This window comes from Salvelinus alpinus, chromosome 3 (genome assembly GCF_045679555.1).
Source record: "Salvelinus alpinus chromosome 3, SLU_Salpinus.1, whole genome shotgun sequence".
Classification (NCBI taxonomy): domain Eukaryota; kingdom Metazoa; phylum Chordata; class Actinopteri; order Salmoniformes; family Salmonidae; genus Salvelinus; species Salvelinus alpinus.
The window spans coordinates 107,647,592-107,719,680 of NC_092088.1; the positions used below are offsets into that span (position 1 = coordinate 107,647,592).

The 72,089-nt window shown below is 49.2% G+C and overlaps 1 protein-coding gene across 1 annotated transcript; it reads right to left on the bottom strand.

The window, feature by feature from the left end:
• Window positions 1–6,938: 6,938 nt before the first annotated feature.
• On the bottom strand, window positions 6,939–58,404 carry reep3b (receptor accessory protein 3b). Its single transcript, XM_071394747.1, has 8 exons — window positions 58,045–58,404; window positions 45,698–45,770; window positions 36,981–37,057; window positions 33,829–33,949; window positions 33,451–33,564; window positions 15,980–16,139; window positions 13,099–13,235; window positions 6,939–9,180 (listed from the first exon to the last, which is right to left on the bottom strand). The coding sequence occupies exons 1-8, from the start codon at window positions 58,074–58,076 to the stop codon at window positions 9,106–9,108; spliced, it is 789 nt and encodes a 262-aa protein (XP_071250848.1). The 5' UTR covers window positions 58,077–58,404; the 3' UTR covers window positions 6,939–9,105.
• Window positions 58,405–72,089: the final 13,685 nt, after the last annotated feature.

The following is a 72,089-nucleotide window of genomic DNA, read 5'->3' on the forward strand; positions in this document are numbered from 1 at the left end:
ACACAGACCTGAAGCCTCTTCACACAGGAACCCTCCTAGAACCCAGACGTTGATCCTAGAAGGTAAAACCTGTTGTCACAGGGACATGGAGCAGGAGCAGACAGAACAGACAGAGGAACCAGGAAGTAAAGCGTCAGAACACACACCCCTGGTCATTGATCTGTGGAGGAGGTAGGGGGGTCGCAGGGAGGACAGAAGCACACAGGCAGCCTCTGCCCCTGCGTTAAACTCTCACCCCCCTCACCTCCACCTCCTCCTCGCCTCATCCCACCCCCCTTTCCGTTCCTCCCCCGACTCCCAGCCCCCAAAGACACGAGCTGATTCAATCAGATGTGTCTGTTTTTTAAGGTCCTGACCCCTGTGCCTTCGGGAATGTGAACTTTTCCTGTTTATTGGTGCTCGTCAGGCCAGCGCTTGTGGATAACAGCTGTGTGTGTGTTTGTGAGAGAGAAACGAACTCCATCTGTGGATAGCTCCTGTTCAGCCAATCACAAGCCCCGTCTCTGTATTTCCCACTCTGCCAGTCCAAGTTTCACACTTTATAAACACACAGGTGTTTACTACCACCTCAAACATCCAAAGGAAATACATAGAAACCTGTTGGAAAACTACGTCATTAGGAGAAAACTACGTCATTAGGAGAAAACTACGTCATTGGGAGAAAACTACGTCATTGGGAGAAAACTACGTCATTGGGAGAAAACTACATCATTGGGAGAAACACCAGCCCTGGGTGAATACCTGTGACACCGGCCCTTGGTGAATAACTGTGAAACCGGCCCTTGGTGAATAACTGTGAAACCGGCCCTGGGTGAATACCTGTGACACCGGCCCTGGGTGAATACCTGTGAAACCGGCCCTGGGTGAATACCTGTGACACCGGCCCTGGGTGAATACCTGTGACACCGGCCCTGGGTGAATACCTGTGAAACCGGCCCTGGGTGAATACCTGTGACACCGGCCCTGGGTGAATACCTGTGAAACCGGCCCTGGGTGAATACCTGTGACCCCGGCCCTGGGTGAATACCTGTGAAACCGGCCCTGGGTGAATACCTGTGAAACCGGCCCTGGGTGAATACCTGTGACACCGGCCCTGGGTGAATACCTGTGAAACCGGCCCTTGGTGAATACCTGTGACACCGGCCCTGGGTGAATACCTGTGAAACCGGCCCTTGGTGAATACCTGTGACCCCGGCCCTGGGTGAATACCTGTGAAACCGGCCCTGGGTGAATACCTGTGAAACCGGCCCTAGGTGAATACCTGTGACACCGGCCCTGGGTGAATACCTGTGACACCGGCCCTGGGTGAATACCTGTGAAACCGGCCCTGGGTGAATACCTGTGAAACCGGCCCTGGGTGAATACCTGTGACACCGGCCCTGGGTGAATACCTGTGACACCGGCCCTGGGTGAATACCTGTGACACCGGCCCTGGGTGAATACCTGTGACACCGGCCCTGGGTGAATACCTGTGTATCGTCCCACTGTCCTGCTGTCATGTGAGTGCTCCTGCTGCTGGCTGAAGGCCTAACATGTGACAGGCAGGGAGGAGCCCAGGCAGTCAGGGGGGGGGGGTAGTAGTAGAGTCAGTCTGCTGTCAGCAGAACAGATTTATGACGCCTCCTGTCACTTAGAACACTGCTCCTGTTTGCTGTCCCCTGTCTCCTGTATCCTGTCTCTGGCTCAGACCCTCAGCCCTCTGGTTCTCTATCCTGTCTCTCTGGCTCAGACCCTCAGCCCTCTGGTTCTCTATCCTGTCTCTCTGGCCCAGTCCCTCAGCCCTCTGGTTCTCTATCCTGTCTCTCTGGCTCAGACCCTCAGCCCTCTGGTTCTCTATCCTGTCTCTCTGGCTCAGACCCTCAGCCCTCTGGTTCTCTATCCTGTCTCTCTGGCCCAGTCCCTCAGCCCTCTGGTTCTCTATCCTGTCTCTCTGGCTCAGACCCTCAGCCCTCTGGTTCTCTATCCTGTCTCTCTGGCTCAGCCCCATCAGCCCTCTGGTTCTCTATCCTGTCTCTCTGGCTCAGCCCTCTGGTTCTCTATCCTGTCTCTCTGGCTCAGACCCTCAGCCCTCTGGTTCTCTATCCTGTCTCTCTGGCTCAGCCCCTCAGCCCTCTGGTTCTCTATCCTGTCTCTCTGGCTCAGACCCTCAGCCCTCTGGTTCTCTATCCTGTCTCTCTGGCTCAGCCCTCTGGTTCTCTATCCTGTCTCTCTGGCTCAGACCCTCAGCCCTCTGGTTCTATATCCTGTCTCTCTGGCTCAGCCCCATCAGCCCTCTGGTTCTCTATCCTGTCTCTCTGGCTCAGCCCTCTGGTTCTCTATCCTGTCTCTCTGGCTCAGCCCCTCAGCCCTCTGCTTCTCTATCCTGTCTCTCTGGCCCAGACCCTCAGCCCTCTGGTTCTCTATCCTGTCTCTCTGGCTCAGCCCTCTGGTTCTCTATCCTGTCTCTCTGGCCCAGACCCTCAGCCCTCTGGTTCTCTATCCTGTCTCTCTGGCTCAGCCCTCTGGTTCTCTATCCTGTCTCTCTGGCTCAGCCCCTCAGCCCTCTGGTTCTCTATTGTGTCTCTCTGGCTCAGCCCTCTGGTTCTCTATCCTGTCTCTCTGGCTCAGCCCCTCAGCCCTCTGGTTCTCTATCCTGTCTCTCTGGCTCAGCCCCTCAGCCCTCTGGTTCTCTATCCTGTCTCTCTGGCTCAGCCCTCTGGTTCTCTATCCTGTCTCTCTGGCTCAGCCCTCTGGTTCTCTATCCTGTCTCTCTGGCTCAGACCCTCAGCCCTCTGGTTCTCTATCCTGTCTCTCTGGCTCAGGTCCTCAGCCCTCTGGTTCTCTATCCTGTCTCTCTGGCTCAGACCCTCAGCCCTCTGGTTCTCTATCCTGTCTCTCTGGCTCAGCCCCTCAGCCCTCTGGTTCTCTATCCTGTCTCTCTGGCTCAGACCCTCAGCCCTCTGGTTCTCTATCCTGTCTCTCTGGCTCAGGTCCTCAGCCCTCTGGTTCTCTATCCTGTCTCTCTGGCTCAGCCCCTCAGCCCTCTGGTTCTCTATCCTGTCTCTCTGGCTCAGCCCTCTGGTTCTCTATCCTGTCTCTCTGGCTCAGACCCTCAGCCCTCTGGTTCTCTATCCTGTCTCTCTGGCTCAGCCCCATCAGCCCTCTGGTTCTCTATCCTGTCTCTCTGGCTCAGCCCTCTGGTTCTCTATCCTGTCTCTCTGGCTCAGCCCCTCAGCCCTCTGCTTCTCTATCCTGTCTCTCTGGCCCAGACCCTCAGCCCTCTGGTTCTCTATCCTGTCTCTCTGGCTCAGCCCTCTGGTTCTCTATCCTGTCTCTCTGGCCCAGACCCTCAGCCCTCTGGTTCTCTATCCTGTCTCTCTGGCTCAGCCCTCTGGTTCTCTATCCTGTCTCTCTGGCTCAGCCCCTCAGCCCTCTGGTTCTCTATCCTGTCTCTCTGGCTCAGCCCTCTGGTTCTCTATCCTGTCTCTCTGGCTCAGCCCCTCAGCCCTCTGGTTCTCTATCCTGTCTCTCTGGCTCAGCCCCTCAGCCCTCTGGTTCTCTATCCTGTCTCTCTGGCTCAGCCCTCTGGTTCTCTATCCTGTCTCTCTGGCTCAGCCCCTCAGCCCTCTGGTTCTCTATCCTGTCTCTCTGGCTCAGCCCTCTGGTTCTCTATCCTGTCTCTCTGGCTCAGCCCTCTGGTTCTCTATCCTGTCTCTCTGGCTCAGACCCTCAGCCCTCTGGTTCTCTATCCTGTCTCTCTGGCTCAGACCCTCAGCCCTCTGGTTCTCTATCCTGTCTCTCTGGCTCAGCCCCTCAGCCCTCTGGTTCTCTATCCTGTCTCTCTGGCTCAGGTCCTCAGCCCTCTGGTTCTCTATCCTGTCTCTCTGGCTCAGACCCTCAGCCCTCTGGTTCTCTATCCTGTCTCTCTGGCTCAGCCCTCTGGTTCTCTATCCTGTCTCTCTGGCCCAGACCCTCAGCCCTCTGGTTCTCTATCCTGTCTCTCTGGCTCAGCCCTCTGGTTCTCTATCCTGTCTCTCTGGCTCAGCCCTCTGGTTCTCTATCCTGTCTCTCTGGCTCAGACCCTCAGCCCTCTGGTTCTCTATCCTGTCTCTCTGGCTCAGCCCTCTGGTTCTCTATCCTGTCTCTCACTGGGACCGGCAGGAAGTCTCTGTAAAGTTCAGCCATGGGTCAGTATTGACTTAGCTCCTCCTTCCTCCCCACACCACACTGGAGCGGTCTGAGAGGTCAGGGAGACGACCAAAACGAGTTCAAAATAATAAGTACCATCTATTAAACAAACATTTCATGACCAGCAGGACTGGTGTGTGTGTGTGTGTGTGTGTGTGTGTGTGTGTGTGTGTGTGTGTGTGTGTGTGTGTGTGTGTGTGTGTGTGTGTGTGTGTGTGAGTGACCTCCTCCTGAACTCATTCATGAACTTCTGTTTTAGTGTCTCCTGGCCAGCCAGCCAACCAGTCAGCCAGTCAGCCAGCCAGTCAGTCAGTCAGTCAGTCAGTCAGCCAACCAGCCTGTGACTGTGTGTGACAGTGTGTGTGTGTGTGTGTGTGTGTGTGTGTGTGTGTGTGTGTGTGTGTGTGTGTGTGTGTGTGTGTGTGTGTGTGTGTGTGTGTGAGTGAACTCATTCGTGAACTTCTGTTTTAGTGTCTCCTGGCCAGCCAGTCAGCCAGCCACCCTCTCAGCCAGCCAGCCAGTCAGCCAGCCAGCCAGTCAGCCAGCCAGTCAGCCAGTCAGCCAGTCAGCCAGTCAGTCAGCCAGTCAGTCAGCCAGTCAGTCAGCCAGTTAGCCAACCAATCAGTCAGCCAGTCAGCAAACCAGGAAAACATCACTGTATGATTAAAGAATGGTTCCTCCTCTCTTCCTTCTCATCCCTCCATCCCCCATCCCTTCATCCCCCATCCCTCCATCCCCCATCCCTTCATCCCTCCATCCCTCATCCCTTCATCCCCCATCCCTCCATCCCTTCGCCCCCCCCATCCCTCCATCCCCCATCCCTTCATCCCCCATCCCTTCATCCCTTCATCCCCCATCCCTTCATCCCCCATCCCTCCATCCCCCATCCCTTCATCCCCCATCCCTCCATCCCACCCACCATCCCTTCATCCCCCATCCCTTCATCCCCCCATCCCTCCAGCCCCCATCCCTTCATCCCTTCATCCCTCCATCACTCAACCCTCCATCCCTTCAACCCCCATCCCTTCATCCCCCCCATCATCCCTCCATCCCCCATCCCTTCATCCCTCCATCCCTTCACCCCCCCATCCCCATCCCTTCATCCCTCCATCCCCCATCCCTTCATCCCTCCATCCCTTCATCCCTCCATCCCTTCACCCCCCATCCCTTCATCCCCCCCATCATCCCTCCATCCCTCCATCCCCCATCCTCCATCCACATCCCTTCATCCCTCCATCCCCCAAACCTCCAGCCCTTCACCCCCATCCCTTCATCCCCCATCCCTTCACCCCCAATCCCTCCATCCCCCACCCCTCCATCCCTTCATCCTCCATCCCTCCATCCCCATCCCTTCATCCCTCCATCCCTTCATCCCCATCCCTTCATCCCCCATCCCTCCATCCCTTCATCCCCCATCCCTTCATCCCTCCATCCACATCCCCCAACCCTTCACCCCACATCCCCCATCCCTTCATCCCTCCATCCCTTCATCCTCCATCCCTTCATCCTCCATCCCCCATCCCTTCATCCCTCCATCCCTTCATCCCCCATCCCTTCATCCCTCCATCCCTTCATCCCTTCATCCCTCCATCCCCATCCCTTCATCCCCCATCCCTCCATATCCCCCAATCCCTCCATCCCCCATCTCTTCATCCCTCCATCCCTTCAACCCTCCATCCCTTCAACCCTCCATCACTCATCACACTGCTCTTCATCATGTCATCACTCATCACACTGCTCTTCATCATGTCATCACACTGCTCTTCATCATGTCATCACTCATCACACTGCTCTTCATGTCATCACACTGCTATTCATCATGTCATCACACTGCTCTTCATCATGTCATCACACTGCTCTTCATCATGTCATCACTCATCACACTGCTCTTCATCATGTCATCACACTGCTCTTCATCATGTCATCACACTGCTCTTCATCATGTCATCACACTGCTCTTCATCATGTCATCACACTGCTCTTCATCAAGTCATCACACTGCTCTTCATCATGTCATCACTCTGCTGTGAATAACACTTTCAAATGAACCTCTTCTTTACTAATTGTATTCTGATGTTGATCGTACATCATCCTCTACCTCAAACTGCAGCGACAATCAAAACACTGCTTCTAAACAAGTGGTGGGTTTGTTTTAGTAATTAACAGTATTTAATAAATTGATTGTTTCTCTGAATGAACTGATTTAGTGAACGTTAACTCATGGCATGATATTGCTATAATCAATATAAATATAGTTAGCTGCAGCAATATGACTCTGTTCTATGAAATCCAGGGAATGTTATTCAAACCATGTTTTGAATGTTTTTCTGGTCTAGTGTGTGTACTATGGGAAATTTGGAATCCCAAAATTAGTTGCATTGAATACCAAAGTCCTCTCTTTTTCTGATTCTAATGTTCCACAGCGACCCCTGGTGGAAGGGATTAGAACTGGGGGAAATGAAATCCGTTGAGAGGGCCTTGAAGAGAACTGGCCAGAGAAGGGTACTTACTTCCCAGTAATAACAACAAAGGATGACAGGTAAACAAAGGAATATTCACGCACAATAAAAATATAAATAATAATATATAAATATTATATTTGGGGGGGGGTCCATTGAGGTGGGGAGGGGAAATGTCCTTGGTGGCAAAGGTTCGGATGGATATAGTCATTTATCGGCGTAGTAACGAACCCCCACCTCACACCCCCAAACGGTTGCCATTGTTTTATTGAAAACCACATGATCAAAGTTGAATTACTCTGCAAACAGACATTTTTGAATTTATAAATTTATTTACAACACCCCTATGATACATTCCCACAGGAATCAGCCCCAAGTCACTGGTTTAGTAGATAAAGCTTTGGTATTAAATAGGTTTCATCACGTGGTTAAAAGCATCCCAGGGTGCAGCGGGACACATTCTAAAACTGATGAGATCAAAGCATTTACAAAAGGACATCGTTTTGGAAGAGAGTGTGCAAAAACATTGGTTATGAAAAAAAAAGCTTTTGTTCCAAAAATCTAAACAGGAAATGCAGTCATTCAAACTGGACAGTTACGGTCAATACAAACATACTTCAACATTGTGTTTGCTTCCCAAATGGCACCCTATTCCCTACGTAGTGCACTACTTCAGACCAGGGCCCATAGTGCACTACTTTAGACCAGGGCCCATAGTGCACTACTTTAGACCAGGGCCCATAGTGTACTACTTTAGACCAGGGCCCATAGTGCACTACTTTAGACCAGGGCCCATAGTGCACTACTTTAGACCAGGGCCCATAGGGGTAGTGCACTACTTTAGACCAGGGCCCATAGGGTAGTGCACTACTTTAGACCAGGGCCCATAGGGTAGTGCACTACTTTAGACCAGGGCCCATAGGGTAGTGCACTACTTTAGACCAGGGCCCATAGGGTAGTACACTACTATAGACCAGGGCCCATATGGGTAGTGCACTACTTTAGACCAGGGCCCCATAGGGTAGTACACTACTATAGACCAGGGCCCATATGGGTAGTGCACTACTATAGACCAGGGCCCATATGGGTAGTGCACTACTTTAGACCAGGGCCCATAGGGTAGTGCACTACTATAGACCAGGGCCCATAGGGTAGTGCACTACTATAGACCAGGGCCCATAGGGTAGTGCACTACTTTAGACCAGGGCCCATAGGGTAGTGCACTACTTTAGACCAGGGCCCATAGTACACTACTTTAGACCAGAGCCCATAGGGTAGTGCACTACTATAGACCAGGGCCCATAGGGTAGTGCACTACTTTAGACCAGGGCCCATAGGGTAGTGCACTACTTTAGACCAGGGCCCATAGTGCACTACTTTAGACCAGGGCCCATAGGGGTAGTGCACTACTTTAGACCAGGGCCCATAGGGGTAGTGCACTACTTTAGACCAGGGCCCATAGGGTAGTGCACTACTTTAGACCAGGGCCCATAGGGTAGTGCACTACTTTAGACCAGGGCCCATAGGGGTAGTGCACTACTTTAGACCAGGGCCCATAGGGTAGTGCACTACTTTAGACCAGGGCCCATAGGGTAGTGCACTACTGTAGACCAGGGCCCATAGGGTAGTGCACTGTACAGGGAATGATGCCATTTGGGACACAAGCCAATAACAGGATTCTCTGTTCCCTCTCATCATTGGTCTGTTCCTCCTGAAGGAATAAGGGACACTTTGGTCAGCTGTTACTTTGTAACAATCTTTTCAAGTGTGCCAGATTGATCACTATTATAATTATAATGTATTCTACTATTTAATAGGCTAAACTCAAAATACAAGGCAGCATATAATGACAAAATGAAGCTAAATTAATTATATAAACCCCCTCAACAAAAAGCCAAGATACTAAAAAGTCCACATCCGCACCTAAAAACGACTATTCCAGAAAATAAGATGCAACAAAAACCCTTCTAACTAAAAGACAGGAAACCTTCAGATGTTTTCTATACAGCTGCCGCTGTGCGACGCGTTTAAACACACAGTCAGAATAAATGTAATAAATATAGTGAGTTGGTGGTTCATTAAAAAAAAGGCCGATGCGCCCAGCATGAATAGAACAGACCCCAGGACAGTTTAAAAACACACCTGGGAGAACCGTTCCTCAGCATCGTTCTCCATAGTATGGATGTCCTAGAACGTCAGGAGCTAGTCACTGATATGGATGTTGGAGACGTCAGTAGTCCTTCCTGAATTGTTGGCTGAGTTCCTGGTCCGTCCCAAAAAAGCCTATTCCCTTTCTAGTGCACTACTGTTGGCCAGGGCCCACAGTGCACTACTGTTGGCCAGGGCCCACAGTGCACTACTTTGGCCCCACGGTGCTCTGGTCAACAGTAGTGCATTGTGGGCCCTGGCCAACAGTAGTGCACTGCAGAAGGGAACACCCATCCACGGTAATCAGCAGTCTCTTCTCCTGGAGCGTTCATTACATTGCACTGTAGGTAGCAGCGGTCAGGACCGGCCTCCGCTTCCCTTTGATCTTCAGAGATCCATAACGGGCCTGTTGGACAGAATAGATTAGAACAACGATGTATTCATCATCATCATCATCATCAGACTGGTATAACTCTGACCCAGTTAATATACAATAAGCATTACAGCCTCCTGAAACAGAACAGACCCTTTAAAAGACTGTAGAGGTGGTCACCAGCCTTCCCCTCAGAACAGACCCATGTATAGACTGTAGAGGTGGTCACCAGCCTTCCCCTCAGAACAGACCCATGTATAGACTGTAGAGGTGGTCACCAGCCTTCCCCTCAGATCAGACCCATGTATAGACTGTAGAGGTGGTCACCAGCCTTCCCCTCAGATCAGACCCATGTATAGACTGTAGAGGTGGTCACCAGCCTTCCCCTCAGAACAGACCCATGTATAGACTGTAGAGGTGGTCACCAGCCTTCCCCTCAGAACAGACCCATGTATAGACTGTAGAGGTGGTCACCAGCCTTCCCCTCAGAACAGACCCATGTATAGACTGTAGAGGTGGTCACCAGCCTTCCCCTCAGAACAGACCCATGTATAGACTGTAGAGGTGGTCACCAGCCTTCCCCTCAGAACAGACCCATGTATAGACTGTAGAGGTGGTCACCAGCCTTCCCCTCAGAACAGACCCATGTATAGACTGTAGAGGTGGTCACCAGCCTTCCCCTCAGAACAGACCCATGTATAGACTGTAGAGGTGGTCACCAGCCTTCCCCTCAGAACAGACCCATGTATAGACTGTAGAGGTGGTCACCAGCCTTCCCCTCAGAACAGACCCATGTATAGACTGTAGAGGTGGTCACCAGCCTTCCCCTCAGAACAGACCCATGTATAGACTGTAGAGGTGGTCACCAGCCTTCCCCTCAGAACAGACCCATGTATAGACTGTAGAGGTGGTCACCAGCCTTCCCCTCAGAACAGACCCATGTATAGACTGTAGAGGTGGTCACCAGCCTTCCCCTCAGAACAGACCCATGTATAGACTGTAGAGGTGGTCACCAGCCTTCCCCTCAGAACAGACCCATGTATAGACTGTAGAGGTGGTCACCAGCCTTCCCCTCAGATCAGACCCATGTATAGACTGTAGAGGTGGTCACCAGCCTTCCCCTCAGATCAGACCCATGTATAGACTGTAGAGGTGGTCACCAGCCTTCCCCTCAGAACAGACCCATGTATAGACTGTAGAGGTGGTCACCAGCCTTCCCCTCAGATCAAGCAGAGATTTTAATTGTCACATTAAGCCCAAAAAACAGTTCTGTAGGAATGTGGTTTGAGCAGCAGGTCTAATACATTATCACAGCATAGTGGCTATATACCTGGTCTGATACATTATCACAGCATAGTGGATATATGCCTGGTCTTATACATTATCACAGCATAGTGGCTATATGCCTGGTCTGATACATTATCACAGCATAGTGGATATATGCCTGGTCTTATACATTATCACAGCATAGTGGCTATATACCCGGTCTAATACATTATCACAGCATAGTGGCTATATGCCTGGTCTAATACATTATCACAGCATAGTGGCTATATGCCTGGTCTAATACATTATCACAGCATAGTGGCTATATGCCTGGTCTAATACATTATCACAGCATAGTGGCTATATGCCTGGTCTGATACATTATCACAGCATAGTGGCTATATGCCTGGTCTAATACATTATCACAGCATAGTGGCTATATGCCTGGTCTGATACATTATCACAGCATAGTGGATATATGCCTGGTCTGATACATTATCACAGCATAGTGGATATATGCCTGGTCTTATACATTATCACAGCATAGTGGCTATATGCCTGGTCTTATACATTATCGCAGCATAGTGGCTATATGCCTGGTCTAATACATTATCGCAGCATAGTGGCTATATGCCTGGTCTAATACATTATCACAGCATAGTGGCTATATGCCTGGTCTAATACATTATCACAGCATAGTGGCTATATACCTGGTCTAATACATTATCACAGCTATATGCCTGGTCTAATACATTATCACAGCTATATGCCTGGTCTAATACATTATCACAGCTATATGCCTGGTCTGATACATTACCACAGCATAGTGGCTATATGCCTGGTCTAATACATTATCAGAGCATAGTGGCTAGATGCCTGGTCTGATACATTATCACAGCATAGTGGCTATATACCTGGTCTAATACATTATCACAGCATAGTGGCTATATACCTGGTCTAATACATTATCACAGCATACTGGCTATATGCCTGGTCTAATACATTATCACAGCATAGTGGCTATATGCCTGGTCTAATACATTATCACAGCATAGTGGCTATATGCCTGGTCTAATACATTACCACAGCATAGTGGCTATATGCCTGGTCTAATACATTATCACAGCATAGTGGCTATATGCCTGGTCTAATACATTATCACAGCATAGTGGCTATATGCCTGGTCTAATACATTATCACAGCATAGTGGCTATATGCCTGGTCTAATACATTACCACAGCATAGTGGCTATATGCCTGGTCTAATACATTATCACAGCATAGTGGCTATATGCCTGGCCTGTCAATATTGTTATTCTCGGACCATATTATATTTCAGAACTTGAGCTTTGATAACAACCAGTTGGTGTAGCACTTCTGAGGCACAGTTGAGAATAAATTGAAATATTTTTTCTTTCTCGATATACCTACTGTTGGCGTTTCTACACAAATGTTTGGTGATCAACCGGTTGGTGACCACTGCATTAGTGAGCTAGTATTTAACATATCCAAACCAGAGGAGAGCAGCCGCAGAGTGTGTTATATTCAGACGTACATCTTTACAGTGTGTTATATTCAGACCTACATCTTGACAGCGTGTTATATTCAGACCTACATCTTTACAGCGTGTTATATTCAGACCTACATCTTTACAGGCTTCAGAGTGTGTTATATTCAGACCTACACCTTTACAGTGTGTTATATTCAGACCTACACCTTTACAGTGTGTTATATTCAGACCTACATCTTTACAGCGTGTTATATTCAGACGTACACCTTTACAGCGTGTTATATTCAGACCTACACCTTTACAGTGTGTTATATTCAGACCTACATCTTTACAGCGTGTTATATTCAGACCTACATCTTTACAGCGTGTTATATTCAGACCTACATCTTTACAGCGTGTTATATTCAGACCTACACCTTTACAGTGTGTTATATTCAGACCTACATCTTTACAGTGTGTTATATTCAGACCTACATCTTTACAGCGTGTTATATTCAGACCTACATCTTTACAGCGTGTTATATTCAGACCTACATCTTTACAGCGTGTTATATTCAGACGTACATCTTTACAGCGTGTTATATTCAGACCTACATCTTTACAGCGTGTTATATTCAGACCTACATCTTTACAGGCTTCAGAGTGTGTTATATTCAGACCTACATCTTTACAGCGTGTTATATTCAGACCTACATCTTTACAGCGTGTTATATTCAGACCTACATCTTTACAGCGTGTTATATTCAGACGTACATCTTTACAGCGTGTTATATTATTCAGACCTACATCTTTACAGCGTGTTATATTCAGACCTACACCTTTACAGTGTGTTATATTCAGACCTACACCTTTACAGTGTGTTATATTCAGACCTACATCTTTACAGCGTGTTATATTCAGACCTACACCTTTACAGCGTGTTATATTCAGACGTACACCTTTACAGCGTGTTATATTCAGACCTACACCTTTACAGTGTGTTATATTCAGACCTACATCTTTACAGCGTGTTATATTCAGACCTACATCTTTACAGCGTGTTATATTCAGACGTACATCTTTACAGCGTGTTATATTCAGACCTACATCTTTACAGCGTGTTATATTCAGACCTACATCTTTACAGCGTGTTATATTCAGACCTACATCTTTACAGTGTGTTATATTCAGACTTACATCTTTGCGGGCTTTAGAGCGCACAATCTTGACACTCTGGGACCTCCTCAGACCTCTCTGGGTGACAGCCTCGTCCTCTGAGAAAAGTTGCTCCCCCTCCTCATCTGTCCTGTCCTCCTGCTCATAGGCATAGTACTCTGGGGAGACACGTCCATATCAGTTAGACATAGTACTCTGGGGAGACACGTCCATATCAGTTAGACATAGTACTCTGGGGAGACACGTCCATATCAGTTAGACATAGTACTCTGGGGAGACATGTCCATATCAGTTAGACATTGTACTCTGGGGAGACACGTCCATATCAGTTAGACATAGTACTCTGGGGAGACACGTCCATATCAGTTAGACATTGTACTCTGGGGAGACATGTCCATATCAGTTAGACATAGTACTCTGGGGAGACACGTCCATATCAGTTAGACATGTCTCCATATCAGTTAGACATAGTACTCTGGAGAGACATGTACTTTGTCTAACTGATATGTAGAACTAACCCAGAAGCAGGTTAACTTGGTGTTCTGACCCGACTCCTAGGTCCTCATGGTAGTGCTGAGTCCGAGGGGGACTGACATTCTGACTGGTGTGTTGGAGAGAGAGAGGCTGCCTGGGGACAACGACCAATCACTGGGGCTGAATTCCACAGCTGAGGCCACAACGACCAATCACTGGGGCTGAATTCCACAGCTGAGGCCACAACGACCAATCACTGGGGCTGAATTCCACAGCTGAGGCCACAACGACCAATCACTGGGGCTGAATTCCACAGCTGAGGCCACAACGGCCAATCACTGGGGCTGAATTCCACAGCTGAGGCCACAACGGCCAATCACTGGGGCTGAATTCCACAGCTGAGGCCACAACGGCCAATCACTGGGGCTGAATTCCACAGCTGAGGCCACAACGGCCAATCACTGGGGCTGAATTCCACAGCTGAGGCCACAACGGCCAATCACTGGGGCTGAATTCCACAGCTGAGGCCACAACGACCAATCACTGGGGCTGAATTCCACAGCTGAGGCCACAACAACCAATCACTGGGGCTGAATTCCACAACGACCAACGGTGTCATCCCCTGACAGATTGCTATAACATACACTACATGACCTCAAGTACGTGGACACTGTGCAGGACAGTCAAGTTCTTCCACACTGATCTCCACAAGCCATTTCTGATTGGACCTCACTTTGTGCACGGGGGCATTGTCATGCTGAAACAGGAAAGGGCCTTCCCCAAACTGTTGCCACAAAGTTGGAAGCACAGAATCATCTAGAATGTCATTTGTATGCTGTAGCGTTAAGATTTCCCTTCACTGGAACTAAGAGGCCTGAACCATGAAAAACAGCCCCAGACCATTATTCCTCCCCCACCAAACTTTACAGTTGGCACTATGCATTGGGGCAGGTAGCGTTGTAATGGCATCCACCAAACCCAGATTAGTTCATCGGACTGCCAGATGGTGAAAAATGATTAATCACTACAGAGAACACGTTTCCACTGATCCAGAGTCCAATCAATGGTGGTGAGATTTACACCACTACTAACTGACTGGGGCTGTTCTGTGTTGTGAGTCTTGACAGCTGCCATTCTACCAGGCTCCACCAGGGGGCAGCAGTAACATAGTAACAGCCTCTAGTCCTCCTCTCCTTTGTTCCTCTGGCTAGTCACATCTGCTCTGCATTCTAGAAAGATCCTTGGGATCTGGAGCCACTATTACATCTACAACGCTGTTCATACTTGTTTGAGGATTTAAACACGTTCTGCAACCTGAGAAGTGTGTTTTTTAACGCTAGCCTTCACACAGTCCAAGGCAAACTGATATGTATCAGATGAAGCTATTGAGCCCTATTGGTTGACAGCTGGTTGAGACAAACCATCTAATTCACCACATCAGAGATCATCAGTACGACAAAGGTGAGGAGCCCATTCCATTCATCCCACCAATGATCTATATCCATTAATACAATCTTTAATATCTGGGATTTATCTGTCTTCTAGCACACCTCTGACTGGTCACGGCTGAGCTAGTCCAGCCCAGAGCAGTCCAGCCCAGAGCTAGTCCAGCCCAGCCCAGAGCAGTCCAGCCCAGAGAAGCCCAGCCCAGAGCAGTCCAGCCCAGAACCTGAGAACAGAACCAACCCCTCCCTGTACTGCACTGCTTTAGACCAGGGCTCATAGACACCCTACATCCTATAGAGGACACTGCTTTAGACCAGGGCTCATAGACACCCTACATCCTACAGAGGACACTGCTTTAGACCAGGGCTCATAGACACCCTACATCCTATAGAGGACACTGCTTTAGACCAGGGCTCATAGACACCCTACATCCTATAGAGGACACTGCTTTAGACCAGGGCTCATAGGCACCCTACATCCTATAGAGGACACTGCTTTAGACCAGGGCTCATAGGCACCCTACATCCTATAGAGGACACTGCTTTAGACCAGGGCTCATAGGCACCCTACATCCTATAGAGGACACTGCTTTAGACCAGGGCTCATAGACACCCTACATCCTATAGAGGACACTGCTTTAGACCAGGGCTCATAGGCACCCTACATCCTATAGAGGACACTGCTTTAGACCAGGGCTCATAGGCACCCTACATCCTATAGAGGACACTGCTTTAGACCAGGACTCATAGTGAACAGGGAGGGTTAACCATGTTACTCAACACAGCTATAGAGGATGTTTGAGGAAGGTGGAGAACAGAGTCTTACTGTGGTATAAATGGCTCCCCCTTCAGATCAATGATTAACAGACCAGTGGAAGGTACTAGGTGACGGGTTCATTTAAGGACCTGTGTGTGTGTGTGTGTTGTGGTGTGGTGTGGTGTGTTGTGGTGTGGTGTGGTGTGGTGTGGGGAACATGTCCTACCTGTTCTGTCTGTCGAGTTTGCGGCGAGCGCCCTCCTGCTCACGGCAGGGTTGCCGGCATGGGCTGTATAGATCTGATTGGCTGCTGCGTCGTCGAGGGGAATCTGAGTCAGGTCGTGCATGCTGAAGCTCCTCAGCTTCTCTGTGATCGCCCCCTGGCCCTACACACACACACACACACACACACACACACACACACACACACACACACAGAGTTAGGTCACCACTGGGATAACACTGTCCTCTAAACCCCCCTCCTCATGACATCATGGCTCCAGTATCTTACTGTGCTCTGACAAAATACAGTAACATACTGAGGAAGTGTTTGTGTTATTGTGCTCTGACAAAATACAGTAACATACTGAGGGAGTGTTTGTTATTGTGCTCTGACAAAATACAGTAACATACTGAGGAAGGGTTTGTGTTATTGTGCTCTGACAAAATACAGTAACATACTGAGGGATTGTTTGTTATTGTGCTGCGACAAAATACAGTAACATACTGAGGGATTGTTTGTTATTGTGCTGCGACAAAATACAGTAACATACTGAGGGATTGTTTGTTATTGTGCTGCGACAAAATACAGTAACATACTGAGGGATTGTTTGTTATTGTGCTCCGACAAAATACAGTAACATACTGAGGAAGTGTTTGTTTGTGTAAAACAAATTTCCTAGAATCTATTGGCAGTGTTTATCATAGTGTTTTCAAACAGCTTCTAACAACGCAGAACCTTTTCCATAACAGAACTGAGGAACAGACAGGATGTGGACCATCATGAAGGGAACGTTAGTGGTTGTGTGTACAGCACAGCTTGACAACATCACACAAAACACCAAAAAGATAAAAGACTAGCAAACACCATTAAAAACCGATGAATAGGTGAATCTATGAATGATCTGAGTAGGGCTGGGCGGTATACTGTTATAGAGAAATACCGGTATTGATACACGGCCTGGTTTGGGTTTTTAACTTTACCTTCTATACCGGGTATTTGAATGTTTGGTTTGTTAAAATGTGATAGCAGTGTGTAACGTCCATGTTTATAGTTTACTCCGCTACTGGAGTCCTCTCTCTCTCGGTGACGCCTTCCGCTCAGACCTAGCCCCGCCCCCTGTCACTCAAGGAGCACATTGGACGTTCCTCAACCACGTGACCCTAACGTTCAGTCTGCCTGGTCAATGCAGCACATTAGACGTTCCTCAACCACGTGACCCTAACGTTCAGTCTGCCTGGTCAATGCAGCACATTAGACGTTCCTCAACCACGTGACCCTAACGTTCAGTCTGCCTGGTCAATGCAGCACATTAGACGTTCCTCAACCACGTGACCCTAACGTTCAGTCTGCCTGGTCAATGCAGCACATTAGACGTTCCTCAACCACGTGACTCTAACGTTCAGTCTGCCTGGTCAATGCAGCACATTGGACGTTCCTCAACCACGTGACCCTAACGTTCAGTCTGCCTGGTCAATGCAGCACATTAGACGTTCCTCAACCACGTGACCCTAACGTTCAGTCTGCCTGGTCAATGCAGCACATTAGACGTTCCTCAACCACGTGACCCTAACGTTCAGTCTGCCTGGTCAATGCAGCACATTAGACGTTCCTCAACCACGTGACCCTAACGTTCAGTCTGCCTGGTCAATGCAGCACATTGGACGTTCCTCAACCACGTGACCCTAACGTTCAGTCTGCCTGGTCAATGCAGCACATTAGACGTTCCTCAACCACGTGACCCTAACGTTCAGTCTGCCTGGTCAATGCAGCACATTGGACGTTCCTCAACCACGTGACCCTAACGTTCAGTCTGCCTGGTCAATGCAGCACATTGGACGTTCCTCAACCACGTGACCCTAACGTTCAGTCTGCCTGGTCAATGCAGCACATTGGACGTTCCTCAACCACGTGACCCTAACGTTCAGTCTGCCTGGTCAATGCAGCACATTAGACGTTCCTCAACCACGTGACCCTAACGTTCAGTCTGCCTGGTCAATGCAGCACATTAGACGTTCCTCAACCACGTGACCCTAACGTTCAGTCTGCCTGGTCAATGCAGCACATTAGACGTTCCTCAACCACGTGACCCTAACGTTCAGTCTGCCTGGTCAATGCAGCACATTGGACGTTCCTCAACCACGTGACCCTAACGTTCAGTCTGCCTGGTCAATGCAGCACATTAGACGTTCCTCAACCACGTGACCCTAACGTTCAGTCTGCCTGGTCAATGCAGCACATTAGACGTTCCTCAACCACGTGACCCTAACGTTCAGTCTGCCTGGTCAATGCAGCACATTAGACGTTCCTCAACCACGTGACCCTAACGTTCAGTCTGCCTGGTCAATGCAGCACATTGGACGTTCCTCAACCACGTGACCCTAACGTTCAGTCTGCCTGGTCAATGCAGCACATTAGACGTTCCTCAACCACGTGACCCTAACGTTCAGTCTGCCTGGTCAATGCAGCACATTGGACGTTCCTCAACCACGTGACCCTAACGTTCAGTCTGCCTGGTCAATGCAGCACATTGGACGTTCCTCAACCACGTGACCCTAACGTTCAGTCTGCCTGGTCAATGCAGCACATTGGACGTTCCTCAACCACGTGACCCTAACGTTCAGTCTGCCTGGTCAATGCAGCACATTGGACGTTCCTCAACCACGTGACCCTAACGTTCAGTCTGCCTGGTCAATGCAGCACATTGGACGTTCCTCAACCACGTGACCCTAACGTTCAGTCTGCCTGGTCAATGCAGCACATTGGACGTTCCTCAACCACGTGACCCTAACGTTCAGTCTGCCTGGTCAATGCAGCACATTGGACGTTCCTCAACCACGTGACCCTAACGTTCAGTCTGCCTGGTCAATGCAGCACATTGGACGTTCCTCCAGGTAACACTGTTGACGACAACAATGCTGTTTTCACTTTGCTTCTTAATATAATGATTCCAACAGTGCTCATGTTGTTTACCGGGCCTGGACCGAGGCTCTGTCCCAGCTAGCCTGCTCATGTTGTTTATCCAGGCCTGTACCGAGGCTCTGTCCCAGCTAGCCTGCTCATGTTGTTTATCCAGGTCTGGACCGAGGCTCTGTCCCAGCTAGCCTGCTCATGTTGTTTATCCAGGCCTGGACCGAGGCTCTGTCCCAGCTAGCCTGCTCATGTTGTTTATCCAGGCCTGGACCGAGGCTCTGTCCCAGCTAGCCTGCTCATGTTGTTTATCCAGGCCTGGACCGGGGCTCTGTCCCAGCTAGCCTGCTCATGTTGTTTATCCGGGCCTGGACCGAGGCTCTGTCCCAGCTAGCCTGCTCATGTTGTTTATCCGGGCCTGGACCGAGGCTCTGTCCCAGCTAGCCTGCTCATGTTGTTTATCCGGGCCTGGACCGAGGCTCTGTCCCAGCTAGCCTGCTCATGTTGTTTATCCGGGCCTGGACCGAGGCTCTGTCCCAGCTAGCCTGCTCATGTTGTTTATCCAGGCCTGGACCGAGGCTCTGTCCCAGCTAGCCTGCTCATGTTGTTTATCCAGGCCTGGACCGAGGCTCTGTCCCAGCTAGCCTGCTCATGTTGTTTATCCGGGCCTGGACCGAGGCTCTGTCCCAGCTAGCCTGCTCATGTTGTTTATCCGGTCCTGGACCGAGGCTCTGTCCCAGCTAGCCTGCTCATGTTGTTTATCCGGGCCTGGACCGAGGCTCTGTCCCAGCTAGCCTGCTCATGTTGTTTATCCAGGTCTGGACCGAGGCTCTGTCCCAGCTAGCCTGCTCATGTTGTTTATCCGGTCCTGGACCGAGGCTCTGTCCCAGCTAGCCTGCTCATGTTGTTTAACCAGGTCTGGACCGAGGCTCTGTCCCAGCTAGCCTGCTCATGTTGTTTATCCGGGCCTGGACCGAGGCTCTGTCCCAGCTAGCCTGCTCATGTTGTTTAACCAGGTCTGGACCGAGGCGCTGTCCCAGCTAGCCTGCTCATGTTGTTTATCCAGGCCTGGACCGAGGCTCTGTCCCAGCTAGCCTGCTCATGTTGTTTATCCGGGCCTGGACCGAGGCTCTGTCCCAGCTAGCCTGCTCATGTTGTTTATCCAGGCCTGGACCGAGGCTCTGTCCCAGCTAGCCTGCTCATGTTGTTTATCCGGGCCTGGACCGAGGCTCTGTCCCAGCTAGCCTGCTCATGTTGTTTATCCGGTCCTGGACCGAGGCTCTGTCCCAGCTAGCCTGCTGATGTTGTTTATCCGGGCCTGGACCGAGGCTCTGTCCCAGCTAGCCTGCTCATGTTGTTTATCCAGGTCTGGACCGAGGCTCTGTCCCAGCTAGCCTGCTCATGTTGTTTATCCGGTCCTGGACCGAGGCTCTGTCCCAGCTAGCCTGCTCATGTTGTTTAACCAGGTCTGGACCGAGGCTCTGTCCCAGCTAGCCTGCTCATGTTGTTTATCCGGGCCTGGACCGAGGCTCTGTCCCAGCTAGCCTGCTCATGTTGTTTATCCGGGCCTGGACCGAGGCTCTGTCCCAGCTAGCCTGCTCATGTTGTTTAACCAGGTCTGGACCGAGGCTCTGTCCCAGCTAGCCTGCTCATGTTGTTTATCCAGGCCTGGACCGAGGCTCTGTCCCAGCTAGCCTGCTCATGTTGTTTATCCAGGTCTGGACCGAGGCTCTGTCCCAGCTAGCCTGCTCATGTTGTTTAACCAGGTCTGGACCGAGGCTCTGTCCCAGCTAGCCTGCTCATGTTGTTTATCCAGGCCTGGACCGAGGCTCTGTCCCAGCTAGCCTGCTCATGTTGTTTATCCAGGCCTGGACCGAGGCTCTGTCCCAGCTAGCCTGCTCATGTTGTTTATCCAGGCCTGGACCGAGGCTCTGTCCCAGCTAGCCTGCTCATGTTGTTTATCCAGGCCTGGACCGAGGCTCTGTCCCAGCTAGCCTGCTCATGTTGTTTATCCAGGCCTGGACCGAGGCTCTGTCCCAGCTAGCCTGCTCATGTTGTTTATCCAGGCCTGGACCGAGGCTCTGTCCCAGCTAGCCTGCTCATGTTGTTTATCCGGGCCTGGACCGAGGCTCTGTCCCAGCTAGCCTGCTCATGTTGTTTATCCGGTCCTGGACCGAGGCTCTGTCCCAGCTAGCCTGCTCATGTTGTTTATCCGGGCCTGGACCGAGGCTCTGTCCCAGCTAGCCTGCTCATGTTGTTTATCCAGGTCTGGACCGAGGCTCTGTCCCAGCTAGCCTGCTCATGTTGTTTATCCGGTCCTGGACCGAGGCTCTGTCCCAGCTAGCCTGCTCATGTTGTTTAACCAGGTCTGGACCGAGGCTCTGTCCCAGCTAGCCTGCTCATGTTGTTTATCCGGGCCTGGACCGAGGCTCTGTCCCAGCTAGCCTGCTCATGTTGTTTAACCAGGTCTGGACCGAGGCTCTGTCCCAGCTAGCCTGCTCATGTTGTTTATCCAGGCCTGGACCGAGGCTCTGTCCCAGCTAGCCTGCTCATGTTGTTTATCCAGGTCTGGACCGAGGCTCTGTCCCAGCTAGCCTGCTCATGTTGTTTACCCAGGTCTGGACCGAGGCTCTGTCCCAGCTAGCCTGCTCATGTTGTTTATCCAGGCCTGGACCGAGGCTCTGTCCCAGCTAGCCTGCTCATGTTGTTTATCCAGGCCTGGACCGAGGCTCTGTCCCAGCTAGCCTGCTCATGTTGTTTATCCAGGTCTGGACCGAGGCTCTGTCCCAGCTAGCCTGCTCATGTTGTTTATCCGGTCCTGGACCGAGGCTCTGTCCCAGCTAGCCTGCTCATGTTGTTTATCCGGGTCTGGACCGAGGCTCTGTCCCAGCTAGCCTGCTCATGTTGTTTATCCGGGTCTGGACCGAGGCTCTGTCCCAGCTAGCCTGCTCATGTTGTTTATCCAGGCCTGGACCGAGGCTCTATCCCAGCTAGCCTGCTCATGTTGTTTATCCAGGTCTGGACCGAGGCTCTGTCCCAGCTAGCCTGCTCATGTTGTTTATCCGGGCCTGGACCGAGGCTCTGTCCCAGCTAGCCTGCTCATGTTGTTTATCCGGGCCTGGACCGAGGCTCTGTCCCAGCTAGCCTGCTCATGTTGTTTATCCAGGTCTGGACCGAGGCTCTGTCCCAGCTAGCCTGCTCATGTTGTTTATCCAGGTCTGGACCGAGGCTCTATCCCAGCTATCATGTTGTTTATCCAGGTCTGGACCGAGGCTCTGTCCCAGCTAGCCTGCTCATGTTGTTTAACCAGGTCTGGACCGAGGCTCTGTCCCAGCTAGCCTGCTCATGTTGTTTATCCAGGCCTGGACCGAGGCTCTGTCCCAGCTAGCCTGCTCATGTTGTTTATCCAGGCCTGGACCGAGGCTCTGTCCCAGCTAGCCTGCTCATGTTGTTTATCCAGGTCTGGACCGAGGCTCTGTCCCAGCTAGCCTGCTCATGTTGTTTATCCGGTCCTGGACCGAGGCTCTGTCCCAGCTAGCCTGCTCATGTTGTTTATCCGGGTCTGGACCGAGGCTCTGTCCAAGCTAGCCTGCTCATGTTGTTTATCCGGGTCTGGACCGAGGCTCTGTCCCAGCTAGCCTGCTCATGTTGTTTATCCAGGCCTGGACCGAGGCTCTATCCCAGCTAGCCTGCTCATGTTGTTTATCCAGGTCTGGACCGAGGCTCTGTCCCAGCTAGCCTGCTCATGTTGTTTATCCGGGCCTGGACCGAGGCTCTGTCCCAGCTAGCCTGCTCATGTTGTTTATCCGGGCCTGGACCGAGGCTCTGTCCCAGCTAGCCTGCTCATGTTGTTTATCCAGGTCTGGACCGAGGCTCTGTCCCAGCTAGCCTGCTCATGTTGTTTATCCAGGTCTGGACCGAGGCTCTATCCCAGCTATCATGTTGTTTATCCAGGCCTGGACCGAGGCTCTGTCCCAGCTAGCCTGCTCAGGTTGTTTATCCAGGCCTGGACCGAGGCTCTGTCCCAGCTAGCCTGCTCATGTTGTTTATCCGGGCCTGGACCGAGGCTCTGTCCCAGCTAGCCTGCTCATGTTGTTTATCCGGGTCTGGACCGAGGCTCTGTCCCAGCTAGCCTGCTCATGTTGTTTATCCAGGTCTGGACCGAGGCTCTGTCCCAGCTAGCCTGCTCATGTTGTTTATCCGGGTCTGGACCGAGGCTCTGTCCCAGCTAGCCTGCTCATGTTGTTTATCCAGGCCTGGACCGAGGCTCTGTCCCAGCTAGCCTGCTCATGTTGTTTATCCGGGTCTGGACCGAGGCTCTGTCCCAGCTAGCCTGCTCATGTTGTTTATCCAGGCCTGGACCGAGGCTCTATCCCAGCTAGCCTGCTCATGTTGTTTATCCGGGCCTGGACCGAGGCTCTGTCCCAGCTAGCCTGCTCATGTTGTTTATCCAGGCCTGGACCGAGGCTCTGTCCCAGCTAGCCTGCTCATGTTGTTTATCCGGGTCTGGACCGAGGCTCTGTCCCAGCTAGCCTGCTCATGTTGTTTATCCAGGCCTGGACCGAGGCTCTGTCCCAGCTAGCCTGCTCATGTTGTTTATCCAGGCTTGGACCGAGGCTCTGTCCCAGCTAGCCTGCTCATGTTGTTTATCCAGGCCTGGACCGAGGCTCTATCCCAGCTAGCCTGCTCATGTTGTTTATCCAGGTCTGGACCGAGGCTCTGTCCCAGCTAGCCTGCTCATGTTGTTTATCCAGGCCTGGACCGAGGCTCTGTCCCAGCTAGCCTGCTCATGTTGTTTATCCAGGTCTGGACCGAGGCTCTGTCCCAGCTAGCCTGCTCATGTTGTTTATCCGGGCCTGGACCGAGGCTCTGTCCCAGCTAGCCTGCTCATGTTGTTTATCCAGGCCTGGACCGAGGCTCTGTCCCAGCTAGCCTGCTCATGTTGTTTATCCAGGTCTGGACCGAGGCTCTGTCCCAGCTAGCCTGCTCATGTTGTTTATCCGGGTCTGGACCGAGGCTCTGTCCCAGCTAGCCTGCTCATGTTGTTTATCCAGGCCTGGACCGAGGCTCTGTCCCAGCTAGCCTGCTCATGTTGTTTATCCGGGTCTGGACCGAGGCTCTGTCCCAGCTAGCCTGCTCATGTTGTTTATCCGGTCCTGGACCGAGGCTCTGTCCCAGCTAGCCTGCTCATGTTGTTTATCCGGGCCTGGACCGAGGCTCTGTCCCAGCTAGCCTGCTCATGTTGTTTATCCAGGTCTGGACCGAGGCTCTGTCCCAGCTAGCCTGCTCATGTTGTTTATCCAGGCCTGGACCGAGGCTGTCCCAGCTAGCCTGCTCATGTTGTTTATCCAGGCCTGGACCGAGGCTCTGTCCCAGCTAGCCTGCTCATGTTGTTTATCCGGGCCTGGACCGAGGCTCTATCCCAGCTAGCGTGCTCATGTTTATCCAGGTCTGGACCGAGGCTCTGTCCCAGCTAGCCTGCTCATGTTGTTTATCCGGGCCTGGACCGAGGCTCTGTCCCAGCTAGCCTGCTCATGTTGTTTATCCAGGCCTGGACCGAGGCTCTATCCCAGCTAGCCTGCTCATGTTGTTTATCCGGGCCTGGACCGAGGCTCTGTCCCAGCTAGCCTGCTCATGTTGTTTATCCAGGCCTGGACCGAGGCTCTGTCCCAGCTAGCCTGCTCATGTTGTTTATCCGGGTCTGGACCGAGGCTCTGTCCCAGCTAGCCTGCTCATGTTGTTTATCCAGGCCTGGACCGAGGCTCTGTCCCAGCTAGCCTGCTCATGTTGTTTATCCAGGCTTGGACCGAGGCTCTGTCCCAGCTAGCCTGCTCATGTTGTTTAACCAGGTCTGGACCGAGGCTCTATCCCAGCTAGCCTGCTCATGTTGTTTATCCGGGCCTGGACCGAGGCTCTGTCCCAGCTAGCCTGCTCATGTTGTTTATCCAGGTCTGGACCGAGGCTCTGTCCCAGCTAGCCTGCTCATGTTGTTTATCCAGGTCTGGACCGAGGCTCTATCCCAGCTATCATGTTGTTTATCCAGGTCTGGACCGAGGCTCTGTCCCAGCTAGCCTGCTCATGTTGTTTAACCAGGTCTGGACCGAGGCTCTGTCCCAGCTAGCCTGCTCATGTTGTTTATCCAGGCCTGGACCGAGGCTCTGTCCCAGCTAGCCTGCTCATGTTGTTTATCCAGGCCTGGACCGAGGCTCTGTCCCAGCTAGCCTGCTCATGTTGTTTATCCAGGTCTGGACCGAGGCTCTGTCCCAGCTAGCCTGCTCATGTTGTTTATCCGGTCCTGGACCGAGGCTCTGTCCCAGCTAGCCTGCTCATGTTGTTTATCCGGGTCTGGACCGAGGCTCTGTCCAAGCTAGCCTGCTCATGTTGTTTATCCGGGTCTGGACCGAGGCTCTGTCCCAGCTAGCCTGCTCATGTTGTTTATCCAGGCCTGGACCGAGGCTCTATCCCAGCTAGCCTGCTCATGTTGTTTATCCAGGTCTGGACCGAGGCTCTGTCCCAGCTAGCCTGCTCATGTTGTTTATCCGGGCCTGGACCGAGGCTCTGTCCCAGCTAGCCTGCTCATGTTGTTTATCCGGGCCTGGACCGAGGCTCTGTCCCAGCTAGCCTGCTCATGTTGTTTATCCAGGTCTGGACCGAGGCTCTGTCCCAGCTAGCCTGCTCATGTTGTTTATCCAGGTCTGGACCGAGGCTCTATCCCAGCTATCATGTTGTTTATCCAGGCCTGGACCGAGGCTCTGTCCCAGCTAGCCTGCTCAGGTTGTTTATCCAGGCCTGGACCGAGGCTCTGTCCCAGCTAGCCTGCTCATGTTGTTTATCCGGGCCTGGACCGAGGCTCTGTCCCAGCTAGCCTGCTCATGTTGTTTATCCGGGTCTGGACCGAGGCTCTGTCCCAGCTAGCCTGCTCATGTTGTTTATCCAGGTCTGGACCGAGGCTCTGTCCCAGCTAGCCTGCTCATGTTGTTTATCCGGGTCTGGACCGAGGCTCTGTCCCAGCTAGCCTGCTCATGTTGTTTATCCAGGCCTGGACCGAGGCTCTGTCCCAGCTAGCCTGCTCATGTTGTTTATCCGGGTCTGGACCGAGGCTCTGTCCCAGCTAGCCTGCTCATGTTGTTTATCCAGGCCTGGACCGAGGCTCTATCCCAGCTAGCCTGCTCATGTTGTTTATCCGGGCCTGGACCGAGGCTCTGTCCCAGCTAGCCTGCTCATGTTGTTTATCCAGGCCTGGACCGAGGCTCTGTCCCAGCTAGCCTGCTCATGTTGTTTATCCGGGTCTGGACCGAGGCTCTGTCCCAGCTAGCCTGCTCATGTTGTTTATCCAGGCCTGGACCGAGGCTCTGTCCCAGCTAGCCTGCTCATGTTGTTTATCCAGGCTTGGACCGAGGCTCTGTCCCAGCTAGCCTGCTCATGTTGTTTATCCAGGCCTGGACCGAGGCTCTATCCCAGCTAGCCTGCTCATGTTGTTTATCCAGGTCTGGACCGAGGCTCTGTCCCAGCTAGCCTGCTCATGTTGTTTATCCAGGCCTGGACCGAGGCTCTGTCCCAGCTAGCCTGCTCATGTTGTTTATCCAGGTCTGGACCGAGGCTCTGTCCCAGCTAGCCTGCTCATGTTGTTTATCCGGGCCTGGACCGAGGCTCTGTCCCAGCTAGCCTGCTCATGTTGTTTATCCAGGCCTGGACCGAGGCTCTGTCCCAGCTAGCCTGCTCATGTTGTTTATCCAGGTCTGGACCGAGGCTCTGTCCCAGCTAGCCTGCTCATGTTGTTTATCCGGGTCTGGACCGAGGCTCTGTCCCAGCTAGCCTGCTCATGTTGTTTATCCAGGCCTGGACCGAGGCTCTGTCCCAGCTAGCCTGCTCATGTTGTTTATCCGGGTCTGGACCGAGGCTCTGTCCCAGCTAGCCTGCTCATGTTGTTTATCCGGTCCTGGACCGAGGCTCTGTCCCAGCTAGCCTGCTCATGTTGTTTATCCGGGCCTGGACCGAGGCTCTGTCCCAGCTAGCCTGCTCATGTTGTTTATCCAGGTCTGGACCGAGGCTCTGTCCCAGCTAGCCTGCTCATGTTGTTTATCCAGGCCTGGACCGAGGCTGTCCCAGCTAGCCTGCTCATGTTGTTTATCCAGGCCTGGACCGAGGCTCTGTCCCAGCTAGCCTGCTCATGTTGTTTATCCGGGCCTGGACCGAGGCTCTATCCCAGCTAGCGTGCTCATGTTTATCCAGGTCTGGACCGAGGCTCTGTCCCAGCTAGCCTGCTCATGTTGTTTATCCGGGCCTGGACCGAGGCTCTGTCCCAGCTAGCCTGCTCATGTTGTTTATCCAGGCCTGGACCGAGGCTCTATCCCAGCTAGCCTGCTCATGTTGTTTATCCGGGCCTGGACCGAGGCTCTGTCCCAGCTAGCCTGCTCATGTTGTTTATCCAGGCCTGGACCGAGGCTCTGTCCCAGCTAGCCTGCTCATGTTGTTTATCCGGGTCTGGACCGAGGCTCTGTCCCAGCTAGCCTGCTCATGTTGTTTATCCAGGCCTGGACCGAGGCTCTGTCCCAGCTAGCCTGCTCATGTTGTTTATCCAGGCTTGGACCGAGGCTCTGTCCCAGCTAGCCTGCTCATGTTGTTTATCCAGGCCTGGACCGAGGCTCTATCCCAGCTAGCCTGCTCATGTTGTTTATCCAGGTCTGGACCGAGGCTCTGTCCCAGCTAGCCTGCTCATGTTGTTTATCCAGGCCTGGACCGAGGCTCTGTCCCAGCTAGCCTGCTCATGTTGTTTATCCAGGTCTGGACCGAGGCTCTGTCCCAGCTAGCCTGCTCATGTTGTTTATCCGGGCCTGGACCGAGGCTCTGTCCCAGCTAGCCTGCTCATGTTGTTTATCCAGGCCTGGACCGAGGCTCTGTCCCAGCTAGCCTGCTCATGTTGTTTATCCAGGTCTGGACCGAGGCTCTGTCCCAGCTAGCCTGCTCATGTTGTTTATCCGGGTCTGGACCGAGGCTCTGTCCCAGCTAGCCTGCTCATGTTGTTTATCCAGGCCTGGACCGAGGCTCTGTCCCAGCTAGCCTGCTCATGTTGTTTATCCAGGTCTGGACCGAGGCTCTGTCCCAGCTTGCCTGCTCATGTTGTTTATCCAGGCCTGGACCGAGGCTCTATCCCAGCTAGCCTGCTCATGTTGTTTATCCGGGCCTGGACCGAGGCTCTGTCCCAGCTAGCCTGCTCATGTTGTTTATCCGGGCCTGGACCGAGGCTCTGTCCCAGCTAGCCTGCTCATGTTGTTTATCCGGGTCTGGACCGAGGCTCTGTCCCAGCTAGCCTGCTCATGTTGTTTATCCAGGCCTGGACCGAGGCTCTGTCCCAGCTAGCCTGCTCATGTTGTTTATCCAGGCTTGGACCGAGGCTCTGTCCCAGCTAGCCTGCTCATGTTGTTTATCCAGGTCTGGACCGAGGCTCTGTCCCAGCTAGCCTGCTCATGTTGTTTATCCGGGCCTGGACCGAGGCTCTGTCCCAGCTAGCCTGCTCATGTTGTTTATCCAGGCCTGGACCGAGGCTCTGTCCCAGCTAGCCTGCTCATGTTGTTTATCCAGGTCTGGACCGAGGCTCTGTCCCAGCTAGCCTGCTCATGTTGTTTATCCGGGTCTGGACCGAGGCTCTGTCCCAGCTAGCCTGCTCATGTTGTTTATCCAGGCCTGGACCGAGGCTCTGTCCCAGCTAGCCTGCTCATGTTGTTTATCCGGGTCTGGACCGAGGCTCTGTCCCAGCTAGCCTGCTCATGTTGTTTATCCGGTCCTGGACCGAGGCTCTGTCCCAGCTAGCCTGCTCATGTTGTTTATCCGGGCCTGGACCGAGGCTCTGTCCCAGCTAGCCTGCTCATGTTGTTTATCCAGGTCTGGACCGAGGCTCTGTCCCAGCTAGCCTGCTCATGTTGTTTATCCAGGCCTGGACCGAGGCTGTCCCAGCTAGCCTGCTCATGTTGTTTATCCGGGCCTGGACCGAGGCTCTGTCCCAGCTAGCCTGCTCATGTTGTTTATCCAGGCCTGGACCGAGGCTCTGTCCCAGCTAGCCTGCTCATGTTGTTTATCCAGGTCTGGACCGAGGCTCTGTCCCAGCTAGCCTGCTCATGTTGTTTATCCGGGTCTGGACCGAGGCTCTGTCCCAGCTAGCCTGCTCATGTTGTTTATCCAGGCCTGGACCGAGGCTCTGTCCCAGCTAGCCTGCTCATGTTGTTTATCCAGGTCTGGACCGAGGCTCTGTCCCAGCTAGCCTGCTCATGTTGTTTATCCAGGCCTGGACCGAGGCTCTATCCCAGCTAGCCTGCTCATGTTGTTTATCCGGGCCTGGACCGAGGCTCTGTCCCAGCTAGCCTGCTCATGTTGTTTATCCAGGCCTGGACCGAGGCTCTGTCCCAGCTAGCCTGCTCATGTTGTTTATCCGGGTCTGGACCGAGGCTCTGTCCCAGCTAGCCTGCTCATGTTGTTTATCCAGGCCTGGACCGAGGCTCTGTCCCAGCTAGCCTGCTCATGTTGTTTATCCAGGCTTGGACCGAGGCTCTGTCCCAGCTAGCCTGCTCATGTTGTTTATCCAGGCCTGGACCGAGGCTCTATCCCAGCTAGCCTGCTCATGTTGTTTATCCAGGTCTGGACCGAGGCTCTGTCCCAGCTAGCCTGCTCATGTTGTTTATCCAGGCCTGGACCGAGGCTCTGTCCCAGCTAGCCTGCTCATGTTGTTTATCCAGGTCTGGACCGAGGCTCTGTCCCAGCTAGCCTGCTCATGTTGTTTATCCAGGTCTGGACCGAGGCTCTGTCCCAGCTAGCCTGCTCATGTTGTTTATCCGGGCCTGGACCGAGGCTCTGTCCCAGCTAGCCTGCTCATGTTGTTTATCCAGGCCTGGACCGAGGCTCTGTCCCAGCTAGCCTGCTCATGTTGTTTATCCGGGCCTGGACCGAGGCTCTGTCCCAGCTAGCCTGCTCATGTTGTTTATCCAGGCCTGGACCGAGGCTCTGTCCCAGTTAGCCTGCTCATGTTGTTTATCCGGGCCTGGACCGAGGCTCTGTCCCAGCTAGCCTGCTCATGTTGTTTATCCAGGCCTGGACCGAGGCTCTGTCCCAGCTAGCCTGCTCATGTTGTTTATCCAGGTCTGGACCGAGGCTCTGTCCCAGCTAGCCTGCTCATGTTGTTTATCCAGGCCTGTACCGAGGCTCTGTCCCAGCTAGCCTGCTCATGTTGTTTATCCAGGCCTGTACCGAGGCTCTGTCCCAGCTAGCCTGCTCATGTTGTTTATCCAGGCCTGGACCGAGGCTCTATCCCAGCTAGCCTGCTCATGTTGTTTATCCAGGTCTGGACCGAGGCTCTGTCCCAGCTAGCCTGCTCAGGTTGTTTATCCAGGCCTGGACCGAGGCTCTGTCCCAGCTAGCCTGCTCATGTTGTTTATCCGGTCCTGGACCGAGGCTCTGTCCCAGCTAGCCTGCTCATGTTGTTTATTCAGGCCTGGACCGAGGCCCTGTCCCAGCTAGCCTGCTCATGTTGTTTATCCGGTCCTGGACCGAGGCTCTGTCCCAGCTAGCCTGCTCATGTTGTTTATCCGGGCCTGGACCGAGGCTCTGTCCCAGCTAGCCTGCTCATGTTGTTTATCCAGGTCTGGACCGAGGCTCTGTCCCAGCTAGCCTGCTCATGTTGTTTATCCAGGCCTGGACCGAGGCTGTCCCAGCTAGCCTGCTCATGTTGTTTATCCAGGCCTGGACCGAGGCTCTGTCCCAGCTAGCCTGCTCATGTTGTTTATCCGGGCCTGGACCGAGGCTCTGTCCCAGCTAGCCTGCTCATGTTGTTTATCCGGGCCTGGACCGAGGCTCTGTCCCAGCTAGCCTGCTCATGTTGTTTATCCAGGCCTGGACCGAGGCTCTGTCCCAGTTAGCCTGCTCATGTTGTTTATCCAGGCCTGGACCGAGGCTCTGTCCCAGCTAGCCTGCTCATGTTGTTTATCCGGGCCTGGACCGAGGCTCTGTCCCAGCTAGCCTGCTCATGTTGTTTATCCGGGCCTGGACCGAGGCTCTATCCCAGCTAGCCTGCTCATGTTGTTTATCCGGGCCTGGACCGAGGCTCTGTCCCAGCTAGCCTGCTCATGTTGTTTATCCGGGCCTGGACCGAGGCTCTGTCCCAGCTAGCCTGCTCATGTTGTTTATCCAGGCCTGGACCGAGGCTCTGTCCCAGCTAGCCTGCTCATGTTGTTTATCCAGGCCTGGACCGAGGCTGTCCCAGCTAGCCTGCTCATGTTGTTTATCCAGGCCTGGACCGAGGCTGTCCCCGCTAGCCTGCTCATGTTGTTTATCCGGGCCTGGACCGAGGCTCTGTCCCAGCTAGCCTGCTCATGTTGTTTAACTTTACCTTCTATCCCGGGTATTTGAATACCAGCACATCAATCAGATACAAACAGACAAGACTGACGCCTCCATGGAACTCTCTCTCTCTGAAGCTACAGGCCTGGACCGAGGCTCTCTCTCTCTCTGAAGCTACAGGCCTGGACCGAGGCTCTCTCTCTCTCTGAAGCTACAGGCCTGGACCGAGGCTCTCTCTCTCTCTCTGAAGCTACAGGCCTGGACCGAGGCTCTCTCTCTCTCTGAAGCTACAGGCCTGGACCGAGGCTCTCTCTCTCTCTGAAGCTACAGGCCTGGACCGAGGCTCTCTCTCTCTCTGAAGCTACAGGCCTGGACCGAGGCTCTCTCTCTCTCTCTCTGAAGCTACAGGCCTGGACCGAGGCTCTCTCTCTCTCTCTCTGAAGCTACAGGCCTGGACCGAGGCTCTCTCTCTCTCTCTCTCTGAAGCTACAGGCCTGGACCGAGGCTCTCTCTCTCTCTGAAGCTACAGGCCTGGACCGAGGCTCTCTCTCTCTCTGAAGCTACAGGCCTGGACCGAGGCTCTCTCTCTCTCTGAAGCTACAGGCCTGGACCGAGGCTCTCTCTCTCTCTCTGAAGCTACAGGCCTGGACCGAGGCTCTCTCTCTCTCTGAAGCTACAGGCCTGGACCGAGGCTCTCTCTCTCTCTGAAGCTACAGGCCTGGACCGAGGCTCTCTCTCTCTCTCTGAAGCTACAGGCCTGGACCGAGGCTCTCTCTCTCTCTCTGAAGCTACAGGCCTGGACCGAGGCTCTCTCTCTCTCTGAAGCTACAGGCCTGGACCGAGGCTCTCTCTCTCTCTCTCTCTCTGAAGCTACAGGCATGGACCGAGGCTCTCTCTCTCTCTCTGAAGCTACAGGCCTGGACCGAGGCTCTCTCTCTCTCTCTGAAGCTACAGGCCTGGACCGAGGCTCTCTCTCTCTCTCTGAAGCTACAGGCCTGGACCGAGGCTCTCTCTCTCTCTCTGAAGCTACAGGCCTGGACCGAGGCTCTCTCTCTCTCTGAAGCTACAGGCCTGGACCGAGGCTCTCTCTCTCTCTGAAGCTACAGGCCTGGACCGAGGCTCTCTCTCTCTCTGAAGCTACAGGCCTGGACCGAGGCTCTCTCTCTCTCTGAAGCTACAGGCCTGGACCGAGGCTCTCTCTCTCTCTCTGAAGCTACAGGCCTGGACCGAGGCTCTCTCTCTCTCTGAAGCTACAGGCCTGGACCGAGGCTCTCTCTCTCTCTCTGAAGCTACAGGCCTGGACCGAGGCTCTCTCTCTCTCTGAAGCTACAGGCCTGGACCGAGGCTCTCTCTCTCTCTCTGAAGCTACAGGCCTGGACCGAGGCTCTCTCTCTCTGAAGCTACAGGCCTGGACCGAGGCTCTCTCTCTCTCTCTGAAGCTACAGGCCTGGACCGAGGCTCTCTCTCTCTCTCTGAAGCTACAGGCCTGGACCGAGGCTCTCTCTCTCTCTCTGAAGCTACAGGCCTGGACCGAGGCTCTCTCTCTCTCTGAAGCTACAGGCCTGGACCGAGGCTCTCTCTCTCTCTGAAGCTACAGGCCTGGACCGAGGCTCTCTCTCTCTCTGAAGCTACAGGCCTGGACCGAGGCTCTCTCTCTCTCTCTGAAGCTACAGGCCTGGACCGAGGCTCTCTCTCTCTCTGAAGCTACAGGCCTGGACCGAGGCTCTCTCTCTCTCTGAAGCTACAGGCCTGGACCGAGGCTCTCTCTCTCTCTCTGAAGCTACAACAGTCCCATTAAGAGTAGAGAAGGAGAACAAACACTAGTCCCTCTGTGTCCTGATGACACAGCCCAGGGACTGGCACGTGCTGCTCTGTGCATTGCTGTTAGCCCAGTTACACCCAATAGAGAATCTCTCACACACACACACACACACACACACACACACACACACACACACACACACACACACACACACACACACACACACACACACACACACACACACACACACACACACACACACACACACACACACACACACACACACACACACACACACACACACACACACACACACGTCAGTCCTTTAACAGACACGTTATCCAGAGCGACTTAGTTAGGACATTAATCTTCAGATAGCTTGGTGGGACAACCACATATCACAGTAAGTATTAGCAAAGTCAGAGCCAGTAACAAGGGGCTGGGGGGGAAGGGGGGGGGGGACTCGTGCAGTACTTGCCTTGACAGCTGCGGAGACAGCTGCAGTAGCAGCGATACTGAGGCCCTGCTTGCCGAAGGTCACCATGGTCTCATAGCTGCGCTCCTTGGCCTGGACAATGTACTCATCTATCTCCTGGTGACAACAGCCGTCACAGAGAGACACAGAGTCACTTTACAGAACAACAACTATAGTATGCAACAACATGTCCACCCATGACGACGCAAAAGATAAACATCTCGTCATCACCAGACAGCAGATCATGTTACGTGTAAGTCGGCTTTTTTAGTAGAAGGATTAAAAACAAATGTATTCTTCTATTGCTTGCCGAGGCTTCATATTCAAACACATTCAATACACTGCTAACAACGTGCTCAGTATTCAGTCAGTCTGTCTTACCCTCTCTCTTGAGGACAGTAGAGGATGGAGACACTTCCTGTAGATGAGACTGGCTCCTCTGGTGTAGGGAGACAGCAACCAGATAACAAATGCTATCTTGATCTCATAGTACAGGGGGAACCTAGAGAGAGACAACACATTACATTATTAACACAGTGTTAACACAGACCCATAATAGACTAGCTCCTCTGGTGAAGGGAGACCAGCTATATCATAGTACAGGGGGAACCTAGAGAGAGACCAGATATCTCATAGTACAGGGGGAACCTAGAGGGAGACCAGCTATCTCATAGTACAGGGGGAACCTAGAGGGAGACCAGCTATCTCATAGTACAGGGGGAACCTAGAGGGAGACCAGATATCTCATAGTACAGGGGGAACCTAGAGAGACCAGATATCTCATAGTACAGGGGGAACCTAGAGAGAGACCAGCTATCTCATAGTACAGGGGGAACCTAGAGAGAGACCAGCTATCTCATAGTACAGGGGGAACCTAGAGAGACCAGCTATCTCATAGTACAGGGGGAACCTAGAGAGAGACCAGCTATCTCATAGTACAGGGGGAACCTAGAGAGACCAGATATCTCATAGTACAGGGGGAACCTAGAGAGAGACCAGATATCTCATAGTACAGGGGGAACCTAGAGAGAGACCAGATATCTCATAGTACAGGGGGAACCTAGAGAGACCAGCTATCTCATAGTACAGGGGGAACCTAGAGAGAGACCAGCTATCTCATAGTACAGGGGGAACCTAGAGAGAGACCAGCTATCTCATAGTACAGGGGGAACCTAGAGAGACCAGCTATCTCATAGTACAGGGGGAACCTAGAGAGAGACCAGATATCTCATAGTACAGGGGGAACCTAGAGAGAGACCAGATATCTCATAGTACAGGGGGAACCTAGAGAGACCAGATATCTCATAGTACAGGGGGAACCTAGAGACCAGATATCTCATAGTACAGGGGGAACCTAGAGACCAGATATCTCATAGTACAGGGGGAACCTAGAGAGAGACCAGCTATCTCATAGTGCAGGGGGAACCTAGAGACCAGCTATCTCATAGTACAGGGGGAACCTAGAGAGAGACCAGATATCTCATAGTACAGGGGGAACCTAGAGAGAGACCAGATATCTCATAGTACAGGGGGAACCTAGAGACCAGATATCTCATAGTACAGGGGGAACCTAGAGAGAGACCAGATATCTCATAGTACAGGGGGAACCTAGAGAGAGACCAGATATCTCATAGTACAGGGGGAACCTAGAGACCAGATATCTCATAGTACAGGGGGAACCTAGAGACCAGCTATCTCATAGTACAGGGGGAACCTAGAGAGAGACCAGATATCTCATAGTACAGGGGGAACCTAGAGAGAGACCAGATATCTCATAGTACAGGGGGAACCTAGAGAGAGACCAGCTATCTCATAGTACAGGGGGAACCTAGAGAGAGACCAGATATCTCATAGTACAGGGGGAACCTAGAGGGAGACCAGCTATCTCATAGTACAGGGGGAACCTAGAGACCAGATATCTCATAGTACAGGGGGAACCTAGAGACCAGCTATCTCATAGTACAGGGGGAACCTAGAGAGAGACCAGCTATCTCATAGTACAGGGGGAACCTAGAGAGACCAGCTATCTCATAGTACAGGGGGAACCTAGAGAGACCAGCTATCTCATAGTACAGGGGGAACCTAGAGAGAGACCAGCTATCTCATAGTACAGGGGGAACCTAGAGACCAGATATCTCATAGTACAGGGGGAACCTAGAGAGAGACCAGATATCTCATAGTACAGGGGGAACCTAGAGAGAGACCAGATATCTCATAGTACAGGGGGAACCTAGAGAGAGACCAGATATCTCATAGTACAGGGGGAACCTAGAGAGAGACCAGATATCTCATAGTACAGGGGGAACCTAGAGAGAGACCAGATATCTCATAGTACAGGGGGAACCTAGAGAGAGACCAGCTATCTCATAGTACAGGGGGAACCTAGAGAGACCAGCTATCTCATAGTACAGGGGGAACCTAGAGAGAGACCAGCTATCTCATAATACAGGGGGAACCTAGAGAGAGACCAGATATCTCATAGTACAGGGGGAACCTAGAGAGAGACCAGCTATCTCATAGTACAGGGGGAACCTAGAGAGACCAGATATCTCATAGTACACTGAGGTTCAGGTTAGCGTTAAGGTTAGGAACGAGGGTCAGATTAAGGTTAGGAACGAGGGTCAGATTAAGGTTAGGAACGAGGGTCAGATTAAGGTTAGGAACGAGGGTCAGATTAAGGTTAGGTATCGTTTCACTGAGGTTCAGGTAAGCGTTAGGAACGAGGGTCAGATTAAGGTTAGGAACGAGGGTCAGATTAAGGTTAGGAACGAGGGTCAGATTAAGGTTAGGTATCGTTTCACTGAGGTTCAGGTAAGCGTTAGGAACGAGGGTCAGATTAAGGTTAGGAACGAGGGTCAGATTAAGGTTAGGAACGAGGGTCAGATTAAGGTTAGGTATCGTTTCACTGAGGTTCAGGTAAGCGTTAGGAACGAGGGTCAGATTAAGGTTAGGAACGAGGGTCAGATTAAGGTTAGGAACGAGGGTCAGATTAAGGTTAGGTATCGTTTCACTGAGGTTCAGGTCAGCGTTAGGAACGAGGGTCAGATTAAGGTCAGGAACGAGGGTCAGATTAAGGTTAGGTATAGTTTCACTGAGGTTCAGGTAAGGGTTAGGGAAAGGCATTGGGTTAGCGTACCGCTGTCCAACGCTATTAATTTTCTGCCAGTCAAATATACACTGCCAAAATCCTATTAACCAGCCGACATGACGCTCCTCATTAAATCTGTACAACAAATGTATAAGACTGGATCTCAATTAGACTGGATCTCAATTAGACTGGATCCCAATTAAATCTCATTAAGCCTGGATTGTTTTCGGCATAGCGTGATGATCAAAGACAACACGGAAAACTAAATGGGATTGGCTTGTTTGATTGGCGTAACACATTCAAGGCCAATCAACCGAATTAAGAATTAGCATAAAGTCAATGCCTCTGTCCCCCCAGGCTACAGTGAGGTCCGTATCAAGTCTCCCCAGGCTACAGTGAGGTCTGTGATGGTCTCCACTACAGTGAGGTCTGTATTCACTCTTACCAGGCTACAGTGAGGTCTGTGATGGTCTCCACTACAGTGTAGAGAGCAAACACAATCCAGTACATCATCCAACGGACCTGTTGGAACAGAGAGAGAGATGGTCAACACTGCATACATGTTACAGTATGCTAGACATACACCTGTTGGATCAACAGAGATAGGATATATCTCTCTATTATGGATGGGAATACTTTGGAACAGATTTCCTAAATTAAAATCCCTTGGAGCTGATTGGCTGGTGTTTTACAGTCTTTTATGTCCATAAAGAAGCACCATTTGGGGAACCCTCCAATAAGGCGTGAGCAGCTCAGGCCTGCAGGCTACAGGCTCCCGTCCAAAGCAAGCATTCCTCCCTCTTAGACTCTGGCAGAGGAGATACCTAGCCAACAAGCCATGGGCTCTGACAAATGACACGTCAACTTGTTCTAGCTAGATTATTCCTCATTTGTAACTGAAGCCTTGTTCACACAGCAGGCCTTCAGGCTAAAAATCAGTTTGGTACGCAGTCTCTCTCTCAAAGTTGTTGAAAATATTATTTTTGTTATAACATACAAGGCTCTAGCAACAGAAAATAAGTATAAAATCACTTTACATGGGCTCGGCAGTCAACTATAGTCCCATCTGTATGTGTAGTCCTAACTATAGTCCCATCTGTATGTGTAGTCCTAACTATAGTCCCATCTGTATGTGTATAACTATAGTCCCATCTGTATGTGTAGTCCCATCTGTATGTGTAGTCCCTATAGTCCCATCTGTATGTGTAGTCCCATCTGTATGTGTAGTCCTAACTATAGTCCCATCTGTATGTGTAGTCCTAACTATAGTCCCATCTGTATGTGTAGTCCTAACTATAGTCCCATCTGTATGTGTAGTCCTAACTACAGTCCCATCTGTATGTGTAGTCCCATCTGTATGTGTAGTCCCATCTGTATGTGTAGTCCTAACTATAGTCCCATCTGTATGTGTAGTCCTAACTATAGTCCCATCTGTATATGTAGTCCCATCTGTATGTGTAGTCCTAACTATAGTCCCATCTGTATGTGTAGTCCTAACTATAGTCCAATCTGTATGTGTAGTCCTAACTATAGGCCCATCTGTATGTGTAGTCCTAACTATAGGCCCATCTGTATGTGTAGTCCTAACTATAGGCCCATCTGTATGTGTAGTCCTAACTATAGGCCCATCTGTATGTGTAGTCCTAACTGTAGTCCCATCTGTATGTGTAGTCCTAACTATAGTCCTATCTGTATAGTCCTATCTGTATGTGTAGTCCCATCTGTATGTATGTTGTCCAGGCTGTTTTCAGGGGAGGTTTCTCTATTACTAGTCTGCCGTTCCCTGTGCATTTAAAGACAAGCGTAACCACGTGACGTGTTCTGAAATGGCGTGGCGGTAGAATGCTCTGTACTCTGTGTTCTACGACCAACCCAGCCAGTCTGACTGGAGGATTTACTGAAAATAACTTTCCAAACTGAACACTCAACATTTCAGGAAAATGTTTTGGTGTAGTCCACATGTCCCAGTTACTACCGTGAACGACAGTCTTATGTAGGCCCTACACTCTTTACCTTGTAGAGGCCCTACACTCTTTACCTTGTAGAGGCCCTACACTCTTTACCTTGTAGAGGCCCTACACTCTTTACCTTGTAGAGGCCCTGCACTCTTTACCTTGTAGAGGCCCTGCACTCTTTACCTTGTCGAGGCCCTACACTCTTTACCTTGTAGAGGCCCTACACTCTTTACCTTGTAGAGGCCCTACACTCTTTACCTTGTAGAGGCCCTACACTCTTTACCTTGTAGAGGCCCTACACTCTTTACCTTGTCGAGGCCCTACACTCTTTACCTTGTCGAGGCCCTACACTCTTTACCTTGTCGAGGCCCTACACTCTTTACCTTGTCGAGGCCCTACACTCTTTACCTTGTCGAGGCCCTACACTCTTTACCTTGTCGAGGCCCTACACTCTTTACCTTGTCGAGGCCCTACACTCTTTACCTTGTCGAGGCCCTACACTCTTTACCTTGTCGAGGCCCTACACTCTTTACCTTGTCGAGGCCCTACACTCTTTACCTTGTCGAGGCCCTACACTCTTTACCTTGTAGAGGCCCTACACTCTTTACCTTGTAGAGGCCCTACACTCTTTACCTTGTAGAGGCCCTACACTCTTTAACGTGTACATTTAGAAAGGGTCAGACTTGGTAACAGAACGTCCTGACTCACTGAGAGAGTGACCCTCATTGGGAAGGTCAGGTCCAAGTGCCGGTCCGTTCCTCATTCTGAAAACGCCTTCTAAGATCAGGTCTGATGGCTCCACTAGTTCCCTGATCACTAGACCCAGTATAACACCTGCTAATGCTATCTAACAACTCACTAGTTCCCTGATCACTAGACCCAGTATAACACCTGCTAATGCTATCTAACAACAAATGATGGCTCCACTAGTTCCCTGATCACTAGACCCAGTATAACACCTGCTAATGTTTATCTAACAACAAATGATGGCTCCACTAGTTCCCTGATCACTAGACCCAGTATAACACATGCTAATGCTATCTAACAACTCACTAGTTCCCTGATCACTAGACCCAGTATAACACATGCTAATGCTATCTAACAACTCACTAGTTCCCTGATCACTAGACCCAGTATAACACCTGCTAATGCTATCTAACAACAAATGATAGTCCCACTAGTTCCCTGATCACTAGACCCAGTATAACACCTGCTAATGCTATCTAACAACTCACTAGTTCCCTGATCACTAGACCCAGTATAACACCTGCTAATGCTATCTAACAACAAATGATAGTCCCACTAGTTCCCTGATCACTAGACCCAGTATAACACCTGCTAATGCTATCTAACAACAAATGATGGCTCCACTAGTTCCCTGATCACTAGACCCAGTATAACAACACCTGCTAATGCTATCTAACAACAAATGATGGCTCCACTAGTTCCCTGATCACTAGACCCAGTATAACACCTGCTAATGCTATCTAACAACAAATGATGGCACCACTAGTTCCCTGATCACTAGACCCAGTATAACACCTGCTAATGCTATCTAACAACAAATGATGGCACCACTAGTTCCCTGATCACTAGACCCAGTATAACACCTGCTAATGCTATCTAACAACAAATGATGGCACCACTAGTTCCCTGATCACTAGACCCAGTATAACACCTGCTAATGCTATCTAACAACAAATGATGGCACCACTAGTTCCCTGATCACTAGACCCAGTATTACACCTGCTAATGCTATCTAACAACTCACTAGTTCCCTGATCACTAGACCCAGTATATCAACACCTGCTAATGCTTATCTAACAACAAATGATAGTCCCGCTAAGCGCAAACCAGATGGGATGGCATAACACTGCAGAATGCTGGTGTCGCCATGCTGGTTAAGTGTGCCTAAATTTGTGCTTAGTGGGACGATCATTTGTTTTTCAACAGGACAATGATCCAACACACCTCCAGGCTGTTTAAGGGCTATTTTACCAAGAAGGAGAGTGATGAAGTGCTGCATCAGATGACCTGCCCTCCACAATCCCCCGCCCTCAACCCAATTGAGATGGTTTGGGATGAGTCGGACCGCAGAGTGAAGGAAAAGCAGCCAACAAGTGCTCAGCATATGTGGGAACTCCTTCAAGACTGTTGGAAAAGCATTCCAGGTGAAACTGGTTGAGAGAATGCCAAGAGTGTGCAAAGCTGTCATCAAGGCAAAAGGTGGCTATTTGAAGAATCTGAAATATATTTTGATTTGTTTAACACTTTTTTGGTTACTACATGATTCCATATGTGTTATTTCATAGGTGATGTCTTCACTATTATTCTACAATGTAGAAAATAAATAAACACCCTTGAATGAGTAGGTGTCCTAAAACTTTTGACCGGTAGTGTAGACATGTGTGTGCCTTTCCAAATCATGTCCAATTAATTTAATTTACCACAGGTGGACTCCAATCAAGTTGTAGAAACATCTCCAGGCTGATCAATGGAAACAGGATGCACCTGAGCTCAATTTCAAGTCTCATAGCAAAGGGTCTGAACACTTAAGTAAATTTGCAAAAGATTATAATAACCTGTTTTCGCTTTGTCATTATAGGGTACTGTGTGTAGATGGATGGGGGAAATGTTTTATTTAAACACATTTAGAGCAAGGCTGTAACGTAACAAAGAAATGTGGGGAAAGGGGTCTGAGTACTTTTGCACTGTATGTGGTGCTATGAATATTATGTATTCCATTTATGGTGTTGTTTCCTGTTCGGACCCCAGGAAGAGCAGCCGCTGCCTTGGAAACAGATAGAGATCCTAATAAAATAATAATACCCAAACTCCACTTCTGCCTAGATAGATATGATGCTCTGTCTATGAAACGGAGACAGGCAACAATAACTACACAACACAATTCTTTGAAGAGAAGTTGTCTGGGTGTAGGCTGGGCGATATAACCCAAATACCCTAATGCTTTAGGAGTAGAGAGTGACAACACATACATTCTAAGTGATTTCAATGAGTCTTTTCTCCATTCTGATTGTTTTATACTGTTCAAATAAACTTCAAGCCAATTTCCATTTCTGAATTTCCTGCACTCATTTGAGATTATTTCCACACTGCCATGTAGGGCTGCACGATACGGGCAAATAATCTAGGCCTTATTTTTAACCAAACGTTGCAATTGAGATTTAGATCAGAACACTTGTGTGAACTGTCGGAATAATGGAACAATTATTATTCTAATTATGTAGTTAGAAGATAAGTAGGCACGTTGAATAAAGGGTTGTTTGACATGACAATGAATTAAAATGCCAGAGGCATTATTGTGACAAGTTAGGAACCAAAGTGTTGGTCAGGGTTTCCTAGGGGACCCTATAATCTTTGGTTACATTAAACGTTCTCTCTTAGCTACTTCATGTAGCTAACATATTCATGCTTCGCCTTTCCCTCTTTAAAGTAGAAGATACTGTTGCACAAACATGCTGCTTTAGGTACACACCATCAATGGTATTATCAGGCTATATAGCTAGCTATGTTTGCTCCGACTCAGTACATTTATTAGCTGAGGAGAGGAGGGAGGGAGAGACGGAGGACAAGAGGAGGGAGAGACGGAGGACAAGAGGAACGGCTGAGGAGAGGAGGGAGAGACGGAGGACAAGAGAAAGGGCTGAGGAGAGGAGAGAGAGACTGAGGACAAGAGAAAGGGCTGAGGAGAGGAGGGAGAGACGGAGGACAAGAGGGAGAGACGGAGGACAAGAGGGAGAGACGGAGGACAAGAGGGAGAGACGGAGGACAAGAGGGAGAGACGGAGGACAAGAGGAAGGGCTGAGGAGAGGAGAGAGAGACGGAGGACAAGAGGGAGAGACGGAGGACAAGAGGGAGAGACGGAGGACAAGAGGGAGGAGAGACGGAGGACAAGATAAAGGGCTGAGGAGAGGAGGGAGAGACGGAGGACAAGAGAAAGGGCTGAGGAGAGGAGGGAGAGACGGAGGACAAGAGAAAGGGCTGAGGAGAGGAGGGAGAGACGGAGGACAAGAGAAAGGGCTGAGGAGAGGAGGGAGAGACGGAGGACAAGAGAAAGGGCTGAGGAGAGGAGGGAGAGACGGAGGACAAGAGAAAGGGCTGAGGAGAGGAGGGAGAGACGGAGGACAAGAGAAAGGGCAGAGGAGAGGAGGGAGAGACGGAGGACAAGAGAAAGGGCTGAGGAGAGGAGGGAGAGACTGAGGACAAGAGAAAGGGCTGAGGAGAGGAGGGAGAGACTGAGGACAAGAGAAAGGGCTGAGGAGGAGGGAGAGACGGAGGACAAGAGGAGGGAGAGACGGAGGAGAGGGAGAGACGGAGGACAAGAGAAAGGGCTGAGGAGAGGAGGGAGAGACAGAGGACAAGAGAAAGGGCAGAGGAGAGGAGGGAGAGACTGAGGACAAGAGAAAGGGCAGAGGAGAGGAGGGAGAGACTGAGGACAAGAGAAAGGGCTGAGGAGAGGAGGGAGAGACGGAGGACAAGAGAAAGGGCTGAGGAGAGGAGGGAGAGACGGAGGACAAGAGGGAGAGACGGAGGACAAGAGAAAGGGCTGAGGAGAGGAGGGAGAGACGGAGGACAAGAGAAAGGGCTGAGGAGAGGAGGGAGAGACGGAGGACAAGAGAAAGGGCTGAGGAGAGGAGGGAGAGACGGAGGACAAGAGGAAGGGCTGAGGAGAGGAGGGAGAGACGGAGGACAAGAGAAAGGGCTGAGGAGAGGAGGGAGAGACGGAGGACAAGAGAAAGGGCTGAGGAGAGGAGGGAGAGACGGAGGACAAGAGAAAGGGCTGAGGAGAGGAGGGAGAGACGGAGGACAAGAGGGAGAGACGGAGGACAAGAGAAAGGGCTGAGGAGAGGAGGGAGAGACGGAGGACAAGAGGAGGGAGAGACGGAGGAGAGGAGGGAGAGACGGAGGACAAGAGAAAGGGCTGAGGAGAGGAGGGAGAGACGGAGGACAAGAGGAGGGAGAGACGGAGGAGAGGAGGGAGAGACGGAGGACAAGAGAAAGGGCTGAGGAGAGGAGGGAGAGACGGAGGACAAGAGGAAGGGCTGAGGAGAGGAGGGAGAGACGGAGGACAAGAGAAAGGGCTGAGGAGAGGAGGGAGAGACGGAGGACAAGAGAAAGGGCTGAGGAGAGGAGGGAGAGACGGAGGACAAGAGAAAGGGCTGAGGAGAGGAGGGAGAGACGGAGGACAAGAGAAAGGGCTGAGGAGAGGAGGGAGAGACGGAGGACAAGAGAAAGGGCAGAGGAGAGGAGGGAGAGACGGAGGACAAGAGAAAGGGCTGAGGAGAGGAGGGAGAGACGGAGGACAAGAGAAAGGGCTGAGGAGAGGAGGGAGAGACGGAGGACAAGAGAAAGGGCTGAGGAGAGGAGGGAGAGACTGAGGACAAGAGAAAGGGCTGAGGAGAGGAGGGAGAGACGGAGGACAAGAGAAAGGGCTGAGGAGAGGAGGGAGAGACGGAGGACAAGAGAAAGGGCTGAGGAGAGGAGGGAGAGACTGAGGACAAGAGAAAGGGCTGAGGAAAGGAGGGAGAGACGGAGGACAAGAGGAGGGAGAGACGGAGGAGAGGGAGAGACGGAGGACAAGAGAAAGGGCTGAGGAGAGGAGGGAGAGACTGAGGACAAGAGACAGGGCAGAGGAGAGGAGGGAGAGACTGAGGACAAGAGAAAGGGCAGAGGAGAGGAGGGAGAGACTGAGGACAAGAGAAAGGGCTGAGGAGAGGAGGGAGAGACGGAGGACAAGAGAAAGGGCTGAGGAGAGGAGGGAGAGACGGAGGACAAGAGGGAGAGACGGAGGACAAGAGAAAGGGCTGAGGAGAGGAGGGAGAGACGGAGGACAAGAGAAAGGGCTGAGGAGAGGAGGGAGAGACGGAGGACAAGAGGAAGGGCTGAGGAGAGGAGGGAGAGACGGAGGACAAGAGAAAGGGCTGAGGAGAGGAGGGAGAGACGGAGGACAAGAGAAAGGGCTGAGGAGAGGAGGGAGAGACGGAGGACAAGAGAAAGGGCTGAGGAGAGGAGGGAGAGACGGAGGACAAGAGGGAGAGACGGAGGACAAGAGAAAGGGCTGAGGAGAGGAGGGAGAGACGGAGGACAAGAGGAGGGAGAGACGGAGGAGAGGAGGGAGAGACGGAGGACAAGAGAAAGGGCTGAGGAGAGGAGGGAGAGACGGAGGACAAGAGGAGGGAGAGACGGAGGAGAGGAGGGAGAGACGGAGGACAAGAGAAAGGGCTGAGGAGAGGAGGGAGAGACGGAGGACAAGAGGAAGGGCTGAGGAGAGGAGGGAGAGACGGAGGACAAGAGAAAGGGCTGAGGAGAGGAGGGAGAGACGGAGGACAAGAGAAAGGGCTGAGGAGAGGAGGGAGAGACGGAGGACAAGAGAAAGGGCTGAGGAGAGGAGGGAGAGACGGAGGACAAGAGAAAGGGCTGAGGAGAGGAGGGAGAGACGGAGGACAAGAGAAAGGGCTGAGGAGAGGAGGGAGAGACGGAGGACAAGAGAAAGGGCTGAGGAGAGGAGGGAGAGACGGAGGACAAGAGAAAGGGCTGAGGAGAGGAGGGAGAGACGGAGGACAAGAGGGAGAGACGGAGGACAAGAGAAAGGGCTGAGGAGAGGAGGGAGAGACGGAGGACAAGAGAAAGGGCTGAGGAGAGGAGGGAGAGACGGAGGACAAGAGAAAGGGCTGAGGAGAGGAGGGAGAGACGGAGGACAAGAGGGAGAGACGGAGGACAAGAGAGAGAGACGGAGGACAAGAGAGAGAGACGGAGGACAAGAGAGAGGGCTGAGAAGAGGAGGGAGAGACGGAGGACAAGAGAAAGGGCAGAGGAGAGGAGACCGATGATATCCTCATAAAGAACCTCTCCTAAACCTGTTGGCCACACGCTCACTATAGCATTCCTGTAAGACACCTGCTTGGATGATTCTAGTAAGGACAGGAGCCCAGCCTTCACAGCGTCCTGCTGCACGTCTCCACAGACAGGCATGTCAATGTGTTGGTTCCAGTCATAGGCAGTTAACTCCCATTCACATGCCTGGACTTGTTCTCAATACCGTCAGACCAGACATGGGCTGCTTTTCAAACTCATAAAAGACACACCCTCGTCCACTTACCCTCGCTTTACGCCCTTGGGGGAACCCCACACACACACACTAGTATGATGAAATCAATGATGTTGAAATAAGGGTCTTTGTACTTACATATTCCTTGACATTTTTGGTTTTCACTGCTTTGTATGAATAGTACGCAGGATACAGGGTCCCGAAGACGAGCCTGTGTAGAGACCAGAGAAATAGGAAACGATCAGCGTCAAATCATTTACCACCAAGAGAGAACACATTCAGTTCAACTAAAGCAACAAGCTGAAACACCAAAAGCATCATAATCACAGGCTGCTAAGAGCTGCTGGACTGAACCAGCCTCCTGAGTTTCCTGTAGTCCTCCATGTAGCCTGGTGTTAGGGTGCACTACCACTCCCTACACATGGGGGGAGCTGTGGCTGTTTCACAACAGTCTCCTGAGTTTCCTGTAGTCCTCCATGTAGCCTGGTGTTAGGATGCACTACCACTCCCTACACATGGGGGGAGCTGTGGCTGTTTCACAACAGCCTCCTGAGTTTCCTGTAGTCCTCCATGTAGCCTGGTGTTAGGGTGCACTACCACTCCCTACACATGGGGGAGCTGTGGCTGTTTCACAACAGTCTCCTGAGTTTCCTGTAGTCCTCCATGGAGCCTAGTTAGGGTGCACTACCACTCCCTACACATGGGGGGAGCTGTGGCTGTTTCACAACAGCCTCCTGAGTTTCCTGTAGTCCTCCATGTAGCCTGGTGTTAGGGTGCACTACCACTCCCTACACATGGGGGGAGCTGTGGCTGTTTCACAACAGAGATTTGATCCAACATGTGCTCTTCATTTACATCCTGGGGTCCAAGCTTGTCTGGGGGGGTATTGGGTTCAGTGGGGTTCTCAGGGAGAGAACCCAACGTCCCAGTGAGTGGACGACCCCACCAGATGTAAAGCCTGGTTGTATGCCAAATGGCATCCTATTCCCTTTATAGTGCACTACCCTATAGAACCTGGTCTAAAGTAGTGCACTACCCATGAGCCCTGGTCTAAAGTAGTTCACTATCCATGAGCCCTGGTCTAAAGTAGTGCACTACCCATGAGCCCTGGTCTAAAGTAGCGCACTACCCCATGAGCCCTGGTCTAAAGTAGCCCACTACCCCATGAGCCCTGGTCTAAAGTAGCCCACTACCCATGAGCCCTGGTCTAAAGTAGCGCACTACCCCATGAGCCCTGGTCTAAAGTAGCCCACTACCCATGAGCCCTGGTCTAAAGTAGCCCACTACCCATGAGCCCTGGTCTAAAGTAGCCCACTACCCATGAGCCCTGGTCTAAAGTAGCCCACTACCCATGAGCCCTGGTCTAAAGTAGCCCACTACCCATGAGCCCTGGTCTAAAGTAGTGCACTACCCTATAAGCCCTGGTCTAAAGTAGTGCACTACCCCATGAGCCCTGGTCTAAAGTAGTGCACTACCCCATGAGCCCTGGTCTAAAGTAGTGCACTACCCCATGAGCCCTGGTCTAAAGTAGCCCACTACCCATGAGCCCTGGTCTAAAGTAGCCCACTACCCCATGAGCCCTGGTCTAAAGTAGTGCACTACTCATGAGTCCTGGTCTAAAGTAGCGCACTACCCCATGAGCCCTGGTCTAAAGTAGTGCACTACCCCATGAGCCCTGGTCTAAAGTAGCACACTACCCCATGAGCCCTGGTCTAAAGTAGCCCACTACCCATGAGCCCTGGTCTAAAGTAGTGCACTACCCCATGAGCCCTGGTCTAAAGTAGCGCACTACCCCATGAGCCCTGGTCTAAAGTAGCCCACTACCCATGAGCCCTGGTCTAAAGTAGCCCACTACCCCATGAGCCCTGGTCTAAAGTAGTGCACTACTCATGAGTCCTGGTCTAAAGTAGTGCACTATACAGGGCATGCTGCTATATGGGATGTCCTCCATGTATTATATATAGTCCCTATAGGATTCTCTCTGAGCTGATCTGAGACAGGGCTGCAGTGAGGAGTCACACTGTACGTAACTATACATGTACAATACTCTGAAAATATTCAGACCCCTTGACTTCTTCCACGTTACAGCCGTAAATGTTTATAGTCCCCCCCCCTTCCTCAACACCACCACATACGACAAAGCAAAAACTGTTTTTGTATTTAAAAAAAAACTGAAATATCCCTTTACATACAGTACCAGTCAAAAGTTTGGACACATCTACTCATTCCATGGTTTTTCCTTTATTCAAGGTCCCTTTATAAAAAAAATGGAGCAAATTGATTCCCCGAAGAATTCACAGTGTTCTGGAGGCAAAGGTGTGTCCAACCCAGTACTAGATGGGTGAACCTAATAAACTGTCCACTGAGCGTATAAGAGTGAAATTCTCTTCCTGTTCGTTTTATGTTTCATGGCCTCCGTCCAGGGATCCACCTCACCCCGCCTCCATGACAGAGTTTATGTAGCTGTTGCCATAGAAACAGCAGAGGGTCTCTATGAACAGCCCTGGTTGGCTGTAGTCAGACAGTCCTTTCTCTAAGCCTCCAACAGGGAAGGAAGGCTGTAATTGGTAAAAGTAGGGAGGGAAGGAAGGCTGTAATTGGTAAAAGTCCTTCTATGTAACAGATACTTGTTGAATTAAAACGGTGGTCTGCTTACTTAATAGGCGGCTGCTGTTCTTAAAGCAGCTTAATGTAGCATCACCCACAACACAGACAGCAGGAGGGTAGACACACCATAGAAGTAGATTTACACTGGGAAGAAAACACCAACATCCCTTCCTACTGGACAGCAACGGCTTTACATTAAAATGGTGGACTAATTATAAAGCATTTTCATATCATTACACCTCACCTAGTTCTTCCCTTTGAACAGGAGCTGCCCTGTAGGATATTAATAGGCTGCAATATATTCAACTGTATTAGGTAGTGTGAGGAAATGTCTGTTTAGAGAGCACAGTATATTCAACTGTATTAGGTAGTGTGAGGAAATGTCTGTTTAGAGAGCACAGTATATTCAACTGTATTAGGTAGTGTGAGGAAATGTCTGTTTAGAGAGCACAGTATATTCAACTGTATTAGCTAGTGTGAGGAAATGTCTGTTTAGAGAGCACAGTATATTCAACTGTATTAGCTAGTGTGAGGAAATGTCTGTTTAGAGAGCACAGTATATTCAACTGTATTAGCTAGTGTGAGGAAATGTCTGTTTAGAGAGCACAGTATATTCAACTGTATTAGCTAGTGTGAGGAAATGTCTGTTTAGAGAGCATTGAGTTCAGTCAGCACTCCCAGACCATCACACCCCCAGATAGCAGTACCCAGATAGCAGTACCTGTACTCTTCAGGATACTCAGAAGCAATGTCATGTTTGGAGTTGATTAAATCTATTTGTCACATACTTGGTAAACAACAGGTGTAGACTAACAGTAAAATGCTGACTGACTGGCCCTTCACAACAACACAGAGAGAAAGACAGAAATAAAGTAAAATACAACAGATTCACAATGAGTAACGATAACAGGGCTGCATACAGGAAGTACCAAGTAATAACATGGCTATATACAGGGAGTACCGGGTAATAACGTGGCTATATACAGGGAGTACCGGGTAATAACGTGGCTATATACAGGGAGTACCGGGTAATAACGTGGCTATATACAGGGAGTACCGGGTAATAACGTGGCTATATACAGGGAGTACCGGGTAATAGCGTGGCTATATACAGGGAGTACCGGGTAATAGCATGGCTATATACAGGGAGTACCGGGTAATAGCATGGCTATATACAGGAAGTACCGGGTAATAACGTGGCTATATATAGGGAGTACCGGGTAATAACGTGGCTATATATAGGGAGTACCAGGTAATAACATGGCTATATACAGGGAGTGCCAGGTAATAACACGGCTATACACAGGGAGTACCAGGTAATAACATGGCTTTATACAGGGAGTGCCAGGTAATTGAGGTAGATAGGTACATATAACTAGGAATATAGTGACAGATCAGAGTAGCAGCGTATGTGAAGAGTCATACAAGTTAGTGAACATGCCGATAGTTGAATAGTTCAAATAGCTTCCTGCACTAACTAGTTAGAAATCTAATGGGAAGGGAAAACCTAGTCAGTTGTACAACGATGCATTCAACCGAAATTAAATGTAAATGTAAATGAGTCTTCTGTATTTAACCCCTCTGGATCAGAGAGAGGGCTGCCTTAATGAGTCTTCTGTATTTAACCCCTCTGGATCAGAGAGAGGGCTGCCTTAATGAGTCTTCTGTATTTAACCCCTCTGGATCAGAGAGAGGGCTGCCTTAATGAGTCTTCTGTATTTAACCCCTCTGGATCAGAGAGAGGGCTGCCTTAATGAGTCTTCTGTATTTAACCCCTCTGGATCAGAGAGAGGGCTGCCTTAATGAGTCTTCTGTATTTAACCCCTCTGGATCAGAGAGAGGGCTGCCTTAATGAGTCTTCTGTATTTAACCCCTCTGGATCAGAGAGGGCTGCCTTAATGAGTCTTCTGTATTTAACCCCTCTGGATCAGAGAGAGGGCTGCCTTAATGAGTCTTCTGTATTTAACCCCTCTGGATCACAGAGGGCTGCCTTAATGAGTCTTCTGTATTTAACCCCTCTGGATCAGAGAGAGGGCTGCCTTAATGAGTCTTCTGTATTTAACCCCTCTGGATCAGAGAGAGGGCTGCCTTAATGAGTCTTCTGTATTTAACCCCTCTGGATCAGAGAGAGGGCTGCCTTAATGAGTCTTCTGTATTTAACCCCTCTGGATCACAGAGAGGGCTGCCTTAATGAGTCTTCTGTATTTAACCCCTCTGGATCAGAGAGAGGGCTGCCTTAATGAGTCTTCTGTATTGGGGGCTGTCTTAATGAGTCTTCTGTATTTAACCCCTCTGGATCAGAGAGAGGGCTGCCTTAATGAGTCTTCTGTATTTAACCCCTCTGGATCAGAGAGAGGGCTGCCTTAATGAGTCTTCTGTATTTAACCCCTCTGGATCACAGAGAGGGCTGCCTTAATGAGTCTTCTGTATTTAACCCCTCTGGATCAGAGAGAGGGCTGCCTTAATGAGTCTTCTGTATTGGGGGCTGTCTTAATGAGTCTTCTGTATTTAACCCCTCTGGATCAGAGAGAGGGCTGCCTTAATGAGTCTTCTGTATTTAACCCCTCTGGATCACAGAGAGGGCTGCCTTAATGAGTCTTCTGTATTTAACCCCTCTGGATCAGAGAGAGGGCTGCCTTAATGAGTCTTCTGTATTTAACCCCTCTGGATCAGAGAGAGGGCTGCCTTAATGAGTCTTCTGTATTTAACCCCTCTGGATCAGAGAGAGGGCTGCCTTAATGAGTCTTCTGTATTTAACCCCTCTGGATCAGAGAGAGGGCTGCCTTAATGAGTCTTCTGTATTTAACCCCTCTGGATCAGAGAGGGCTGCCTTAATGAGTCTTCTGTATTTAACCCCTCTGGATCAGAGAGGGCTGCCTTAATGAGTCTTCTGTATTTAACCCCTCTGGATCAGAGAGGGCTGCCTTAATGAGTCTTCTGTATTTAACCCCTCTGGATCAGAGAGGGCTGCCTTAATGAGTCTTCTGTATTGGGGGCTGCCTTAATGAGTCTTCTGTATTTAACCCCTCTGGATCAGAGAGGGCTGCCTTAATGAGTCTTCTGTATTTAACCCCTCTGGATCAGAGAGAGGGCTGCCTTAATGAGTCTTCTGTATTTAACCCCTCTGGATCAGAGAGGGCTGCCTTAATGAGTCTTCTGTATTTAACCCCTCTGGATCAGAGAGGGCTGCCTTAATGAGTCTTCTGTATTTAACCCCTCTGGATCAGAGAGGGCTGCCTTAATGAGTCTTCTGTATTTAACCCCTCTGGATCAGAGAGGGCTGCCTTAATGAGTCTTCTGTATTTAACCCCTCTGGATCAGAGAGAGGGCTGCCTTAATGAGTCTTCTGTATTTAACCCCTCTGGATCAGAGAGGGCTGCCTTAATGAGTCTTCTGTATTTAACCCCTCTGGATCAGAGAGGGCTGCCTTAATGAGTCTTCTGTATTTAACCCCTCTGGATCAGAGAGGGCTGCCTTAATGAGTCTTCTGTATTTAACCCCTCTGGATCAGAGAGAGGGCTGCCTTAATGAGTCTTCTGTATTTAACCCCTCTGGATCAGAGAGGGCTGCCTTAATGAGTCTTCTGTATTTAACCCCTCTGGATCAGAGAGGGCTGCCTTAAATATCAACGTTGTCGGCGCCCGGGGAGCAGTTGTTGTGAGTTAACTGCCGGCTCGGGGATTCGAACCAGCGATCTTTCGGTTACCGTGCCAACACTTAACCGCTAGGCTACCTGCCACCCTTGGGGGTAGAAGCTGCTCAGGGTCCTATTGGTTCCAGACTCGGTGTATCAGTACCACTTGCCGTGCGGAAACAGAGAACAGTCTATGACAAGCGTGGCTGGAGCCTTTGACAGTTTTTTGTGCCTTCCTCTGACACCGCCTGGTATAGAGTTCCTGGATGACAGGAAGCTTGGCCCCAGGGATGTACTGGGCCGCACACACTACCCTCTGTAGTGCCTTGCGGTGGGATGTGAAGCAGGTGTCATACCAGGCGGTGACGCAGTCAGTCAAGACGCTCTCAACGGTGCAGATGAAGAACTTTGAGGATCTGAGGGTACCATCTCCACCACTGCCTAGGTGTGTTTGGACCACGATAGATTGTTATTGATGCCAACACAGCGGAACTTGGCGCTCTCGACCCGCTCCACTACAGCCCCGTCGATGTGAACGGGGGCGTACTCGACCCTCCGTTTCCTGTAGTCCACGATCAGCTCCTTTGTCTTGCTGACGTTGAAGGAGAAGTTGTCCTGGTACCCCACGGTCAGGTCTCTGGGACACAATCATTAGGTCACGCTTCATTTGGATAATCCAGATTTTCCATCTGTAGATGCTTACAGGATGGTCGTACTATCAACAAACTACCTGCAATTACTTGCTAAGGTTAGGGTAAGGGTTCATGTTAAGGCTAGGGTTAAGTTTAGGCTTAGGATAAGGGTTAAGAGGTTAGGGTTAACGTTAAGGCTAGGGTAAGGGTTAAGAGGTTAGGGTTCATGTTAAGGCTAGGGTTAAGTTTAGGCTTAGGGTAAGGGTTAAGAGGCTAACCTCTTAACCCTTATCCTAACCCTTAACATGAACCCTAACCTCTTAACCCTTATCCTAGCCTTAACCTGAACCCTAACCTCTTAACCCTTATCCTTACCCTAGCCTTAACATGAACCCTAACCTCTTAACCCTTACCCTAGCCTTAACGTTAACCCTAACCTCTTAACCCTTATCCTAACCCTTAACATGAACCCTAACCTCTTAACCCTTACCCTAGCCTTAACCCTAAGGTTCATGTTAAGGGTTAGGAGAAGGGTAAGGTTAGAGCTAGTGTTAGTAGATCTTCCATCTGAAGGGTAAGGTTAGAGCTAGTGTTAGTAGATAGAGCATCTACAGATGGACTACAGACTATCCAAATCAAACATAAATCATTGTTTGCCTGCAGAAATAGACCCTGTCCCGCTCGGGGCAGGCCGCAGTATTTTCACACAGGGAAGGAGGAACATTTCTCCATAAACCTTGAACATGAAGGAGACAGAGCCTGCAGAGAGGCTTCTTGAAACAATTGTGTGAAATGGGGCCTCTAGCAGCATGCAGCTGAAAAAAGACACCCGTACAAAAGCCTTGACATTCTGTTTTAGATTAACTTTCCCAGTTCTGGTAAAAAAAAAAAAATACAAATAATGTAATCACTGACAACCCACCGCTCGCTCACGGCTCCGAGCATGACGCCTGGGAGAGAGTCAGCGGTAGAGTTACTGGGATAAAGACAGAGGAAGGGTTACTGGGAAGACAGAGAGTTACTGGGATAAAGACAGAGGAAGGGTTACTGGGAAGACAGAGAGTTACTGGGATAAAGACAGAGGAAGGGTTACTGGGAAGACAGAGAGTTACTGGGATAAAGACAGAGGAAGGGTTACTGGGAAGACAGAGAGTTACTGGGATAAAGACAGAGGAAGGGTTACTGGGAAGACAGAGAGTTACTGGGATAAAGACAGAGGAAGGATTTTAAGATCCAGAGATCTCAACTCCAACATCTTGTTTCAGCTACAGGGTTAAAGGGGCTGATGGCTTTCCTCTGTGGAAATACACAGCTGTTGCTACAGCACGATTTACCAGTGGTCCTTTCAGCCATCTTTTGTGGTTAAAAATGGCATCTTTCTTTCCCCCCCCCAATGCAGTTAAGCCAAAACTACACCCCGTTATTCAGAGGGGCGTACTACTACGCTCCCATTGGCTAGCTAGCGTTGTCTCACTCACAGGCGACCAGCGCAGAGACATTGACCTTCTACGGTGAGGGTGGAAAGTGTCATTTAACAGTTAGCTGCCTACAGTAATGCAGGCCTATTATCATGTTTGGTAACATTTGCCCATGTATTTATTTTCAGAGTTTCAATGAGTTGTAAAAATGTCTCAGAGAGCTCTGCTGAATTCCCTGTATTGAAGGGCAGCTAAGTTAACCGAGGCTACTTAACGTTTCTAGCTCGGTATTTGAAGTTGTTTTTATTATCATTAGTAGTCTATTGTCATGTAAAAACATATGCTTATTATTCATAATTTCTCAAGTATTTATTAGCTAATAATTTGAATACGCTACGCTACAGCCATTGAATCTGAATGAGCGTTACAGGATGTTTAAAGGCTAGTTCGGTCCACGTCATTATGTTAATATGTTTATCAGTCTTGAAATAAAAGGGCAAATGTTATTAAATCATTGACTGAAATTTCACACTACGTGATATTCACTTCCTGACTTGGAGAGGCTCAAAGCGTTGTAGAACGCCCCTCTGAATAATGGGCCGTGGTTTAGGATTAACTGCCGTTGAGGGGAAAGAAAGACGCGTTAAAATTACAGGCATTTCTAACCAGATCTGTCCTGGTCATTATCCCAACTAAAATTACAGCCATTTCTAACCAGATCTGTCCTGGTCATTATGCCAACTAAAATTACAGCCATTTCTAACCAGATCTGTCCTGGTCATTATGCCAACTAAAATTACAGCCATTTCTAACCAGATCTGTCCTGGTCATTATCCCAACTAAAATTACAGCCATTTCTAACCAGATCTGTCCTGGTCATTATCCCAACTAAAATTACAGCCATTTCTAACCAGATCGGTCCTGGTCATTATCCCAACTAAAATTACAGCCATTTCTAACCAGATCTGTCCTGGTCATTATCCCAACTAAAATTACAGCCATTTCTAACCAGATCGGTCCTGGTCATTATCCCAACTAAAATTACAGCCATTTCTAACCAGATCTGTCCTGGTCATTATCCCAACTAAAAGTACAACGTTCCAGTAGAAACAATAGAAAAACTAAGTGTTGGTCCCATGTCTCATGAGCCAAAATAAAAGATCACAGACATTTTCCATACACACAAAAAAGGCTTATTTTTGTTCACAAATTTGTTTACATCCGTGTTCGGGAGCATTTCTCCTTTGCCAAGAGATGACAGAGCCAATCGGCACGCCGACTGCAGGAATGTCCACCAGAGCTTCTGCCAGAGAAGCCGCCTCCAAAGTCAATTTAGATCATTTGTCATGACATCCAACCGGCCTCAACCACAGACCACATGTAACCACGCCAGCCCAGGACCTCTACATCGTCTTCGCCGCCTGCGGGATCGTCTGATAACAGCCATCTGTCCAGTAGAGTGGCCAGACGGAAGCCACTTCTGAATAAAAAGGCACATAACAGCCCGCTTTGAGTTTTCCAAAAGGCACCTAAAGACTCTCAGACCAGGAGAAACAAGATTCTCTGGTCTGATGAAACCAAGATTGAACTCTTTGGCCTGAAGGCCAAGCGTCACATCTGGAGGAAACCTGGCAGCATCCCTACGGTGAAGCATGGTGGTGGCAGCATCATGCTGTGGGGATGTTTTTCAGTGGCGGGAACAGAGAGAATAGTCAGGATTGAGGGGAATATAGCTATGCAACAACACTCCCCATCAACCTGACAGAGCTTGAGGATCTGCAGAGAAGAATGGGAGAAACTCCCCAAATACAGGTGTGCCAAGCTTGTCGCGTCATACCCAAGATGACTCGAGGCTGTAGTCGCTGTCAAAAGGAGCTTGAACAAAGTACTGAGTAAATATAAATTAACAACCATTTCTAAAAACCAGTTTTTGCTTTGTCATTATGTGGTATTGTGTGTAGATTGATGGGTGGGAAAAAAGTAATTTTAGAATAAGGCTGTAACATAAAAATGTGGAAAAAGTCAAGGGGTCTGAATACTTTCCGAAGGCTCTGTATATATGTGACCAACAGCTGCATATCTGTATTCCCAGTCATGTGAAAGCCCTAATTTATTTCAATTGATTGATTTCCTTATATAAACTGTAACTTTGAAATAGTTGCATTTTGCATTTATATTTTTGTTCAGTGTAGTTATAAAAACTAAAATTGCCCCCCAAAACATATCCATTGATGTAAACAAATGTAATCATCCATAAACAGTGAGTAGACTCCATTGTATATTACATGACTAATTTCACATTCCTATTCCACCATGCCTCAAAAACAAATCAATCATGAACACACCTTATAAATGACAAACCAATGGAAAGATATGAAAAGGACCCAGCCAACACAACAGTCTGGAAAAACTGGTTTTACACATGCTTACACGGTTCCCCGTGACTTGGGAGACAAGATAATCCACTAACCCATAACGTCCTTAAACAACTGTAATAACCACTTAAAGAAGGCTGTACAATACACGCCCCAGTACCTTGAAGTTACTTCTGTCATTGGTGAATTAAATCACGTGATCAGCCACATGATCAGGTTAGTTTGATTAGGTGAAACCAGAGAGGAAGAGACGTCGGAATCAGTGCAGGAGCCTAGTTCTGCCCTCAAGACTTCAGACTTAGAAACTGGAAACGCTAAACGTGGATACAGGCAGACCATAACTGCCAAGTTAACTTGTCTGCAGCGTAATATGGCTACTAGCCCTGTAGACCAGAACATGTGTTATCTAATGCACATGACTACTAGCCCTGTAGACTACAACATGTTATCTAATGCATATGACTACTAGCCCTGTAGACTACAACATGTTATCTAATGCATATGACTACTAGCCCTGTAGACTACAACATGTGTTGTCTAATGCATATGACTACTAGCCCTGTAGACTACAACATGTGTTGTCTAATGCATATGGCTACTAGCCCTGTAGACTACAACATGTTATCTAATGCATATGGCTACTAGCCCTGTAGACTACAACATGTGTTGTCTAATGCATATGGCTACTAGCCCTGTAGACTACAACATGTGTTGTCTAATGCTTTCACTTTTGTATTACTTTTAAATGAATTGTCTGATTGTTTTGAAGCATTGACAGGATGCCTTTACCAGTGACTCGTGTCCAGTGTAGGCTACAGTGGAAGAACATGACACCGTGTAGACTGTAAACACTGTGCTGTCTCTTCTCCCAATTGCACCTGAAGCAGTCTCCCCGTCCATGTACTGTAGCCTACAGTACAGTTATGTAATTGTACAGGACCATGAGTTGTGACTGAAGCTCAGGGTAAAAACTGGGGCGTTTACTTTCTCTAAAACGCACAAACTCATCCATAATCTGATCTCACATACTTGTGTGGTCAGCAAACTAACTAGTAGTCATGGGACACAACACTGGGAGTCTGTATTGGTTGGGCTACTTGAGCTGTGCATTATTCTGGTGGACGGCGGCGGAAAATAACCCTACCACAATATGGCCGGCTTTAACAAACAAATAAAGTTTCCTGTCAGCAAAGGCATAACTTTATGTATTCTCTCTAGGAACTCTACTTGATGTAAAGTGAAATGTGTCCTTCGCTATCAAATAAACATCTGAATCCAACTTTTGTCCGAACCGCACCACATTCCGTGCTTCAATTCGACCACAGAACTTCACCCGAAACATCCTACCACGAAATCTACCACTGTCCACACAGCCGGGATGTAGTGCGGTTCCAACGCTAACTAACTTAACTAAATAGTTTCCAGATAGCATAACTTACTGACCTGCCTCTAGCTAGTTAAGACGGGGCTAAACGACATCCTTTGGTACAACTCTTACAGGGCCAAAAACGTAAACAACAATAAGCTAACGTTAGGCAGCTTGCTAGCTAACGTTAGGTAATAGTTGTCAATGTTGACAATATTATGAGTTTATATTTTTACACAACTTTTACAAACATAACTTCGAAATGAATACCATACAATAAGCGAAATTACTTTGCTTAAAAGTAATTTCAAGTGCCATGCTAAAATTAGCGTTAGCTAGCTAAACTTGGAACGTTGGCTACCTATCCAGCTAACTATAGAAAACAGCTTTTAAAAAAGTAGTCTGCTATAATAATTTCAGCAAGATACAATATAAAATTCGCCCCTAACTTACACAACGCTTCTGGAGATCATCCAGGACACCATCTTTCCAGATCGAGGTTAGTTGAGAGGCAGAAGAGAGAGGGCCCCGGGGCTGGAGAGGTAACGGCTACACCGGAGTGGTGGTAACCACCGTAAACACTTCAGCAACAAGTTAACTACGAGCTATCTTCTCAACCATGTCCGTGACTTTGGAAAAATAACGTGTTGTTTCACAATCTAAGTTAAAGCTGCCATCGGCTAAAGCGAGAGGTTAAGACTTAACTAGCTAAGTTTCAAATATTTTATTAAAGCTAGCCCAACTCCTTCGGGTCCACCTCCTTCACCTCTCTTACGTCTGTGCTTGGCACGAAGAACGGCGCTCCACACCAGCTGACCTGGGATCAGATAGACCTTCCTCCTGCTTTATCTAATTGGACAGAAGTGCCTGTTTACACCAAGGCCGCATAACTATTGGCTAGTGAAGATGGTCTATGGGAAATATGATGAAATATCATACCCAACTCTGATTGGTGTAGATTCGATGCGTGGCTAGTATGAACCAATCACGGTACAAAGCGTTGAGAATAGTATTGTTGCTTTACGATGCGCTGTTGTTGCAAGGAAGTACTGTAAAATAATAACCTCATCGGTTAGCAGTGATTTATTTAAAAATAGACAAATTATACTGGATCAATGCACATCACATAGTTTTCATTTGCAGAGAGAGCACATAAAGAGCCATAACACAGAGAGAAACCTATATCTGTAATTATGGGAAAATATTATATGTGTATAATTATATACTCCAGAGTGGCAGCAGTCTAAGGCACTGCATCTCAGTGCTAGAGATGTCACTACACACCCTAGTTCAAATCCAGCTGTATTACAACCGGCCGTGATTGGGGGTCCCATAGGGCGGTGCACAATTGGCCCAGCGTCGTTAGGGTTGGGCCGGTATAGGCCGTCATTGTAAGTAAGAATTTGTTCTTAAGTGACTTGCCTAGTTAAATAAATAAATAAAAATATATATTGATTAATTTCATGCCCTGTACTATAAAGTATTCTCTCTTGTAGAACACTGTACAAAGTCCAACAACAAAACCATTTGAGGTATTGAGCCGTATCATAGGGTTTAGAAAATATAATGATATGCGCAGTAGAGTAGATCAATAATACATCTTTAACATGTTGATTACTACAATCACAAAAACAAATTGTCTGGTCAGGTTTTTGATGAACTGTACTATTCTGTTCTGGTCAGTAGCCTAAAGATGGGAGATCAGAGGTAAAGTATTACACTGGGAGCCTCCCCTTCCATGCAGTGGATTTAGTCTGTGAACAGGGGAAAGCCCTACAGTGGATTTAGTCTGTGAACAGGGGAAAGCCCTACAGTGGATTTAGTCTGTGAACAGGGGAAAGCCCTACAGTGGATTTAGTCTGTGAACAGGGGAAAGCCCTACAGTGGATTTAGTCGGTGAACAGGGGAAAGCCCTGCAGTGGATTTAGTCTGTGAACAGGGGAAAGCCCTACAGTGGATTTAGTCTGTGAACAGGGGAAAGCCCTACAGTGGATTTAGTCTGTGAACAGGGGAAAGCCCTACAGTGGATTTAGTCTGTGAACAGGGGAAAGCCCTACAGTGGATTTAGTCTGTGAACAGGGGAAAGCCCTACAGTGGATTTAGTCTGTGAACAGGGGAAAGCCCTACAGTGGATTTAGTCTGTGAACAGGGGAAAGCCCTACAGTGGATTTAGTCGGTGAACAGGGGAAAGCCCTGCAGTGGATTTAGTCTGTGAACAGGGGAAAGCCCTACAGTGGATTTAGTCTGTGAACAGGGGAAAGCCCTACAGTGGATTTAGTCTGTGAACAGGGGAAAGCCCTGCAGTGGATTTAGTCTGTGAACAGGGGAAAGCCCTACAGTGGATTTAGTCTGTGAACAGGGGAAAGCCCTGCAGTGGATTTAGTCGGTGAACAGGGGAAAGCCCTGCAGTGGATTTAGTCTGTGAACAGGGGAAAGCCCTACAGTGGATTGCACATGACCTAATCCAACCAACCCCAGCACACCCTCCCATTGCACATGACCTAATCCAACCAACCCCAGCACACCCTCCCATTGCACATGACCTAATCCAACCAACCCCAGCACACCCTCCCATTGCACATGACCTAATCCAATCAACCCCAGCACACCATCCCATTGCACATGACCTAATCCAACCAACCCCAGCACACCCTCCCATTGCACATGACCTAATCCAACCAACCCCAGCACACCCTCCCATTGCACATGACCTAATCCAATCAACCCCAGCACACCCTCCCATTGCACATGACCTAATCCAACCAACCCCAGCACACCCTCCCATTGCACATGACCTAATCCAATCAACCCCAGCACACCATCCCATTGCACATGACCTAATCCAACCAACCCCAGCACACCCTCCCATTGCACATGACCTAATCCAACCAACCCCAGCACACCCTCCCATTGCACATGACCTAATCCAACCAACCCCAGCACACCCTCCCATAGCACATGACCTAATCCAACCAACCCCAGCACACCCTCCCATTGCACATGACCTAATCCAACCAACCCCAGCACACCCTCCCATTGCACATGACCTAATCCAACCAACCCCAGCACACCCTCCCATTGCACATGACCTAATCCAACCAACCCCAGCACACCCTCCCATAGCACATGACCTAATCCAATCAACCCCAGGAACAGGAGACATTCTCCAAATGCTCTGCAGAGGACTAATGTAATAAGAGACCATTGTATTAACCCAAATGGGCTTTCTTCCAAGGTCTTTAGTGAGCTTTACATTAGCTCACAATACTCTGCTACTAATATACAGTAGTGGACTGCTAACTTGCATAGTGATAGCACCTTGTCGGAAAATATAGATGTATTTCTGTTTAGTAAATGTTAACGTCCAAGAATGTAGGCAGTCTAACGGCCCACAATGCAACATTAGCAGGACAGGACAGGAGACTAAACAGACTAAACTCTGATTTTCAGTGGTGTTCATCACAGTATATTGACTATTTCCTCATGTCATATAATGTATATCTGGCATCTGCTAGAATCTGTGAACTGAACTGTGGACTCCATCCTCACAGCGGCAAGAAGAAGCATGTCAGCCCTTTGGAACTACCTGGATTACTGCATCAATCGGTCATTAAATTTGATCTGATCTTCATCTAAGTCACAACAACAGACAAACACAGTCTGATTAAACTAATAACACACAAACAATTATACGTTTTCATGTCTTTATTGAACCCACCATGTAAACATTCACAGTGCAGGGTGGGAAAAGTATGTGAACCCTTGGATTTAATAACTCCTTTGGCAGCAATAACCTCAACCAAACGTTTTCTGTAGTTGCGGATCAGACCTGCACAACGGTCGGGAGGAGTTTTGGACCGGTCCTCTTTACAAAACCTGTTTCAGTTCAGCAATATTCTTGAGATGTCTGATGTGAACCGCTCTCTTGACGTCATGCCACAGCATCTCAATCCAGAAGGCGTATTTTCTTCTGTTGATTCTGTCCATTGTTGTTGTTGATTTAATTCTGTGTTTTGGGTCATTGTCCAGTTGCATCACCAAACTTCTGTTGAGCTTCAATTGGCAGACAGATAGCCTTACATTCTCCTGCAAAATGTCCTAATACACTTGGGAATTTGTTTTTCCGTCGATGATAGCAAGTTGTCCAGGCCCTGAGTCAGTAAAGCAGCCCCAAACCATGATGCTCCCTCCACCAGACTTTACAGTTGAGGATGAGGTTTTGATGTTTCTGTGCTGTGACTTTTTCTTCTCCACACATAGTGTTGTGTGTTCCTTCCAAACAACTCAACTGTAGTTTCATCTGTCCACAGAATATTTTGCCAGTAGCGCTGTGGGAAATCCAGGTGCCCTTTTGCAAACTTCAGACGTGCAGCAATATGTTTTTGGGGACAGCAGTGGCTTCTTCCGTGGTGTCCTCCCATGAACACCGTTCTTGTTTAGTGTTTTACGTATCGTAAGACTCGTCAACAGAGATGTTAGCATGTAAGCATGCAAGTCTTTAACTGACACTCTAAGATTCTACTTAACCTCATTGAGCGTTCTGCGCTGTGCTCTTGCAGTCATCTCTGCAGGACGGCCACTCCTAGGGAGAGTAGCAACAGTGCTGGACTTTCTCCATTTCTAGACAATTTGTCTTACCGTGGACTGATGAACATCAAGGCTTTTAGAGATACTTTTGTAACACTTTCCAGCTTTTTGCAAGTCAACAATTCTTAATCTTAGGTCTTCTGAGATCTCTTTTGTTCGAGGCATGGTTCACATCAGGCTGTGCTTCTTGTGAATAGCAAACTCACATTTTATGAGTGTTTTTAATAGGGCAGGGCAGCTCTAACCAACATCTCCAATCTGGTCTCATTGATTGGACTCCAGGTTAGCTGACTACTGACTCCCATTAGCTTTTGGAGAAGTCATTAGCCTTGGGGTTTACATACTTTCTCCAACCTACACTGTGAATGTTTAAATTATGTATTCAATATAGACAAAATAAATACAATAATTTGTGTGTTATTAGTTTAAGCCCACGGTGTTTTGTCTATTGCTGTGACTTAGATGAAGATCAGATCAAATTTTATGACCAATTTATGCATAAATCCAAAGGGTTTCACATACTGTTTCTTGCCACTGTAGATAATATTGAATGTTATTCATGAACACGTCAGTAGGCTAGAGAGATTCCCCACGGGATCCCGGGTCTCACAAAGCGAAACTGAACACAGATGCCACATTTGTGCATTGAAGAGACAAGGCTTAAACTCTCCATGAACTGCCAGTGATGATGTTGCTGCACAATGGCAAACATTACAAGGCTATTCAAAATGTGGAATCTTTACAATAATAACGATAAGGATAATGAAATTCCTCTTTAAGTCAGACAATTGCATTTTTCTCTGTACGCTACATGTGAGGATTTGATTAATGCACGAAGAAGCAATTTCAGAAATAATTTAGTGATTGCTTCTGACTGAAAGCGTGATGCCACTGAGGGGTCCGATGCCATTTCTAATTGCAATCATTGGTGTTCAAGTGGCTGAAAATTAGACTGGTGGAATTGCCTGCTCTGCTTCGGTACATCTCGGGCTGGTTGGACTCCTCTGTTTTCAGGAGGAGAGTGTATCTGGGTCCCAAAAGGCACCCTAGTCCCTATATAGTGCACACCGTTTGACCAGGGCTCATAGAGTAGTGCACTATGTAGGGAATAGGGTTCCGTTTGGCCAAGCAGCACAGTTTAACAGCCGTCTCAGGTGATGTGTAATTCTATCAGCAGCGGGGTTATGTTTCTCCATCTACTGCCCTGACCTGAAGGTAACACAAGGCTGATTGGCTCCAGTGGACAGGCGTTACATACAGCGAGGCCTGCCCTGACCTGAAGGTAACACAAGGCTGATTGGCTCCAGTGGACAGGCGTTACATACAGCGAGACCTGCCCTGACCTGAAGGTAACACAAGGCTGATTGGCTCCAGTGGACAGGCGTTACATACAGCGAGACCTGCCCTGACCTGAAGGTAACACAAGGCTGATTGGCTCCAGTGGACAGGCGTTACAAACAGCGAGGCCTGCCCTGACCTGAAGGTAACACAAGGCTGATTGGCTCCAGTGGACAGGCGTTACATACAGCGAGGCCTGCCCTGACCTGAAGGTAACACAAGGCTGATTGGCTCCAGTGGACAGGCGTTACAAACAGCGAGGCCTGCCCTGACCTGAAGGTAACACAAGGCTGATTGGCTCCAGTGGGCAGGCGTTACAAACAGCGAGGCCTGCCCTGACCTGAAGGTAACACAAGGCTGATTGGCTCCAGTGGACAGGCGTTACAAACAGCGAGGCCTGCCCTGACCTGAAGGTAACACAAGGCTGATTGGCTCCAGTGGACAGGCGTTACAAACAGCGAGGCCTGCCCTGACCTGAAGGTAACACAAGGCTGATTGGCTCCAGTGGACAGGCGTTACATACAGCGAGGCCTGCCCTGACCTGAAGGTAACACAAGGCTGATTGGCTCCAGTGGACAGGCGTTACATACAGCGAGACCTGCCCTGACCTGAAGGTAACACAAGGCTGATTGGCTCCAGTGGACAGGCGTTACAAACAGCGAGGCCTGCCCTGACCTGAAGGTAACACAAGGCTGATTGGCTCCAGTGGACAGGCGTTACAAACAGCGAGGCCTGCCCTGACCTGAAGGTAACACAAGGCTGATTGGCTCCAGTGGACAGGCGTTACAAACAGCGAGGCCTGCCCTGACCTGAAGGTAACACAAGGCTGATTGGCTCCAGTGGACAGGCGTTACAAACAGCGAGGCCTGCCCTGACCTGAAGGTAACACAAGGCTGATTGGCTCCAGTGGACAGGCGTTACATACAGCGAGACCTGCCCTGACCTGAAGGTAACACAAGGCTGATTGGCTCCAGTGGACAGGCGTTACAAACAGCGAGGCCTGCCCTGACCTGAAGGTAACACAAGGCTGATTGGCTCCAGTGGACAGGCGTTACAAACAGCGAGGCCTGCCCTGACCTGAAGGTAACACAAGGCTGATTGGCTCCAGTGGACAGGCGTTACAAACAGCGAGGCCTGCCCTGACCTGAAGGTAACACAAGGCTGATTGGCTCCAGTGGACAGGCGTTACAAACAGCGAGGCCTGCCCTGACCTGAAGGTAACACAAGGCTGATTGGCTCCAGTGGACAGGCGTTACAAACAGCGAGGCCTGCCCTGACCTGAAGGTAACACAAGGCTGATTGGCTCCAGTGGACAGGCGTTACAAACAGCGAGGCCTGCCCTGACCTGAAGGTAACACAAGGCTGATTGGCTCCAGTGGACAGGCGTTACAAACAGCGAGGCCTGCCCTGACCTGAAGGTAACACAAGGCTGATTGGCTCCAGTGGACAGGCGTTACATACAGCGAGACCTGCCCTGACCTGAAGGTAACACAAGGCTGATTGGCTCCAGTGGACAGGCGTTACAAACAGCGAGGCCTGCCCTGACCTGAAGGTAACACAAGGCTGATTGGCTCCAGTGGACAGGCGTTACAAACAGCGAGGCCTGCCCTGACCTGAAGGTAACACAAGGCTGATTGGCTCCAGTGGACAGGCGTTACAAACAGCGAGGCCTGCCCTGACCTGAAGGTAACACAAGGCTGATTGGCTCCAGTGGACAGGCGTTACATACAGCGAGACACCTTCTCCTTTATATTACAGGCAGCACAGCCACAAGGCCAGCCTCGGGGGGAGAGCTGTAAAGGGATAAACAGAGGAACACAATAGCACAAAACATATAATAGATTTTTCCCTCAACTGTGGTGGAGCTGCATCAACAAGAGAAAATAAAGCTTTGATTTAAAAAAAGAAGAAGAAAAAAACATCAACATAATTTCCTACATTTTAAATATCTATTGTCTTATGCATTGTATTTGATATGTATCAAGTTATTATCAAAATATAGCCGGACATCACTAATATTCAATATAATAATACATCATTTTATTTTTTGGGGACAAATGTACATAATGTTTCTGCCACCGTCTCTTATGACCGAAAAGAGCTTCTAGAAATCAGGACAGTGATTACTCACCTCGTATTGAAGGACAATTTTTTCTTTAACGAGTCAAGATGAGAGGGATTTACTCCAGTCACCCGACAAGGCCCTCATCCCCGTCTTTCGCAGGAGAAAAAGACGGAGGTATCGAGGACGAAGTTCGGGGTGCCATGTAAGGATCCGGCAACGAGTGGGTAATTTGCCTTTACCATCAGTCCTATTAGCCAACGTACAACCATTGGATAATAAAATAGACAAACTACAAGCACGTATATCCAACGGGACACTAACAACTGTAATATCTTATGTTTCACAGAGTTGTGGCTGAACGACAACATGAATAACACAGCTGGCAGGTTATACACTGTATCAGCAGGATAGAACAGCAGCCTCTGGTAAGACAAGGGGTGGCAGGTTTTACACTGTATCGGCAGGATAGAACAGCAGCCTCTGGTAAGACAAGGGGTGGTAGGTTATACACTGTATCGGCAGGATAGAACAGCAGCCTCTGGTAAGATAAGGGGTGACAGGTTATACACTGTATCGGCAGGATAGAACAGCAGCCTCTGGTAAGACAAAGGGTGGCAGGTTATACACTGTATCGGCAGGATAGAACAGCAGCCTCTGGTAAGACAAGGGGTGGCAGTCTATGTATATTTGTAAACAACAGCTGGTGCACGATATCTAAGGAAGTCTCGAGGTTTTGCTCGCCTCCATTTGTCAAATCTGAACATAATTCTATCCTCCTGATTCCTGCTTACAATCAAAAACTAAAGCAGGAAGCACCAGCGACTCGGTCAATAAAAAAGTGGTCAGGTCCAACCAGGCAGGATATAACCCCACCCACTTTGCCAAAGCACAGCCCCCACACCACTAGAGGGATATCTTCAACCCACCAACTTACTACCCTGAGACAAGGCTGAGTATAGCCCCCACACCACTAGAGGGATATCTTCAACCCACCAACTTACTACCCTGAGACAAGGCTGAGTATAGCCCACAAAGATCTCCCCCACGGCATGAACCTGAGGGGGACGCCAAACCTGGACAGGAAGATCACGTCAGTGACTCAACCCACTCAAGTGACGCACCCCTCCTAGGGACGGCATGGAAGAGCACCAGTAAGCCAGTTACTCAGCCCCCATAATAGGGTTAGAGGCAGAGAATCCCAGTGGAGAGAGGGGAACCGGCCAGGCAGAGACAGCAAGGGCGGTTCGTTGCTCCAGAGCCTTTCCGTTCACCTTCACACTCCTGGGCCAGACTACACTCAATCATAGGACCTACTGAAGAGATGAGTATTCAATAAAGACTTAAAGGTTGAGACCGAGTCTGCGTCTCTCACATGGGTAGGCAGACCATTCCATAAAAATTGAGCTTTATAGGAGAAAGCCCTGCCTCCAGCTGTTTGCTTAGAAATTCTAGGGACAATAAAGAGGCCTGCGTCTTGTGACCATAGCGTACGTGCAAGTATGTACCGCAGGACCAAATCGGAGAGACAGGTAGGAGCAAGCCAATGTAATGTTTTGTAGGTTAGCAGTAAAACCTTGAAATCAGCCCTAGCCTTAACAGGAAGCCAGTGTAGAGGGGCTAGCAGTGATCACATTTTTTGGTTCTAGTCAAGATTCTAGCAGCCGTGTTTAGCACTAACAGATTTTTGAAATGTTACGAAGATGAAAAAAGCTGTCCTTCAAATAGTCTTGATATGTTCGTCAAAGAGAGATCAGGGTCCAGAGTAACGCCGAGGTCCTTCACAGTTTTTATTTGAGACGACTGTACAACCATCAAGATTAATTGCCAGATCCAACAGAAGATCTCTTTGTTTCTTGGGACCTAGAACAAGCATCTCTGTTTTGTCCGAGTTTAAAAGTAAAAGATTTGCCGCCATCCACTTCCTTATGTCTGAAACACAGGCTTCCAGGGAGGGCAATTTCGCGGCTTCACCATGTTTCATCTAAATGTACGGCTGTGTGTCGTCCACATAGCAGTGAAAGTTAACATTATGTCTAAAACCAGACTGAAGCATTTCATATACTGCGCAAATGCTTTTTCTAAAAGTTTTGAGAGCAATGTAGGATTCGATATAGGCCGATAGTTTTTAATATTTTTGGGGTCAAGGTTGGGTTTTTTCAAGGGAGGCTTTATAACTGCCACTTTTAGTGAGTTTGGTACACATCCGGTGGAGAGAGCCGTTTATTATGTTCAACATAGGAGGGCCAAGCACATGAAGCAGCTCTTTCAGTAGTTTAGTTGGAATAGGGTCCAGTATGCAGCTTGAAGGTTTAGAGGCCATTGCTATTTTCATCAATGTGTCAAGAGATACAGGATTAAAAAACTTGAGTGTATCCCTTGATCCTAGGTCCTGGCAGTGTTGTGCAGACACAGGACAACTGAGCTTTGGAGAAATAGGGAAATTTAAAGGATCATGATCTTTTCATCAAAGAAGTTCATGAATGAGTCACTACTGAAGTGAAAGCAATCCACTCTTGGGGAATGCTGCTTTTTAGTTAGCTTTGCGACAGTATCAAAAATAAATGCTGGATTGTTCTTATTCTCCTCAAATAAGTTGGAAAAATAGGATGATCGAGCAGCAGTGAGGGCTCTTCGATATTGGACGGTACTGTTTTTCCAAGCTAGTCGGAAGACTTCCAGTTTGGTGGAGTGCCATTTCCGTTCCAATCATCTAGAAGCTTCAGGGCTCGGGTATCTTCTGTATACCAGGGAGCTAGTTTCTTATGACAAATGTTTTTTGTTTTTAGGGGTGCGACTGCATCTAGGGCATTACGCAAGGTTAAATTTAGTTCCTCAGTTAGGTGGCTAACTTTTTTTTTTTGTACTCTGACGTCCTTGGGTAGGTGGAGGGAGTCTGGAAGTGCAACTAGGAATCTTTGGGTTGTCTGAGTATTTATAGCACGGCTTTTGATGATCCTTGGTTGGGGTTTATTAATTAAGCAGATAATTTGTTGCAATTGCAAACTTAATAAATTGGTGGTCCAATAGTCCAGGATTATGAGGAAAAACATTAAGATCCACAATATTTATTCCACGGGACAAAACTAGGTCCAGAGTTTGACTGTGGCAGTTAGTAGGTCCGGAGACATGTTGGACAAACCCACTGTCATGACGTTGGCCTGTGGGTGAGGTTTATGACCCCCCCCATAAATACCTTTCTCCCTTTCCTCTCTTGACTCTACTGAAGGACTCTTGAAAAGCCTTTGTTAAACATAGAGAGTCGGGGGACATCAAAAGGTGGGGGGGAAAGGAACCATATTTCGGTAATCCAACCAGTTGAAAATATGCATTGGTAATAAATTAATATGATGTCAGTTCGGTTGTCATCTGAGACATTCTTATTAAAACTTCTTTGGGAAAGGTATTGAGTAGCTTGAATGAATAAGGTACCCAGAGTAAACTTGCTTGTTACCCAGGCCCAGAAGCTATTATATGCATATAAGTAGTAGATTTGGATAGAAAACACTCTAAAGTTTCCAAAACTGTTAAATAATGTCTGTGAGTATAACAGAACTCATATGGCCAACGAAAACTTGAGACAAATCCAACCAGGTAGTGGGAAATCTGAGGTTTGTAGTTTCATTTAAGTGATTGCCTATCCAATATGCTGTGTCTATGGGGCCAGATTGCACTTCCCAAGGCTTCCAGCAGATGTCAACAGTCTTTAGAAAGTTGTTTGAGGCTTCTATTGTGGAAGGGGGTAATGGAACTCTTTAGACTTTTCGTCTGGATTTTTGCGCTCGCGCATTGTGCCATTGGAATAGTGAACTAAACGCGCGAACAAAACGGAGTTATTTGGACATAAATATGGACGTAATCGAACAAAACAAACATTTCTTGTGGAAGTGGGAGTCCTGGGAGTGCATTCCGACAAAGATCAGCAAAGGTAAGTGAATATTTATAATGCTATTTCTGACTTTTGTTGACTCCACAATTTGGCAGGCAACTGTATGGCTTGCTTTGGGGCTGAACGCTGTACTCAGATTATTGAATATTGTGCTTTTGCCGTAAAGCTTTTTTGAAATCTGACACAGCGGTTGCATTAAGACAAGTTTATCTTTAATTCTATGTAAAACATGTATCTTTCATCAAAGTTTATGATTTCATCAAAGTTTATGATTTATGTTATTTGATGTGGCTCTGCAATTTCTCCGGATGTTTTGGAGGCATTTCTGAACATGGCGCCAATGTAAACTGAGGTTTTTGGATATAAATATGAACTTTATCGAACAAAACATACATGTATTGTGTAACATTGAGTCCTGGGAGTGTCATCTGATGAAGATCGTCAAAGGTTAGTGATTAATTCTATCTATATTTCTGCTTTTTGTGACACCTCTCTTTGGTTGGAAAATGGCTGAATGCTTTCTGTGACTAGTTGCTGACCTAACATAATGATATGTTCTGCTTTCGCCGAAAAGCCTTTTGAAATCAGACACTGTGGTTGGATTAACGAGAAGTGTATCTTTAAAATGGTGTAAAATACTTGTATGTTTGAGGAATTTTAATTATGAGATTTCTGTTGTTTTGAATTTGGCGCCCTGCAATTTCACTGGCTAGTTTCACGCTAGCGTCCCGAACGATCCCAGAGAGGTTAATGATAGGATGACATAAACTGTATCGTGGAAAGTCTACACATTATAGTTATCAGATTCACATGGAATTGTTGTGCAATTTAAATGTTTAAATATGAAACTATTTGTGAAAAGATTAAATGTAATTTTAGCTTCTGTAACGGCTGTCCTCGCTGACAGACGGAGAGGACCAAAACGCAGAGGGGTTAGTGTTCATTATTTAATGAAAGTCAACAAACACTTCAAAATACAAAACAACCAACAAACGTGACAAAACCGAAACAGTCCTGTGTGGCACAAACACTGACACAGGAACAAACACCCACAAAACACACGTGAAACCCAGGCTGCCTAAGTATGATTCTCAATCAGGGACAACGATTGACAGCTGCCTCTGATTGAGAATCATACCCGGCCGAACACAAACATCCCAACATAGAAAATCACACATAGGCAAACCCACCCAACTCACGCCCTGACCAACTAAATAAATACAAGACAAAAGAAAACAGGTCAGGAACGTGACAGCTTCCAAATGAGAGAATTGGGTTTTCATAAGGTTAGAGCTCTGCTCAATCAGTGGCCCGCCCCTGTGAAGAGACATGGGTTATAAACTATGAAACACACCCTTCTCTCCCTCCACTATATAAGCCCTTGACGAAAATGTAACCTCCTGTTCCAGGTACATTAGGGCGACGGCCCGATGTCAGAAGGATTCAGATAAGACTGAAATAAGGTGACGATTAATATTGACTGCTATTGATGTAAAATATTACTAGGTTTATAAGAGTTTATTCGAAAGATAACAGCTCTATAAACACTCTTTCGTGGTACCCCGACTTTCTAGTTAATTACATTTACATGATTAGCTTAATCAGGTAATATTAATTACAGAGAAAGGATTTTATAAAATAGCATGTTATATCACTTAATCCGGCATAGCCAAAGACACGACACCACTGAGTCGATGATGGCTGGTGAAGCAAATGCTAAGCTACAGGACTGTTTTGCTAGCACAAACTGGAATATGTTCAGGGATTCTTCCGGTGGCATTGAGGAGTACACCACATCATTCACTGGCTTCATCAAGAAGCGCATCGATGACGTTGTCCCCACAGTGACTGTACGTACATACCCCAACCAGAAGCCATGGATTACAGGCAACATCCGCACTGAGCTAAAGGGTAGAGCTGCCGCTTTCATGGAGCGGGTCTCTAACCCGGAAGCTTATAAGAAATCCCGCTATGCCCTCTGATGAACCATCAAACAGGCAAAGCTATAATACAGGACTAAGACGGAATCGTACTACATCAGCTCCGACGCTCGTCGGATGTGACAGGGCTTGCAAACTATTACAGACTACAAAGGGAAGCACAGCCGAGAGCTGCCCAGTGACACGAGTCTACCAGACAAACTAAATTACTTCTATGCTCGCTTCAAGAAAAGTAACACTGAAACATGCATGAGAGCATCAGCTGTTCCGAACGACTGTGTGATCATGCTCTCCGTAGCTGATGTGAGTAAGACCTTTAAACAGGTCAACATTCACAAGGCGGATCCAGACGGATTACCAGGACGTGTACTCCGGGCATGCGCTGACCAACTGGCAAGTGTCTTCACTGACATTTTTAACCTCTCCCTGTGTGAGTCTGTAATACCAACATGTTTCAAGCAGCCCATCCCTGTGCCCAGGAACACTAAGGTAACCAAGGTAACCTGCCTAAATGACTACCGGACCCCTAGCACTCACGTCCGTAGCCATGAAGTGCTTTGAAAGGCTGGTCATGTCCCAAATCAACACCATTATCCCAGAAACCTTAGACCCACTCCAATTTGCATACCGCCCCAACAGATCCACAGATGATACAATCTCAATTTCACTCCACACTGCCCTT

Excerpts from the sequence above, each read along its gene's own strand:
- reep3b (XM_071394747.1), bottom strand. The coding sequence starts at position 58,076 with ATGGTGTCCTGGATGATCTCCAGAAGCGTTGT. Across the intron at positions 37,058-45,697 it reads CCAAAAATGTCAAGGAATAT|GTCCGTTGGATGATGTACTG; the intron begins GTAAGTACAAAG and ends CTGTTCCAACAG. Across the intron at positions 33,950-36,980 it reads ACAGACCTCACTGTAGCCTG|GTTCCCCCTGTACTATGAGA; the intron begins GTAAGAGTGAAT and ends GTCTCTCTCTAG.